The sequence below is a fragment of the Pistacia vera genome, unplaced genomic scaffold (genome assembly GCF_008641045.1).
Source record: "Pistacia vera cultivar Batoury unplaced genomic scaffold, PisVer_v2 Contig430, whole genome shotgun sequence".
NCBI classification, from domain to species: domain Eukaryota; kingdom Viridiplantae; phylum Streptophyta; class Magnoliopsida; order Sapindales; family Anacardiaceae; genus Pistacia; species Pistacia vera.
In genome coordinates this window covers 619,499-691,587 of record NW_022196258.1, presented here as the reverse complement: position 1 = coordinate 691,587, position 72,089 = coordinate 619,499, and the positions used below count along the sequence as shown (strand labels likewise).

Below are 72,089 nucleotides of genomic sequence, written 5' to 3'. Positions count from 1 at the left end.
TCGGTGAGTTGAATTACAATAGTAAAATAAATGTAGAGAGAGAGAGAAGTGGATGAGCCAATGCTGTAAAATAGAGGAGACCTCTATATATAGTTGGAGGACTCAAGCTGGTAATCATGATTCTGCATGCGGGCAGGTGTGGTACAATTCCTAGCCCGCTTCCCATTGGTTGTCTGCACGAGAGATATCCTTAAATTGCATAAGGCTTTAGCAGGTGGACAATTCCCAGCCACTCATAAGTATGACGTTCACCTGTCTCACTGATGATGGCCTTATCCCTCTCGTCCTTGCGGGACGTGGCTGTATCCAGACGACATAAAACCTTCTTGAATTCTGATTGGTTTTTATTGATTTATGCTTATGCCAGCCCTGGTTTTTGGGCATAACAGAAGCACGCACCCCCCCCCCCCCCCCCTCTAGTTTTTAAGGTTTAAGGGTTGAACCTTGAGAACTTCATTATTATGCAGCGACTCAACTTGTCCTGGATGACACTTGATCGAGCCGGTCGAGCTACATGGATCCCTGAGAGCTACACTAGCGACCTGATGTGGTTTTTTATGGCAGGTTCAACGACCTGATTCAGATCACAATCAGTGCCATATCAACATGCCCTAAGTCTCGACCTTAACTCGCGACCTGAAAAATTCTCATCATATCTCTTATCAAAGGCGAGGAGTCGCATAGTTTTGAAATCGATGCGCGACAAAAAGTGTTAATTTGAACGACCTCTTCAGATGTTATCCGTTGCGTGTAACGGTTCACCTAACCAATAAAATATCCTTTATTCTGACAGGCTTGTCCATTACGCAATAAGTGCCAGCCATGCGAATTTAATGCAAGCCATGCTGAATCGACATTCTCCTTCAGGGCATTAAATACGGATAGGGGCACATTTAATGTGGAGGAGGGTAACCGTGCCGTCGTTTGGTCATTCCAATAGAGGGAAACGTCGATTGGTGTTTATGAAACGTGGAGGTTACTCTTCTCATGGATTAACGACACGTGGTCATAATCAATGGCGAGAAACGTGTCCCGCCCAAACATAGCTTGCTCAAGAAACCAACCGTCGCTTTTCCCCTAACAAACCCAAGTTTGCTTCAGACTATTGCCACATAATTCACATTCTTAGAAAGAAAAACGAAACTCTCGCAAAGGTCAGCCTGCCTTCTGATGCTTGCTTTCGGTTTGTAATGTAGATCGAACTGACTGAGTTCCATTGCCCATTTAAGTAACTTACCCGAAGCTTTCGGCTTTTGAAGAACTTGCATGAGCTGGTAGTTGGTCAGAACATGGATTGTATGGGCATGGAAGTAGGGTCGCAACTTTCTAGAGGCGATCAGAAGGGCATAAGCTAATCGCTCCATTTCTGGGTACCGTATCTCGGCGTCCAACAGTCGCTTGCTTGCGTAATACACTGGCCACTGAACTCTGCCTTCTTCCGGGATGAGAGTAGCGTTGATCGCATGCTAGGAAACGGACAGGTGTAGAAGTAAAATTTCCTTGGGAAGAGGCTTGGACAGGAGAGATGGTCTTCTGAGGTGTTCTTTTATACTCTGAAAGGCCTGTTCGCACTCTAGAGTCCATTCGAACTTCTGTTGGCCCTAAGCACGTTAAAAAATGACAAGCAATGATCTGCTGCTCTCAATATGAAGCGACTTAGAGCCACTATCCTACCATTTAGGCTCTGAACCTGCTTTTTGCTAGTGAGGTTTTTCATATCGAGAAGAGCTTGGATCTTTTCGGGGTTGATTTCTATTCCCCACTAGTTAACCATGTACCCCAGAAACTTTTCTGAGGATACCCCAAATGAGCACTTGAGGTGGTTGAGTTTCATCCTGTACTTTTGGAGCACGTTGAACATTTTAGCGAGATGCGCTATGTGATCTGAAGCGACATGCGACTTAACTAGCATGTCATCAACATATACTTCCACAATTTTGCCAATCTATTCGGAAAACATACGGTTGACCAACCGCTAGTAAGTTGCCCCAACATTCTTCAAGCCGAAGGACATGACCTTGTAACAACACAGTCCTTGATCTGTAACGAATGAGATATGCTCTTCATCTGACGCGTATATCAGGATTTGATTATATCCTGAGTAGGCGTCGATAAAGCTCAGCAGCTCATGCCCATAGGTGGCATCAACGAGCTGGTCGATCCTTGGCAGAGGAAAGCTATCCTTCGGACATGCTTTATTGAGGTCGGTGAAGTCGACTCAGGTTCGCCATTTGCCATTGGGCTTTTTTACCAAAACTGAGTTGGCAACCTAGCTAGGGTAAAATGCCTCCCAAATAGACCTGTTCAAGAGGAGCTTATCCACTTCACTTTTCAGGGCGACATAGCGTTTAAGGTCCATTGCTCTTCTCTTCTAGTGAATTGGCTTGACCATACTGTCAATGTTTAGTGCATGACATATTACGTTCGAGCTGATCCCCGACCATATCGGCTTGAGTCTATGCAAAAACATCAATATTTTCTCTGAGGAAGCTCGTCAGGCTTTCGGCGAGCTGGGGTTGAGATTACTCCCAATTCTTAATACTCTGGTCAGCTCGCTTTCTTCTACCAATACCTCAAATAGGTCCTTAACTGACCCGCTGTGAGGACATTCTTGGATGCGAGGATCCGTGTTGTCCTCTGTTGGTCCAGGTCGTGGCTCAATTTTGCTGATTGCCATGGCGTGCTTGGGGGCACCCATTGGCTTTCCCTTTCCCTTGCACGCCATCTAGATTGCCTTTATGTAGTAGTTGCGAGATTCACGTTGGGATCCTTACACTACCCCGATCCCCGTCGAGGTGGGAAACTTTATCTTCAGATGGTAGATAGAGGTGATAGCCTTGAAATTCTGTAGCAGAGGTTGTCTCAGGATGCCATTGAGGGCGGACGGACAGTCTACCACCAAGCACTCTGTCACCTTGGTCACTTCGTTGGTTTCACCTAATGTGACGGGGAGTAAAATCGTTCCTTTAGGAATCAGGTGATCCCTGGTAAAACCTTAGAGGGGGAAGGAGGCAGGCTTCAAGTCTACCTTGTCCAATTGCATTCTTTCGAAGGCTTGCTGAAACAGGATATTCACTGCGCTTCCATTGTCCACCAACATTTTGTGGACTTCATACCAGCCTATTTTAGGCACGATGACGAGTGCATTGTCATGGGGGTGATGCCATCATACTGTGTCTTTTTCGGAGAAGGTCATTTCTTCTTCCCTGCGGATCTTAGCAGGTCACGGCGTTGTGCTCATTACACTCAAGGGGTCATGGTGAGCTTCCCGAGCATACCTTTCCTTGGCATCTCGAGAGTTCTCCACGAGGTATGGCCCCCCGAAAATGATCCCTAGACAATAGAGCCCCTTGCGACCATGACTCCTCTTCCCTTGTTCCTTTTGGTCCTTTTCCCGAATGGGAGTTGGACCGTCAACATACTCCTTGAAGTGCCCCTGTTTGATGAGGTCTTTAATTGCCTGCTTGAGAGTCTGACACTCAGTAGTGTGGTGTTCATTGTCCTGATGATAGCAACAGTACTTTTTGTTGTTCGTAGCTGATGGGAGATTCTTCACGGGCTTCAGCTCTCCGAGCAAGCTAGCCTCTTCTAACTTATCTAGAATTGTCGATACTGAGGCCTTCAAAAGAGTGTATTGATTTTTGTTGCAATCGCGATGAGGAACTGGGGCATAAGACTTTTTGGGCTCAAATCGCTGCTTCTTCCTTTTTCACTGATCATCATTAGCCCAACTGCGATTAGCCCTTCTACTGTTCTCCCCCTGGTTGGAACATTGGTTGAAAGACCGGGGTTGTGGTGATTGAGAGTAACCACATAATTTTCTATTCGGAGATACTTCTCGGTAAAGTCGTAGAAACGAGTGAGGAAAACATCGTCCTTTGATTGTAGCTTTTTCCACAAGTCAGTCTGTAGGTGAACCCCTGCGATAATGAGAGTCTGAACGGACTCTTCAGGAGTGTGAGCCATTTTATGGAGTTTGCGATGAAACTTGTCTATATAAGATTAGAGGGACTTATCCCTCTCCTATCGTATATTGCTCAAATAGCTCAACGGCATTGAGAACTTCCTATTTGCCTGGAAGTGCCTCAAGACTAACGAGCTCATTTGTTGCCATGAGCTTATTGATCCCGCGGGGAGTGACCTGAACCCACTTGGCACGGGCGATTAATGTCAGTGCTAAGCAACTACATTTGGCCAAGTCAGAGAATTGGTGGAGTTTCATATGGTCATTGAACTCGTAGAGGTGGTCCTGCGAATCAGAATTCTCATTGAATGCCCGCATGTCAGGTATCTTGAATCTAGATGGGAGAGGAGCAGCTAGTATTGCTAGAGAAAAAGGGGACGCTTTAGCGACCTTACCCTATTCGTTTTGCTGAGCCTTGAGCTGATCCAATTGTCGCTACAACTCCTCAATCTGAGATAGTGGAGCTATCGGGGGGTTACTTTCCGCAACGTGGGTTTGACCCTCACGATTGTGATTGAGGAAGGACCGGAGGTTAGGCCCTTTTGCTGCTCAGTCAGAAGCTCCGGCGTACCCTGACACATGCTAGCTAGAGCCGTGTGAGAGTAGCGAATGACTTAGGGAGTTTCTCGACCCCCGCGGTGGTCAAAACCGACCCACAGACGATGGGGGTTCTCTCGGCAGTGATAGTCGGGACCATTATTTTGATGAGGTTGGGAATCTCACTGCCTTGCACTTTTAGGAGTGTGTCCATATGATGTGGCGTGGGACGGCTCATGTTGCGTCATGTCGCCAAGTCGCAATGGCACGGGTATTCTACCCGCTAAGCGACCGGTGTTCGCTAGCCCCTCGGAGCCCTTTGGTTCATTGCTCGCCACTTGTTTCCCCTTATTGTTACGTGCTGTGGTGCATACAGTTCAGGCCTTTGCCCTTTTTCGCACTTTCGCCAGACCTGCAGGCGTCTTTGGCGGTGGCACGACCCAATCTAAATGGTCTAGCCTCTGGCTAACCATTTGGAGAGTATTGCTGAACCTCTCCAGATAATTCATCACGGCCAGGTCAAGTTGCGACCTTGAAGGAATATCCGCCATGATACTCTGTTGGACTGGCAGCCCTTCAGGAGAAGTGTGATTCTGTACTTGGGGGATTTCCTCATTGTTGAAATTGGTTTGCTCAATTTAGAAATCACGAGCCATTAGTTGGTGGATAGGATCGGTCAGAGGTTTTTGATGAAGAGCGGATACTAAATCACGCCCTCTTTCTAGCGCCAAACTGTTGATGCTTAATTTTAACACCAACTATTCATGCGTGTGAAATGCTAAGCGGACTCAAAAGTCACACGTGGTATGAAAGTATAAAAAGAGATGTCGAGCAGGTAGTAATTTTTAAAATTGTTCGGATGCTCTAAGGCGAATCCTACGTCCATTGTGATTATATTAATGGTTGATTACAATCAGATCTCACTCAGCGAGCTAAATTTCAATAGTAAAATAAATGTAGAGAGAGAGAGAGAGAGAGAGAGAGAGAGAGAGAGAGGGAGGGAGAAGTGGATGAGCCAATGCTGTAAAACAGAGGAGAGCCCTCTATTTATAGTTGGAGGACTCAAGCTGGTAATCATGATTCTGTGTGCGGGCAGGTGTGGTATAATTCCTAACCCGCTTCCCATTCGTTGTCTACACGAGAGATATCCTTAAATCGTATAAGCTTCAGCAGATAGACAATTCCTAACCACTTATAAGTCTGGCATTCACCTGCCTCACTAACGATGGCCTTATCCCTCTAGTCCTTGCGGGACGTGGCTGCAATATCATCGTAGTATTATAGACTTTCTCTTATATTAGTGAATCTTTTAAAAATTATTGAAAATAAAGAGAACAAATAAAATATTTAATAATTTTTCTATAAATGGTCACTTCCTATTTCAGTTCTTATATTTTAAGTAATATAATTTTCAATTGTTATGCTAGATTCATTCTGTTATACACTTAATTTTGTGAAGTTATGATATAATTAGTGTGTTTTTTTTTTTTAAACTTTTCTTTATTAAAAAATATTTTTTAGTTAATATAAATTACTTATAATCATATCTTATAAGTAATTTATAATGATTAAAAATATTTATAAGTAATTTATAATAACTAAAAATACATATAACAATAATTGGTAATATTTTTATCAAAAAAGTTTGGGTTATTTATGTCCTTTCATACACAATCCTTACTAGTCTGGATTAACATATTAATTACCGAAACATTAGGGTCAAAAGAGAATCCTTGAGGTTAGGGACGAAAAAGTTCAAAATAATTGATTTTTTATTTATTCTTTATTTTTATAAGTGATTTAATATCAAAACAAGATCTCATGGAACAGAAGAATGTAGTGATTATTATCCAAATTTATATAAATTCAAGGTTTAATAAAATATGTGATAAATAGTTAAAATATCACTAAGAGGGTAATTTTGGAAATATATGGAATTTATTTAGATATTTAGATTATTTTAAAAATTTTAATAGGATTTTTTTAAATGTGGGTTTTAATCAAATATATGTAACATCACTCTGGGTCTGGGATAATTTAATCAATTTTTTAAGGAGTAATTAAAAATATAAAAGAAAATTGTTTATTTAAAAAATCCATTACCAATTTTCTAAGCCATTGCCTACAAGTCATATGTGTAAATTAAAAAAATGATAAAATATAGGGTCTAACTGAATTTATCCTCATAAAAACTATGGGGATGTCGATGATAATTAACAACTTCTAAGGAGCTACTTAAGGCTCGCATCTCTTCATCCTCCTCTCTCTAGTCTCTCTCTCCGGTTTCTCTCCACTGCCTCCATGAAATCAGCTCTAATGGGCAGTATCAAACTCCCTTTCTCTCAACTGGGGTTCCAGAAAAAGCCATGTATTTCACTTCCTGTGAACAAAAAGATTGGGACTTTAACAATAACTTGTGGGTTAAGAGATGGAAGCAGAAAGCCCGTAAGGCAGTCTAGAATTTTGTCAACAGAAGCCATCCAGGCCGTCCATGCCATGAAACTTGCCAAGTCAAGTTCAAAACTTGAAGAGGTTTTTCATGGCAGAGTCTCCAGGCTTCTCAAAACTGACTTGTTGGACACTTTAACTGAGTTGCAGAGACAAAATGAATTAGAGTTAGCCCTCAAGGTATATGAATATTTATGTTAATATTATTTATTTAAATATTTCTTTTTTGAATTTCTTGTTTGGGGTTTGCGTTTGTTTGATAGTTTTAAATTGCTTCAAGTGAGCACGTGAGTATAATTTTGCATTTTGGAGACAGTGTCTCACTGTTTTTCTGATTCTTGGTGATGTTTCAGATTGTTAATTTTCCAAGTATGGTGAATTTCTGTAGTATAATATTGAAATTTTTGTTTTAATATGGAAAATGCTCTCCATATCTTCACATTATTGTAGAATGATTTAACCATTATACTTTTCAATGTTGAAATTGATTTTAGTGTAGCTTCCTTTTGTAGAGTTGAGTGAATGAACTTTTTGAGAGTAGTTTTGCTACTCAAATTTTATACGTTAGAAGGCTTTCCAGAAAAATTATGTTCCTATATGAATTACTTGAACTAATTTTTTATTGGACATTGGGCTTATTCATCAGCAAATGAAATTGATGTGGAGAGATTCAAGTTTATCTTTCAATCTTTTTCTTTTTACGAGATCACTTTGCTAATCAGTTTTCATGATATTTAATTTTGTTTATGTTTGCTAATCAGTTATTTTGTCAGTGTATTAAATAGAAAAATGAGTACCTCCTCAGTTTTTCTGGGGATGATGGTTTCAACTTGCATCTGTGTGATTTTAAGCTTAAAGATTTGCAGAAGTAATAACTCTTTGACACTAAACCAGACTAGTTCTTTGATCTGGAGAAGAGTTTGAATGCTCTTAAAGTATCACAACATGAGTTGATTAGTTCTCACTTTTTACTTTCAGAAATTGTGTCTAGGTAATCTTGTCTAGTGTAGTAGGATGTGGCAATAGTAGTGCTCATTTTCAAATGCAGCAGACTGATAAGAAAAATTGGGGTGGTTATCAAAAACGGGAAAAAAAAATTCATGTCCATTGATGAAAGCTAATATTAGTTGTGTTCTACTTTTCACACTCCTTTTCTTTAATTGCCAATTTATTTTTCAATTGAATGCATATTTTCTTTCTATTTTATACTATATCTGAAATGAGATCAGGTTTTAGGTCTTCCATTTTGTGCGGAAAGAAGAGTGGTATAAGCCAGATCTGTCTTTATACTGTGACATGATTCAAATGTTGGGAAAGAACGAACTAATAACAAGTGCTGAAGAGCTTTTTTGTGAACTCGAAAAAGAAGGTTTGGAACCTGACACAAGGGCTTATACCGAAATGATTGGAGCGTATCTGCAAGTGGGCATGATAGACAAGGCAATGGAGAAATATGGAGCAATGAAGGAATCAGGCTGTGCTCCAGATAAATTAACATTGACAATTTTGATCAGGAATCTTGACAATTCTGGAGAAGAAGAGCTGGCAGAAACTGTAAGGAAAGAATGTGCTCAATATGTTGATTATCCTGAGAAATTCCTTGAAACAGTTGCTCGGAAACATGTAAGATATCCATATTTACACATTTTTTGGCAGTGTCTTTTTATCTGTACTAAATTGTATGTTCTAATGTAAATTAAGGACGCACATCTCATATGCATGCCTGAAATATGGAGAGAGTCCTTGCCTGTATGGCTCTTTCGGTTAGGCTTTAACAGCAACTCCCTTTTCTTTCTTGTGAATGTCATGAAAAAAGAACTCTGGGATGTGTAGAATTTTTCTTCTTAGAGGAGTTAAAACAAAAACCGATTAAGTTTGCAGATTGTTTCTTCTGGGGTTAATGGAACTACGATATTGGAAATTTATCCGCATGGTTTTAGTTGAACAAAATTATCTCTTTGGGTTGATCTTCAGATGGATGCATATTATTGGTTTTTTGGGAAAATAAACGAAGAAAATTTTGAGATTCACTATTGCACACTACATTTGTGTTCTTACACTAATGAATGACAGTTGATATTGATCAGTGTTTGATTCGTGTTTAGATATGGAGCCATATTTCTTCTAGTCTAAGATATTTTTCGTTATTCATGGAATTTTAGCTTATAGAAATATCTGACTTTGGCTCTTGATGTGCCAGCGAAAGAGAGTAGTTGATATTGTTTGAAGAGCTCCTGTGCATGAAGCAAACATAGAGCTGGCTTTTGTACTTCATACAAGCTACAACACTCGTTAGACATTTGCACTTATCTTGAAGAAAAATTATGAAGAGGCCATTCAACGTGTTGAAAGCACCATTGTTTTATTTGTAATGATTCAGAGTTCAGCATAACTAAAGATCTTCTCTCCATCATTAACTTGTATATCCTATTAGATATAAGGCGAAACTAAATTCAGGTGACGTTTGTAGATCAGTAGTAGAACTCTATTTTCAATGGAATTTATTATTTCTAGAGTGATGGTACACGTTCTAGTGTAATATTCTCAAATTTTCTTCCGATGTATCTTACTAAATTGATATGGTAACGTATCTGATACCATTGAGCTATATATGTACCAATGTTGAAGCAATTCTCCACAAGCACCTAGCTTCAGGGTGTTCGGTTTCGAGTACTCTATATTTTTTGAAAGAACCAAAACCGAAACTGATGGGTGCCCAATCGGAACCTACAACAACAGTTCCGATTCCGGGTACCCAAGAAAATTATATACCCCCCAAAAGTTTATAAAGTGACAAAAAAAGCCTTTAAAAACTTACAAATACACCCCCATCGAGCACTTGTTAACAAAAAAATAAAATTACAAATACATTATAAAGCCTTCAGGCCTTCCACCTCCAATTTAACTTTATGGAAACTAAGAATTTCACATTACCAATTACAATAATAATTTGAAAAATCAGAAATTTCAAATTAGAAACTCCAAAATTAAAATTACACATTCCACTCCTTAATGTTATTTCATATTAGTCCTTGTTCCGGTTCCAATTCTTGATTATTCCAGTTCCTGACTGGAAAAAGGGAAACCGGAACCGTACTGTGTCAATTCCCAAAATTTGAAACCAAAACAGTAAAACCTACCTATTAATGGCCGGTTCCTACCCAAACCCCAAGTACCGAGCTAGGGGTACATATTTATTGTATGATGGCATCAGTTTTATAGCACAACAATCATAATAAAATTTCTAGATGATCATATAAAATTAGAGTGAATTGGTTTCAGTAATGTAATATCGAATAATTTGATAAGCGACGGGCGACTATTTCAAATTGTCACTTTATAAAGGATTGCATCTACGCATAATAAGATCAAATAGAACTTGCCCACATTATACAAAAAGGAGTTGGTATAAAGCTTACAATAATGTTGCCCTAAGTTTCAATTTATTGTACTTGGAACACAACGTATATGAAAAGAAATAAGTAATCCTCTTTTTTTGCTTTCATCAGGTAGATATACAAAGGAATGCCTGACAATACATATATTACAGGCCACTTTGACAACAGAAATGAGAATATTGTTTGGCCTCTTTCCACTAAAATTAGAGAAATCATACACTCGCAGGTAACAAACCACATCGAGGAACAAATAAATATTACAAAGAAAAGAAAGAAAAAAAAAAATTGTTGAAAGGGGAAGAAGGAAACCAAAATTCAGATTGCTGTTAATAGTTCCTCTTCAGCTAGCTAGGTGGCTAGGAGAGCTATTGAACATACTGTGCCACATGTATGCTCTGGATAGTACCATCTCAAGCTCTTGGTGTGTCCAATTGTTCGTTGGAAGGTGTTGCAGGAACATTACCATCTCCTGGAAGTCCAGCTTCTGAAGTTTATCTGACCACTGTAAAATAGATAATGAAAGAATATGCTTAGGTATTTGATGTTTCATATTTCTCTGACAGAAATGTATCTCATCCCAGAAGGGCGTATACAAACTTATGTGGGTTATAAAATATTCACTCACTTTGAAAAAGACATCATTACCAGTAATTAATTTGAAAGTAAAATTAGGCAAATTATACCAATGCAAAGCAAAGTCTCTCACCGTTAAAAGAAAACTGGCGAATATGTACACAAGGAAATCAGGCAATGCATCTCCTTCAGCAAGATATGTGTCCCACAATCGAGTAACAAGATGAAACGGGATCTAATAAAACAAACAAGTTATCAGCTTCCCAATTAAATGAAAAGGCAGGAACATAACTGAATCTCAGATTAACTCTTCCTTAGTTGCAACTTAACAGGTTGTAGTGAATAAAGGTTTGGGCTATTTTATTAATGACAAATAAGTATGAGAAATGAAGGAAATGGCATTAGTACAGAGCACAGGTTAAGCATGCTGAAAACATACCTCACGAATTAAAAGACAGTTAAACCAGCGGAAAGCAAATTGAAGAAATTCAAGCCCCTGCTCTTCAATGTGTCTTGAAACAGGTTCTGGTTCAACAATAGACTAGTTAATAGGACAGAGAACACTGTATTTGAAGAAAAAAATTAAAACTAAAAACCTTGTACACACACACACACAAAAGTATCCAAGAAAAATGAGAAATTTTTTAATGCAGCTTGGAGTAGAAAAGCCATTCTGCTGGCATGTAGTTTCTTCCAAAAAAATAAAAGAAAAAAACATGTGCTGAGCTCCATCTAACACAAAAAACTTAAGCTAATGACCAAGAAAGCTATTTTGGTAGCATTCAAATTATTTCTTTCTAATTGAAGCCCTTAAATTTATTACAAAAATTACCCTCTTATGTTTTTAAAATAATATTAAAAAAAAAAAAAAAAAAAAAGAAATTTGAACATTTATGCTATTATCAATCTAAACAATAGAACATCATTAATTTGTTACAGAACAAAGTGAGGGGGAGGGAGAGAGGGCGAGGCAGTAGCTTTTGGGTCAAAGAGCTCTAGGGACAGGTATTTTAGAAGCCACCATAGTGTCCATCATGAAGTTCCAAAGGACCACCAACCAGATTTCTGTAATACTAAAATTTGAGAACTATTTGGCAGATTTAATTTACTTGAAAAATAAAATGTGACTTGGCTCATTAGAAGTAGCATAATTTAAAAGAAGAAAATGCCAGAAAATGGTTTTACCATCAATCCTGCGAACCAATTCCTTCAGCTTAAACACAAGCCTCTGGATTCCTGGCTGAGCAAATGTGTAATGATCTTGCATACCATCAAGCAATTTTGATAGGCACCAATAGCAATCAGCCTCTATGTCAGAGAATTTTTCTGGTGGTATATCTGAGATCGACCAATTATCCACACTCCCTTCCAAATATTCCGAAAGGAAAACAACAAGAAAAGGAGTAACAAGATCATTTATCCCCTGAACATACCCACTTGCAGGATGCCGAATAGCCCTGGAAAGAAAATAGAATTTGTACACATGACAAAAAGTTCTGATCTGCCAATAAAATGGTGTAAGGAAACATCAAGTGAAAAAAATTTTCCCACTAAAATATTCAGAATTAGAATTACCAATAACAAAAATTAGGAAGGCTATTAAGTAACAGTAGCATAATCTATTGGCAAATATGAACTGGAATGCACATAATCTGGAAATTAAGCAAAATTATGGAAGGAGTTCTCAGATCACTGTAATATATATTTGCATAACTAACAACTGCAGAGAAAGGTGATCCATCCAGCAGTTGTTAGATGACAAATAAGAACCAGAACCATGTTTAAAAGTTAGTCTAATAGTTAACTCTACCAAACTTTTAAGTTTAATTTGCTCATCCTAAATTCATTGCCGAATTTGACTTCAGAAAAAGAGATCAGATTGAGCCACGTCATGTTGAACACCAATCAATTCTAACTCATGCACTTGTCGCAACTGCTAGCGTGATGACACTAGTCCACATACATGTCAAGGTACAGCAATAAGAAAAAACCAAGCATAGAGCAGGAACTTTTTCATAAAATTTAGGATTCAATTGATTGAATATTCAATCAAAAGTGAGAAGCTCTTCCTTCTGCATTCAGCTCAATCTCAAGCTACTTCAATCATTTAAACGGTCTCTCACTGGCACAGATTCCATCATGTAAAAGATATGGGTAACTGGGGCTACAAGGGTAAGAATATTGTCTAACCATGTATAAAGAATGCGCTCTAAGGATTTCTGAACTTGTGCTTGCTGAAAGAAAGTAACATCAGGCACGGTTCTTGGACAATCAACAGCAATCTAACAAGAAAGTAAAGACAACTGTCAAGGTCATGTGGAAAGTTAAACAAAAAGATCAAGACTGATATGCAGTTTCTGTCAAAATACCTGGCGAAGCATGTTGATTTCATCATCTGAACGTTCAGTATCTGGAATGTCATAAAACTGAGCAACACAGTCAAGATACTCACTACGCTTCCTTCTCAGGACTCCCTCCCTTCTATCTGAATTAGGTGGTGCATATCCCTGTTGTCAGTTCATATTTAAATTTCAACAGGAAAAAAACTATATTCAATAAAGATGATTCATGTTACTTAAGAGGCCAGATTATGTAAATCCCGGTACTCAGATGGAGACAATCACTTGAATGCATGCTCCTAAAATGATTCCTTTTAACTTTTGAACAATAGGAATAGACGACCACTAACTAAAAAAGACAAACAGAACCATAATGAATTGTAAGGAAACAACAGCAGACCTATAGCCAACACATCAAGCCTCAATATCAGTTGAGTAATAAACTAAAAGGCCAATTCCTACTCAAAATATGTACGGTACATAGAATGAGCACAAACCAGCTTCCACATCTTTCAATTGATCTCTCTCACCAGAGTTAGCATAAAGCAACCAATTTATGCATACAGATTAACAAGAAATCCACACCATAGTTCTTTACATGTACAACTGTTCGTTCATCAAAGAGTTTATTAGTCCAAAATTTTCTTAAAAACATCGCTTAAAAAAATTACCAGTGAGAGAATTTCCAAAGAAATGATCATAAACAAACTCTGTTGTCAATGTACTTCCTAAATTGATGGCAAGTAATAGAGCATAAGGCTTACCAAGAGAAGCCTCCATACAGTAGGGCGCATGTATGGTGGTACACCACTCCAAGCTAACTCTCGTAATCTTTCTGAATGATTAAGCAAAAAAGAATACAGTATAAATTAGAAGCTAGTAGAGAGATAGAAAAAAATAATAATAATAAAGGATCCTAATCTCAATTAAAAACCAAATCAGTTCCTTTGGAAATTTCTATACCAATAGATAAGCAAGAAGCTATATAGCAGGATACCTAATATGACCATTGAACCAGATAGCTCCTTCGTAAATTTCATAACCCTTGCAGAATCTGTAGCTCTAGCACCCATGCTGGACTTCTGAGATTCTTTGAACATAGTTTCAATATTTGAATTTGTTGACTTTAACTTATAAGAATTTCCATTATTTGGCTTGGTTGTATCCTGGTCTTCTACCTGCATGATAAGTAAATAGCAAATCAAATCCTTTAATATTTAAATTTCAAATGATACTTAAATTGTGAAATTAAAAAAAATAAATAAAAAAAATAAAGGAATATTTATCATTAATGATACCTCTACGGAATCATGCATGTGATCGCTTGTCCCAGCGTCATTCTGAGAGAGGCTCCGTCCAAAACTTGGGGAATGTAAGCTTGGGTCCTCTATAGGCTCTGCCCTTCTGGTCAGCAATATTTTACCAGGAATACTGCGACCTTTAAGCAACCTAAATCACAAGAAAGATACAGAAACCAAGTTACAAATTACAGCAATCTTATAGCTTGTACCAGAGGATGATGATGAACAGATATTTCCAGAAAAAAGATACAGAAAACAAAATGCTGGCACAACAGCTATAGAAGCATTTTATGTGAACTCTGTAAATATGAGATAACATCATTTCAAACAACCAATACCAGTATCATCCTGTCATTACCAATTGGTATAAGCAAAATGCTGGAATCTATCTATCATGCAATGGAGACAACAGCCAGCAATATTAAAGGAAGCCATTAACAATCTGACGAAGAATTTTACTGATCACAGCTTTGCACAAAAATCGAAGTGTTTCGATAATTAAATGAAAATTTCTACAATCTGTAGCTAATCGCAGCAACTTCCACAAAAAAAATGACACCTAAGACCATACTAACTTATTTGCAATTCTGCACTCAGTATCAGTCAGCAAATTTAGAATATGCAAGTAAAGTTTCATAAATAACAAATTCATAACTGTCATACATCAAACCATAATAAACCTAATGTAATTCCCCAAGTAAATCACACTCCACTAATTTACAATAACACTAGGCTTAAACAACCAAAAAAAAAAAAAAATCATGGTTTAAAATATTTTAGATCCAAATGAATCTTCAATCTTCCGTTTCCTCTCCTCACGTTCTCTTTTGAAGCAATGAATTCATCAAACTCTAACTAATCACACAACTCTTCTCTCACTAAATTTCACAAAAAACAAATTCTAGATCACCCATCTCAAAGGTCAAAACCTAAAGTTTCACATAACACTCAAATTCTAGATCACCAACCCCAACTAAAGAGATCTACCATACCCACCAAAACCAATCCCCAAATCCACACAAAACCCACAACAACCAATCAAAAAACCAATAAACAAAACACCCAGAAACCATTTCCAAGATCTGCAGCTAATCCCCAAATGGGCACTCAAATCTGATGCAAAAAAAATGAAATTTACGATAAAATTTGTAAAAAGGAAGCCTTTTTAACATACCCCTGAACATTCTTGAGGGTTTGGTTGAATCTGGAATCCAGGGTTGAGGCAGAAATGGTGTCTCTTTGGGGATGATTTTGATTTTGTTCTTCCTCTTCTTCTTCTTTGGTGGTGTTGCTGTTTTGGTGATTAATGTTCATGCTTACTGTTGTTGTAGCTGTTGTGTAAAGGCCATGCTTTTTTCTTTATTTTATTTTCTCTCTTTTAAAGTTTTTTCACGAATTTATTTCTAAATCATGTGATTAGGGTCTATGTTAAGAGTCAAAATTAAGGTAATATATATCGTTAATTAATATTAAACATGTGAGATAAGAAAAAAAATCATAATCTAAAAAAAATTATTTTATTAATTTTTTACATCTAACTGATTTTGACATACTTATATAAATTTAAAGTAATGCTATGTTACAGACAAGGGATACCGAATTCATGCATCGAAGAGACGTGGCATCGTCCACTTTTTTAAAACAAATTTCATAATTAATCAACAGTCACGATGGTGCTATATCTATCCGTGCATGAATTCGATATCCTTTTTTCGGGGATTGTATTATTTTCCATAAATTTATTGTATTCATTTCCCAATATGTATAACTTCTCCCTTATTTTGTAAAAATAAAACTGTATCCAGAATTTTAATCAAAACTCTTTTGTTTTATTTTAAACCTTTTTATTGATGCTCATTTTCAATAAATTTAAGATGTGAGAAAAATAAATAATTTTTCTTTAATATAGTTTTTCTTCCAATATTGTTAGGAATTACTCTATAAGGAGCGTTTGGATCATATAAAGTTTTATTATATGAAGATATTATATTAACGGAATAAAAGATCACCTTGAAGATTATTATGAATGTTTAGAAAATGTGTTTGGTTGGTTCAAATAAATTGGTGAATAATATGTTTGGTTGGGGGGATAAATGGATGGGTATGTTATATAGATTACTAAATTGCTCTCATTTTTAAATATTAATATAACAGTAATTTTTATTATTATTTTTTGAATAGTTTTTTTTAACCCCCTACTTTTAAGATTTAGCAAAAACACTCTAGCAACCAAAACTGTTTTAAACTTAACAAAAACACCCCAAGCCACTGCTGGTAGCCAGCCACCACTGCTCACCATCTACTGTTCATTATTACTATTCACCATCTACTATTCACCATTTACTATTCACCGACTACTGTTTACCGTCTACTGTTCATGTGATTCTTCGCCAAATAATCCAATGTAGGATTACACTCATGGAAGTCCACACGAAGATAATTTGAAGAACTGACAATTGTTTTGCTAGAACAATCGCCGACATCAAGAATTAAGAACAATCAAAATTGAAAAATTTTCTTCTTCACTTGCAGAAGACAACGTGAGAGAGAGAGAACCTTTTGGGTGGCTAGGGTTTTAATTGAATGAATCTTTTTCTTTGTTTTAATTTTAAGTTGCACTTATATAGTGCAACAATTAAAACCATATTCTACTCAGGAATGGTCATAAGCTCCAACCCTAGTTCACCCTTACAACCAAACACATTACATCCTTTATGGTATTTTAATGAATTAATTATTATTATAATTAAAATCAATTAATATATATAATAATATATTAATATTTAATTAATAATAATAATTCATTTAAATATATACACAAATATATTTAAATATAATCTCACTAATTTAATTTTAATATTAAAATTAAATACAGGTAACAACCTCAGCAAATTTAATTGCACTGTGAGATTATAATAACACCTTTTCGTCTTGGAAGACAAAAATACCCTTATCACAAATTGATCCTTAAATTATCTTCTAAGTGTATGACCCATAGGCTCCTCATCATATTGACAGTGCGTAGTATCGCAATTAACACCAATTAATCGTCTCACTACACATATACCAAGATTGACCCCTAGCAAGGCATCATGGCCACCTATAGATTCCAATTCAGCGAAACCATAGTCTATCAACGATATGGTTACCGTGCAATTAAATCCTTTCATCAACTGTTATCTCATCGAGATTGAGGTACATAAATAGTGTAAGCCTTACATATCCTCTATATGTTTGTATTTAGTTATTGGACCAAGGACAGGAATATTAAATTGGATTGAGCATCAACTCAATCCCACTGTGGCCACAAATTTAGTGTCATTGTCATTTACTGAATTACCCAGTAAGATAACTTCTCCCGTACTCAGGAGTGATGAATCCTTTGTCGATCCATCATAGTCTTGATACACTTCTCAATATAGCCAATCACTACCGCATTGATAGCTCTGAATAGAACTACATTGGGCCAGTGTCAAACTACACCAATTGGTGCACAAGGCGCTCTGGTGATCTCAAGTCTAAGGATCACATACACCACCATCCGTTAGAGGATTTATTCCATAGACACTAGGGTTACCATCCATATGGAATCCTCTGGTGGGTCTGTCCAGTCCAGTGAACTTGCCTACAGTAAGCACCCATGTGTCACACTAAGTTGTCAGCAAACAACCTTGACAAGTGAGATCAGTCACTGCCTTTCGACAAGGTCGTTCAACACTATAATAGTCTTACCGTATTATCCGTGTCCTTGGTTAGAATAATACTAGGACTACGAACATTTCTAGAATGGCCACTATATGTGATCATAGGGTTCTTACTATCAAGATTTGAAACACTTGATACCCTCGTCATGGTTCTACCATCCTAAGGACATATATCAATACATATAATATGATTTACGTGATATAGTGGATAATGCATTTTTGTTGATTAATAAACATTATTTCAAAGAGTCAATTCTACAATAATTGATTGGCTCTAGGGTAACTACTCCAACAAGTCTTTGGCCATGAAACGTTGGTCATTTCACGACCATAGAAATAGCAAGATCTAGCTTTTTTCAACAGATCCATGGTCGGAAAAAACCTCACCCGCGCATGGTCGATCGTACACCATTATGGAGATTTTTGGCAGCCTCCGGCTGTGGTCGATGGTGGCTAGTTCTGGGTATAATGGCATTTCTATAAATAATGATAATAACAAGAGCAATGTCGTCATAAAAATTTAAATAGCGAGGACAAAAGTGTCTACATGAGTGATTGGGTGTTTTGTAAATATTAACATATATAAGGTTAATTTGGACCAAATGCTTAACTGTTTAGGGATAATATGGGAAAAAAATTGTAATACCAAGGTAAGTTTTAATAACAGCCCCCACCCCAGTATTAAGATTACTGGAAATTTACCCCCCAAATACTACTGTTTGTCATAAAATATTTTGGGAATAATTTTTTACAAACCAACCAAATATCGTCATCTGCTCAATTTAAAAAATATTACCCTAGTTATTAATATTAACTCGATCCAAACAACCCCATAATATTATAAGGTTTATTACACTGCCACCCTAATTGGTTCAGCGTGAAAACACTTTCCTATTTATTTTCAAAAATAACACTCTGACCCTAAGTAATCTTTTTCACCTCTTATGTTGTCATGTTAATTTAACAAAACTTACATTTAGAGGGAACTACGTTAATGTCCTAAAATTAAGAGAAATAAAGTTTTTAATCCTTGCGGGTGCCAAATAATTAACCCTAATGTTATATACTGCATAATATTTCTAAAACACGTGGTAGTATAATTATTAAAATTTGAAAATATGTTTATATTATATACATTTTATTTTATAACTTAACTATATTGTAGTTGACAAAATATAATTTGCATATCGTTTTAAAATGAAAAATTATGATTATTAGTCACATAAATCATAATTTTTTCTAAAATCATATAGACTTGGAATCCCCTTGGGCTTTCGGGGCGAGCTCGGAGACAGGGGTCCTCGGCCCCAACCTGGCTCCGACCCAACTCGTGCCCATCCCTAGACTTGATAGTTTTCGTCTTCATAGTGCAACTATTACCATCTATTTTTAGTAATCAGTTGTATTTCTGCATAATGTGTGAGACTTCACTTTCAACTACCTTTTTGGCCTTAATTGGTTCCTCTACCCATCCATTTTTGATATTGTCATATTGTTTATTGTAATTGCAAGTGAGCATTTATGAATCTTGAAACCTTTGTTCGCTGTTGGGATATCTATTTTCTTTTTCTTTGACCTTTTCCTTTTCTAATTTATTTTTTCATATCATAATCAACGAATATCTTTTATTTGGATTTTTGGGCTACATTTAGGATCACAGCATGCCAACACCTTTGTCTTCCGAACCGATTCCAGAATTGATTCCAAGCATTACTTCTGATGAAGAACCTAAGATCCGTATTTTTACTCGATCAGGTTTTACTTCACCTCGGATTTGTACGGGGGATGCCGAGGGCCTAAAGTTCCATTATTCACAGTAGAAAATGCATAAATATTTTTAGGTAGCATGATTGCTGCCATTGCGATTACAATGTTGTTTGACAAAACTCTGTTTAATACGTTGTTGAAAGCTAGAATCCATGTGATTTTTCCAGGAGTATTGCATTTTTTTGGGCATTTTATGTTTTTTATATGGTCTTTGCCTCTCAATGGTGTGTAAATTCTGTAAATGCCCAAGAATTGGGCGACTGGTACTAAAAGTTAGGCATGGGAGCTACTACGTACCCCTTGTGGCCACTGTTGGCCACCTATTCCTTGAGCCGATAATGTATTGGTTCACTTTTGGGCTTGTTGTGGCTTGCTCACTACCAATTTTTTGTATTGTAGTGAGATATAAGTCACTTTTGTACTGTAGTGAGATATTAGTAACTAGTGTTGATATTAGTAACTTTTGTGGTGTACTGAGAGAAAAATATTAGTTACATAATTCAGAATTCATTGTATATGGTATTTTTCTATTCATTAATAGTTTATCCCTAACTAGTTTAGCGTGAAAACACTTTCCTATTGATTTTCAAAAACTAACACTCTAACCCCAAGTAACGTGTCCATTGGTCAAATATTTCATATTTAAAAAAGGTTCATAATTTATTTAAAATATCTTTTTTACCTCTTATATTGTTTATTTGACAAAACTTACATTTAGAGGGAACCACGTTAGTTTCCTAAAATTAAGAGAAATAAAGTTTTTAAACCTTGGAGGTGCCAAGTAATTAACCCCAATGTTATATATTGTATAATATTTCCAAAACACATGGCCGTATAATTATTAAAATTTGAAAATATGTTTATATTATATACATTTTATTTTATAACTTAACCACATTGCAGTTGGCAAAATATAATTTGCATACTTTTTTAAAATTAATAATTATGATTATTAGTCACATAAATCATAATTTTTCCTAAAATCATTTAGATTTTCTTACAATTTTAAACTAAAAATTATAATTAATCTTATCGTTTTATAATTTACTTTATCAACACAAAATAATTATTTTTATATTGTAATTAATTTAAACAATTATGAGTTTATTATAGAAATAATGCAAAAATAAAAATTTAATTTTAGAAAAGGAGTTTACTTAGGAATGCAAGAGACTTCACCCATCTTGCATGGAATTGATTTTTTCGTTATGTATATAATTATAATCTTAAGCAAAATATAATTGATCTTAAGATAAATATAATCTTAAGGAATTGTCTAATAGTCCTAAATCTTGAACCCCAGAACAGCATCTAAGTTTTTTTTTTTTTTTTTTTTCGGCAATCGACGATCTTGGCGAACGTTTTCTTCTTACCGGCGACTCCTGAATCCGGCTACCTCTTTGTTTCTTTGGTTCTACTTCTTCTGTTTTATTGGTGATTTCTGGGTCTGTTCTGTTCCGACAAACACTTTTGTTTATTCCAGCGATCACTCATGTAGTCTTCTTGGTTCATTGTGCAAAGGTATCACTATCAACCCTAAATTTCAATAATTTCAGTATTGTTAATATACATGTAGATGCTTGTTCAGTTTAATAACAATGATTTATTATTTTTCTTTTTCTTTTTTAAATATTATTTGTTTGAAGTGTTGAATAACCTCAAGACCAATTTTTTTTTCTGGTTTGATTACCTTCTTTTGTAATATGTAAGGAGGCGACTCTCCTACTCTGCTGTTTAATTCCAAGAATTCTCGTGTTCTTTCCTGGTTAAGAATATATGCTTCTCTCTAATCTTTGGATTTAATTTGTTTCAGCATACTCGTTTTTTTTTTTTTTTTTTTTGGGTCTTATATTTTTATTCAAATAACTTGTAAACGTTAATAACATAAATACATGATATATATGTATTAAGTCATTTATTTAATTAATAAATAATAAATTATGGTAATGACATTACGAATGAATTGTAATTAAGATTTAAAAAGAAATTATATCTTAATAGACAAATTTATCATTTATCAAATAGAATTAATGTATCATTTCATAAGAACATATTTTTTGATAATTTGATAAGAACTTAAAAAAAATGGATATAACCCTCAACAATTTTAATATAGTACAGTATAATACTATAATAGTATTATTATATGTACATTTGATTCATTATAAAGTTTTTTTTTTTTTTTTTTTTTTTTTTTTTTTTTTTTTTTTTTTTTTTTTAAGTTTAGGGATTCCCCGAATTCCTCGAAATCTCCGTAGGCTGGATTCGGGGAATCCCTTTGGGCTTTCAGGCCAAACCTAGAGACAAGGGTCCCTAGCCCCAACTCGGCCCTGACTCGACCCTGACCCAGCTCGTGCCCATCCCTAGACTTAATAGGTTTCGTATTCTTAGTGCAGCTATTATTATCTATTTTTAGTAATCAGTTGTATTTATGCATAATGTGTGAGACTTCACTTTCAACTACCTTAATGGCCTTAATTGGTTTCTCACCCATCCTTTTTTGATATGTTGTTCTTCATATTGTGTATTGTAATTGCAAGTGAGCATTTATGAATCTTGCAGTTGGGATATCTATCTTCTTTTTCTTTGACATTTTTCCTTTTTTAATCTACTTTTTGATAAAATTAATATCTTTTATTTGGATTTTTGGGCTGCATTTAGGATCACAGCATGACTACACCTCCGTCTTTCGAACTGATTTCATAACTGATTCCAAGTGTTACTTCTAATGAAGAACCTGAGATTGGTATTGTTACTCAACCAAGTGTTACTCCACCTGGGATTAGTGCGGGGGATGCTGAGGGCCTAAAGTTCCATTATTCACAGTAGAAAACGCATACATATTTTTAGGTAGCATGATTGTTGCCATTGCGATTACAATGTCGTTTGACAAAACTCTGTTTAATACGTTGCTGAAAGCTAGAATCAATGTGATTTTTGCAGTACCCATTTTTTTTTTTGGGCAGTTTATGTTTTTTATATGGTCTCTGCCTCTCAATGGTGTGTAAATCGTGTATATTGAGTAAATGCCCAAGAATTGGGTAGCTGGTACTGAAAGTTGGCATGGGGGTTATTGCATGCGCCCTTGTGGCTACTGTTGGCCACCTATTCCTCGAGCCGATAATGTATTGGTTCATTTTTGGGCTTGTTGTGGCCTGCTCACCGCCAATTTTTTGTGTTGTAGTGAGATATTAGTAACCTTTGTGTTGTAGTGAGATATTAGTAACTTTTGTGGTGTAGTGAGAGAAAAATATTGGTTACATAATTCAAAATTCATAGTATATGGTATTTCACTATTCATTAATATTTTTTTTCTTTATTGTGGAAACCTTTATGTTAATTCCAAATTTTTTTACGTGGGAAATTCATGTTGTAATTTACTAAAGTTATGAAATGTTGAGGAATGGAATTCTAAATTTATAAAATGCAGAAATTTGCATTTAAAATTTGTATAAATATCACAAATTAGAGAAAATCAAGCATGTAACAATTTCGTCGAATACAAAAGATTTTATATAAAAAAATTGACGGTAAATTCTAACTCTCACCTGTGCGTTTAATGTGTTTTCCATATAATTGGTCTTTGACAAATTGATGGATTTCAAGATCTATAATTAAATTATTTCTAAATCTTCATTATTAATTTACATTTTTTAGACTCTCCTCATTTTAAAAAAAAAAAAAAAAAAAAAAACCTTGAAATTTGCTTTTTATTTTTTTCTCTTGGTCTATAATATACTTTTTGAATTGAAATAGGAAAAATTAATTTTACATTTATAGTTTTGTACCTTCAAAGTATTGCTTGTATTTTTTTTATTAATTTATTAGAATTTTAAATGTTTAATCTTAATTAATGGGGTAGGTCGGGGCGGAGCTATGACCACCTCCGTCCTTGACTTGTCTCTGAGGCCGAGAAATTTCATAGGGCTTGGGCCCATCCTGACCCTCGACTGTTTTAGGAAATCTTTGGCTCGTTCGAGCAAGGGTAGGTCCTAGACGATCCAGGCCAAATGCCCATCCCTAGTCTAGTTATATACTACTTAATATAATAACCAAAATTAAGGATAATACTACTTAATATAATAACCAAAATTAAGGATAAGTCATTTGCCTTTAGTTCGACTCCGATTGAGTTTAGTGACATCTCATCAATAAATGAGTAAATTTATTTAATTTCTTGAATTAAGGCAACAAAATTAATAATTCCTAGGTCACTTTTAACTGTTTTTATTGGAAAAAGGAGGTGATTGGTGGTAGCTTGCCGAATGCTCCAAATTAACAACCTTCCTAACCTAACAACTGAATTGTATATAGGTTAAGCAAGGGTTGATCCCACAGAGAATGGTTCGATTAATTCTTATGTTCTAAAACAATGAAAACAATAGAAAAATAAAATAAAACCCTAAACAGTAAACATGACAACGGTAATGAAAGGGGGGTGTACTCAATGCAATCTAAAGTAAAACAAAGCAATTGCTAATGGTAGAAAATATCAGATTAAACACAATCAGTTCTCGGTCCAAGATCCACCTAAACATGCATTGGACATAAAGTAACCGTAACACTGATCTATCTCGTTATTATGGAACTATTGACCCTAGGAAACAACAAGCTCTGTTACCCGAATTCTCCCTTAGTTTGTCACTACTGAAATAAGCTCTTCGAGTAGATACTAACCCTTGAACAACCTCGAACAAGCTCTCTAAATTTAATTCAATGGCAGCCTTAAGAATTAGGAGAATAGATCAATCTAAGCAACAATCACGCAAGCTTGGATTATTTAACTTAGGTTATGTTATTCAAGACAATAGACTAAAAACTTGACCATAATCAGCTATCATCATGTGTCACTCGTTGAATAGAAAAAGGACAATTACGGATCACAATTCCTAATTCTAACAGATAAAATTCCTATAAAATAATTCAGCAGGCCATTACTAAATCACCCAAACAGAAAATTATAAACAATTAAAATAGAATAACATAAAAAATTCCAATGAAAACAAGATTAAGAACAATGTTACTGAAGTTAGGCTACACCAATGACATGAATTTAGGCTTCAAAATCCCCTTGAACTGAAGAAGAAAGATCAGCCTCACATCTTGACGTAGAAAGTAAAAGAAAACCGAAAAAAACTAAAAACTACTGTTGTCTCTCTTTTCTTGGTTAACCTAACACTCCTGAATAAATAACATGTTTTTCTCCTAATTCTACCCCAGGAATCACGAAAAATCTTTCCTAGACGTTTCCTAAAAGATAGACTTCCAGATTTGACAAAATCTTATCAAATATGGATTCCAGAATTCGTCTTCAGCTTGCACCAGGATTCTCGCAATGTAAAAGATCTTTTCTGGGCTCGGTCACTTCATAAAAATTGTAGTCCTAGATGTATAGATGAATCTGGGATTTTGAATCACCCGCTTTCGATATTTGACGCTCCAGTTAGGCCCATTCGAAAATTCAATACTTAGCCAGGAAATCCTTTCACGACTAGGATTCCAGGTCCGGTTTTACAACAACTAATGAAGACCCAAACGAACTCTGATTCTCGCCCATAATACCTTTCTGGAAATCTTGATTCGTCAACTTTATTTTTTATGAAGAACACTTTTGCAATCAAGAACTCTGACTCCATGAAAAACCTAAAAAATGTAGCACTGGTTAGAATAACAAAAATCTGGAATTTCCTAATCTTTTATCACTTATTTCCAAAATCTATCCAACTATGGCAAACTCACAAAATAAACTCTAATAAACTCAAATAGGCATAAAACATGACAAAAAACATAATATAGAAGGAATAAAAATATATAAATTACACTCTTATCAATTGGTTGCGCCGATTGGGAAGCGGGGGTGTGTATTAGATTAAATGTCTACTTTTATGTTAGTCTAGTAGTGACTAAGTACTTATAATTTATAAAGCCAAATAAGAATTCTATAAATTATAAAAATCCTATAAAAACATAACAAGGTAGAAAAAGTAACTCATAGCTGAAGAACCATAATGATGTTTATAACAAAGAATTAAGTCGACCATTTGGTGACAACTCCAACCAATTTAACTTCAGCTTCAATTATGACACTGTCATCAACCAAGAAACATTGTTTTGGATTCTTCAGTTGTTCTAATGCCATGAATCTATGGAAACCAATCTTGTCTGAGGGTTTATACACGGATTGACCTAGAGGGAAGATGAAAAGAAAGTAGTTAAGAACAAAATTTATATAAAAATTTCAAGCACTTACAAGACTTATCGTATAGAGACTTGATATCCACTTTTTTTCAAAAATGCAAACATCAATTATTAATAATTTTATGTAAGTAATAAAAAGTTGTGAAGTGCTAATGAATAGAATTCTGAATTTATAAAATGCAGAGATTTGCATTTAAAATCTGTATAAGTATCACAAATTAGAGAAAATCAATCGTAGAATACAAAAGATTTTATTTCAAAAAATTGACTGTAAATTCTAGCTCTCACCTGTCCGTTTAATGTGTTTTCCATACAATTGGTCTTTGATACACATAGTAAACATAGCCAAGAATTGGTATCCATTAACAGGATCTGAAAATGTACTCAAGTCAATGAAGTTTTTAATACCCCATTTGGTCTTCATCTCCTGGAATTGCTTTACACTCCCATCTGCATCAATCATAATTATCTATTAATAAATGTATAAAAAATGAATAAATATGGTATTTTCTCACAATTAATTTCTAATAAAAAAGTTGTAACTATACTACCTTGAAGATTAAAATATTTCTCTTTTAGCTGATTAAATAAGAAAAAATTGAAAACCATGTTGACTTCCCATCCAGTTTGAAGAGAACTTGTGCGTAGCAATTCCAATTGCAGATATAATCTATTTTAGCTTTGATCCAATCCCCACTTAGATAGATGATGAACAATTTTATAACCTCGCAAGTACACAAATCGCTCCCGTAGTCTAGTATACAAAAGCAAGGGTTAGTCCCACAGAGATTTATAACCAATTTACTAATCCTAATAACTATGCTTCAATTAAAACTAAAAACAAGACTTAATAATGAAAAATTGAGGAAGATCACTTTAAAAGCAACAATAGAATAAAACTAAAATTAAACAACTATTAAAATTATCTAAAACCCAATTGACCAAAAGCTAGGGCTCCAATTTCACCATAATTATCCAGCTCTATGTCAAACATCTCACTATTGTTTATCAATTCAGTCTCTAGGGTTTGCATTCCCTAAATCAAGGTATTATCATAAGGAGTTTGGGATTAACCTAGTATTTTTAACACAAGATTAGCTAGGGCGTATAGTCTAACCTATGAATTAAAAACTCATTAAACACAGGAATACTCAAAATCAAGAACAAAAGCGCATCTGTCAGGGCGTATGTACAAACACTAATTATTCAAGAAATCATGAACCAATAATATTTTGTCAGGGTGTATGCACAAAATACTAGTAATTTATTCAATAATCTGAACACAAAAAACCTACTAATTCACACTAAGTGTCGTCACACAATAATGAAAACTAAAGGCAGAATAAATACATGAATGAATCTAGATTTTCATTGAATTGATAACAATAAATATATGTTTAAACATAGGGCCTTCTAATTAGGCGACATTAGATCCCTAAATAAGAGTTTAGTTACACATTGATATTAAAGAGAGCAAACCTGAAATTCCCCTAAAAGCATGAATAATCCAAACCTTAGAAAGAATCTCCTTCTTTTTCTTGATAAAAAAGTAACTCTCAATTTAGGTCAAAGAGCATCCCTAAACTAAATTACAAAGTCCTATTTATGCTTTTCCTTTGCTAGGGGTGTTTTTCAGAAATACAAGTTAAGTCGGAGTTGGAAAATATGAGGTTTTTATTTTTCTCGCGATCCATGCCGCGACATGATTTTCTGGCGCCGCGGCGCCAAATTCTTCCGCAAACATAAAACTTTGTCATGCCACGGCACAAACTTCTTCACACCACGACATGAACTATATGTCCAAATTCAGCTTCTCCCGCCGCGGCATAGAAAACTTATGCTCGGCGCAAAAAAACCATGCCATGACGCCATCCAGCAATTTCACATTCTTTTTTTTGATTGATGATCCGACTTCTCTCTTTAGCACGTACAATGCCTCCAACCACCGTATGACATAAATTCATCACTTTTTCAGCCTAAAAACCTGAAACTCATACACTACCAGTGATTTTGGAAAATAGAAATATACAAAGAAACTTGTATAAAAATAATTCATGAAAGTCATGAGTTCCCTACAATCTACTAATAAAATCATGGAATATATATATCATTTCATCACTCATCAATAGATAATCAATTTCTTGTGATAGGAGTTAAATTTTCGTTTAGTGAAGAACATTATTCAAATTTATCATCATCTTACTTGTGCTTAAGTATAATTTATAAAGGACAAAGTTGAGTAAAGTGCACACCATCTGTAGCCCCCTGCAACAAAAGTGTCCGAGATAAAGTCATCTGCTAAAGCTTTAGATAGGAAAGAGAAGGAATCCATTTTGAATAAGTAGTGACTTGGTGAAGCATGCCTTCCTGAAAGAAAATAAACTAAGAGATATAAGCTTACTCAATGGCTCAAAATTATTTTAATAACAAAACCATTTGGTTTGATTAGTTGTAAAAAAGGGTTAAAATTTTATATTGAAACAACAAATTCCATACATGAAAATTTTTACCTCCATGCATAATCATAACTCTTGATGGAAACTAATATTCGAAAATTGAATTTCAGATATACCTATTAAGCCTTTGGAATCTCGGTTGCCCATGTTGAAGCAGCTTTTGGAACCATTGTTGCCCATGCTGAAGTAAGAAGATTTGAGGTTTAAATAACAGAGACGAAAAGAACCGAAATCTGAAGACTTGTATGTGTCACAGGTCGAAATATAAGTCACTTTGTATCTAAACTTTAGGAGAACTTAATATATATATACACACAACTAATCAATTATAAACCGAATGCCAGTTGTATGATCTTGTCTTGTGTATATCTTTTATAGGGGATTTTGTTTTTCGAATTTAATTAGAGGATATTCTTTCCAAGAATACTAGTTGGGTGGGATTCAAATTCTTTGTGAAGCTTGAACTTATATAAAGGATTTAAAAACAAATATAACTTCCATTTAAACATAAGAACTCCGGTTGTATGAGGCCTCCAATTGAGGTCTAGTTAATGACATCTACCTAATGAGTAACTTTATTCAATTTTTTGAATTAAGATAAAAAATAAATTCAAAATTCCCTTAAAATAAGGTCCATTTTAATAATTTTCATGAAACATGTTTGTGGAAAAGGTAGCGGTTAAAGGTTTTTATTTTAATTTTTTTTTTATTATTATTTTGAGGATTTAAGGATGGGAAGGTTAAGAATTTTAATAAAAGAATACTGAGTAAAAGAATGATGATTATCTTAAATTTAGAAGGATATATTTATGCCTTTTGATATATTCTTAATTTTCAAGAAAAATCTGGAAGGATTTCATTTCTTTCTGAGTTTTAACTTCCCATTTTAAATAGAATAACTCCAGTAAGATTTATTCCAGGACTTGAACTCTCTGTGAGTTATACAAAAGAGTATAGAATTATAACTTCCAGTTAAAATAAAGACTTCTAGCTATATAATTCTTAATAAGCAAAAAAATGTATGTAATTAAGAATTATATAGCTTATAAGAATTCCTACAAACATAACAAGGTAGAGAAATGTACGCCAGAAGAGCAACTATCATCAATAAGGTGTCCATTAATGGGATCTGAAAATGTATTCAAGTCAATGGAGTTTTTGACACCTCATTCGGTCTTCATCTCATGGAATTTCTTTACACTACCATCTGCATCAATGAAAATTGAAGATTGCTAACATTTCTCTCTCAAGGCTTTAATAATAAATAGTTATAACTATATTACCTTGAAGACTGAGGGTGCGTTTGGTTTAGTATTTTGGATAAGATTTTGGGGATAGTATTGAGTTGTTGGATATGGGAGTATTACGAGGTAAATTTTAAAAATTTATGAAAAAGTCCTTAGGTTTACTAATTTAATTAAAGACCCTAATATATAAAATGACAAAAACACCCTTATCACCTGCAGTGCCAGATTCCGGCCACTACCATCGGAATCTGGCCAGAAAATTTCGTTACGGCACAGACTGGCCGGATCTGTGCCCTAACGCATCATTATGGCCTTTTCCGGCCAGCTACACCACGGATCTGGCCAGAAAAGGCCAGATCTATGGCCTACTATGGCCGTCGACGGCCGAAAAAGGCCAAAACGATAGCCATCTTTGGATGTGACTGTCGTTTTCGGTCAACGACGGTCATTTCTTTGGCCGTCACTGACAGCCAGATCTAGCCTTTTCCTACTAGATCGGTGAACTTTCGGCTATTTATGGTTGGAAGTTAGGCCGTTGTACAGATTCCGGCAATCATCGATGGTGGTTGCCGGAATCTGACAAGTTGGGTTGATGGGGGTGTTTTTGTTAATTTTTAAACTTTTTTTCATGGGGTATTTAGTGAAATTAATAACCTTATGGGGTCTAAAAGTAATTAAAAAAATAGGGTAATATTTCTGGAATAATGTGCCAAATATTATTTGGAGAATATGATTGAAAATATGGATAAAAATAGGGAGCCAAACGCACCCTAAAATATTTCTCTTTTAGTTTATTGAATAAGAAAAAATTGAAAATCACATCGACTTCTAATCTAATTGGAAGAAAATTTGTCTCTATTAGTTCCAAATTCACGGAGATATAACCTATCATATTTTTTCTCAGCTCCCCATTTATGAAGATATATAATCTACTGTGATAACCTATCATATTTTTGGTGATTGTATTAAACTATTATGTTATAACAAATTTAATAACGTAATAGTTTAATTAAACCTAAGTTATATATATATATAACAAATTAATCATACATTTGTATTGATCATATATCACAATAGACTCTCATATCACTATGAATTTATGGGTGTTGATACAAAAAATATATATATATTAATCACACATTTGTATTGATCATATATTATAATAGACGCTCATATTACTATGAATATATGGGTGTTGATACAAAATATATATACAGACATTTAAAATATTTATGATAATTTATGTAAAGATAATATATATATAATAATCTATAATTTTGATAATTTAATGACACATTAAACAAATTTAATCAATGATTAATATATGTATGATAATAATTTTGCATATACACAATTACATATTATATATATATATAAAACAAATTAATCACACATTTGTATTGATCATATATTACAACAGACTCCTATACTATTATGAATTTATAAGTGTTGATACCAAATATATAACAAATTAATCACATATTTGTATTGATCTTATATTACAATAGACTCTCATACCATTATGAATTTATAGGTGCTGATACAAAATATATATGTAGATATTTAAATCATTTATGATAATTTATGTAATGAAAATATATATATGATAACTTATAACCAACAAACTAACCCGACCCAGCCCAAATTTGGTATATATTTTTTATTCGAACAGGTATTTACAAGTTATTCGAACAATTAATCAAAAGATTAGTCGAACGATCACAAACAACTTGTTTTGTTAATCGAATGAACTCGAACAGTCATTCTGTGTTCGTTCGAGTTTGAACATGATTTCGAACAACCCTTTGTGCTTATTGAACGACTTTTGAATGGAGGTGTTCGTTTATGTTCGATTCGCTTGCAACCCTACTCCCTATATGTTTAAATTCTCTCAATCCCCCATACCTTTAAATACTTTTGTGAACCCCCTATACCTTTAGATCCTTGCAGTTAAGCCTTCGATATAATTTAACCCTATAAAGCTTCAAAGCTCAAGTCATTTATTCATCCATTAATGCATCTAAAGCCCAATTACTAAAATATGGACTTTATTTTAATAGGCCCGACTCAGTTATAATTAAACCCAATAAAGCTTCAAAGACTAAGTTCTATATTCATTGAATTATGCAACTAAAGCCCAATTAACAAAATCTGGGCCTTATTGTTAATAGGCCAACCCACTAATTCACATAAAACTCAAACCATCAGCACCGGTCAGATTTGGCCACGACCAAAGATATGGTCAAGATACTCACTACGCTTCCTTCTCAGGACTCCCTCCCTTCTATCTGAATTAGGTGGCGCATATCCCTTTGGCTTACTATTTTTATCCAGATTCTGGATCCTATTCTCCAAATAACGTTTGGCTTACTATTCCAAGAATATTACCCTATTTTTTTAATTACTTTTAGACCCCATAAGGTTATTAATTTCATCAAATACACCCTAAAAAAAGTTTAAAAATTATCAAAAACACCCCCGCAACCCATACTCGCCAGATTCCGGCAACCACTGTCGGTGGTAGCCGAAATCTATACAACGGCCACCCTGCCGACCATAAATGGCCGGAAGTTCACTGATCTAGCCTTTTCCGGCCAAATCCACCACGGATTTGGCCGGGAAAGGCCAGATCTGGCCGTGAACGACGGCCAAAGATGGCCGTCGTTTTGGCCTTTTTGGCCGTCGATGGCCACGGCAGGCCGTAGATCTGGCCTTTTCCGGCCAGATCTGTGGTGGATCTAGCCGGAAAAGGCCATAACGACTCGTTACAACACAGATCCGACCGGTCTGTGTCGTAACGCGATTTTCCGGCCAGATTCCGACGGTGGTGGCCAGAATCTGGCACTGCAGGTTGTGGGGGTATTTTTGTCAATTTACATGTTAGGGGTATTATGAAATTAGCAAACTTAGGGGGTTTTTCTATAAATTTTTAAATTTTACCTCGTAATACTCCCATATTCAATTATCCAATACTATCCCCAAAATCCTACCCAAAATAATAAACCAAACGCATACCCTGTTGTCAGTTCATATTTAAATTTCAACAGGAAAAAAACTATATTCAATAAAGATGACTCATGTTACTTAAGAAGCCAGATTATGTAAATCCCGGTACACAGATGGAGACAATCATTTGAATGCATGCTCCTAAAATGATTCCTTTTAACTTTTGAACAATAGGAATAGACGACTACTAACTAAAAAAGACAAACAGAACTATAATGAATTGTAAGGAAACACATCAAGCCTCAATATCAGTTGAGTAATAAACTAAAAGGCCAATACCTACTCAAAATATGTACGGTACATAGAATGAGCACAAACCAGCTTCCATATCTTTCAATTGATCTCTCTCACCAGAGTTAGCATAAAGCAACCAATTTATGCATAAAGATTAACAAGAAATCCACACCATAGTTCTTTACAAGTGCAAGTGTTCATTCATCAAAGAGTTTATTAGTCCAAAATTTTCTTAAAAATATCGCTTAAAAGAATTACCAGTGAGAGAAATTCCAAAGAAATGATCAAAAACAAACTCTCTGGTCAATGTACTTCCTAAACTGATGGCAAGTAATAGAGCATAAAGCTTACCAAGAGAAGCCTCCATACAGTAGGGTGCATGTATGGTGGTACACCACTCCAAGCTAACTCTCGTAATCTTTCTGAATGATTAAGCAAAAAAGAATACAGTATAAATTAGAAGCTAGTAGAGAGATAGAAAAAAAATAATAATAATAAAGGATCCTAATCTCAATTAAAAACCAAATCAGTTCCTTTAGAAATTTCAATACCAATAGATAAGCAAGAAGCTATATAGCAGGATACCTAATATGACCATTGAACCAGATAGCTCCTTTGTAAATTTCATAACCCTTGAAGAATCTGTAGCTCTAGCACCCATGCTGGACTTCTAAGATTCGTTGAACATAGTTTCAATATTTGAATTTGTTGACTTTAACATATAAGAACTTCCATTATTTGGCTTGGTTGTATCATGGTCTTCTACCTGCATGATAAGTAAATAGCAAATCAAATACTTTAATTTTTAAACTTCAGATGATACTTAAATTGTGAAATTAAATAAAAAATAAAAAAAAGGAATATTTATCATAAATAATACCTCTATGGAATCATGCATGTGATCGCTTGTCCCAGCGTCATTCTGAGAGAGGCTCTGACCAAAACTTGGGGAATGTAAGCTTGGGTCCTCTATAGGCTCTGCCTTTCTGGTCAGCAATATTTTACCAGGAATACTGCGACCTTTAAGCAACCTAAATTGCAAGAAAGATACAGAAACCAAGTTACAAATTACAGCAATCTTATAGCTTGTACCAGAGGATGATGATGAACAGATATTTCCAGAAAAAAGATACAGAAAACAAAATGCTGGCACAACAGCTATAGAAGCATTTTATGTGAACTCTTTAAATATGAGATAACATCATTTGAAACAACCAATACCAGTATCATCCTGTCATTACCAATTGGTATAAGCAAAATGCTGGAATCTATCTATCATGCAATGGAGACAACGGCCAGCAATATTAAAGGAAGCCATTAACAATCTGACGAAGAATTTTACTGATCACAGCTTTGCACAAAAATCGAAGTGTTTCGATAATTAAATGAAAATTTCTACAATCTGTAGCTAATAGCAGCAACTTCCACAAAAAAAATGACACCTAAGACCATACTAACTTATTTGCAATTCTGCACTCAGTATCAGTCAGCAAATTTAGAATATGCAAGTAAACATTCATAAATAACAAATTCATAACTGTCATACATCAAACCATAATAAACCTAATGTAATTCCCCAAGTAAATCACACTCCACTAATTTACAATAACACTAAGCTTAAACAGTAAAACAAAAATCATGCTTTAAAATATTTTAGATCCAAATGAATCTTCAATCTTCCGTTTCCTCTCTTCACATTCTCTTTTGAAGCAATGAATTCATCAAACTCTAACGAATCACACAACTCTTCTCTCACTAAATTTCACAAAAAACAAATTCAAGATCACCCATCTCAAAGGTCAAAACCTAAAGTTTCACATAACACTCAAATTCTAGATCACCAACCCCAACTAAAGAGATCTACCATACCCACCAAAACCAATCCCCAAATCCAAACAAAACCCGCAACAACCAATCAAAAAACCAATAAACAAAACACCCAGAAACCATTTCCAAGATCTGCCGCTAATCCCCAAATGGGCACTCAAATCTGATGCAAAAAAATGAAATTTACGATAAAATTTGTAAAAAAGGAAGCTTTTTTAACATACCCCTGAACATTCTTGAGGGTTTGGTTGAATCTGGAATCCAGGGTTGAGGCAGAAATGGTGTCTCTTTCGGGATGATTTTGATTCTGATTCTGATTCTGATTTTGATTTTGTTCTTCTTTCTCTTCTTCTTTGGTGGTGTCGCTGTTTTGGTGATTAATGTGCATGCTTACTGTTGTCGTAGCTGTTGCGTAAAGGCCATGCTTTTTTCTTTATTTTATTTTCTAGTTTTTTCACGAATTTATTTCTAAATCATGTGATTAGGGTCTATGTTAAGAGTCAAAATTAAGGTAATATATATCGTTAATTAATATTAAACATGTGAGATAAGAAAAAAAATCATAATCTAAAAAAATTATTTTATTAATTTTTTACATCTAACCGATTTTGATATACTTATATAAATTTACCATATTCATTTCCGATTATGTATAACTTCTCCCTTATTTTGTAAAAATAAAAGTGTATCCAAAATTTTAATCAAAACTCTTTTGTTTTGTTTTAAACCTTTTTATTGATGCTCATTTTCAATAAATTTAAGATGTGAGAAAATTAAATAATTTTTCTTTAATATAGTTTTTCTTCCAATATTGTTAGGAATTACTCTATAGGGGACATTTGGATCATATAAAGTTTTATTATATAAAGATATTATATTAACAGAATAAAAGATCACTTTGAAGATTATTGGGAATGTTTAGAAAATGTGTTTAGTTGGTTCAAATAAATTGGTAAATAATATGTTTGGTTGGAGGGATAAATTGGTGGGTATGTTATATAGATTACTAAATTGTCTTCATTTTTAAATATTAATATAACAATAATTTTTATTATTACTTTTTGAATAACTTCATTTAACCCCTTACTTTTAAGATTTAGCAAAAACACTCTAGCAACCAAAAATGTTTTAAACAACAAAAACACTCTAAGCCACTGCCGACAGCCAGCCACCACTGTTGGCGGCCGCTAGTAGTGCCACAAATTTGGTTGTGACGCAGGCAATGCCATAGATCTAGTCGTTTTACGGCTAGAGATGTGGCTGTGAAACGGCCATAGATCTAGCCGTGAAATGGACAAGTCTTTGGTTGTGAAATGTCAGTCGTTTCATGGCCAAAGACTTGGCTATTTCACAGCCAGATCAATGGTTGTTTCACGGCCTCACAACCAGATCTAGCTTTTTCTGACAGATCCATGGTCAGAAAAAGTCTCACCCGCGTACGGCTGATCGTACACCATTATGGTGACTTTTGGCAGCCTCCGGTGACGGTCAACGGTGGCTGCCGGTGGTGGCTAGTTTTAGGTATAATGACATTTCTGTAAATAATGATAATAACAAGGGCAATGTCGTTTGAAAAATTTAAAAAGCGAGGACAAAAGTGTTTGCATGAGTGATTGAGTGTTTTGTAAATATTAACATATATAAAGTTATTTTGGACCAAATGCTCAATTGTTTAAGGCCAATATGAGAAAAAAATTGTAATACCAAGGTAAGTTTTAATAACAACCCCCCTAGGTATTAAGATTACTAGAAATTTACCCCCCAAATTCTACTATTTGTCATAAAATATTCCGGGAATAATTTTTTACAAACCAACCAAACATCGTCATCTTCTCAATTTAAAAAATATTACCCCAGTTATCTAATATTAACTCGATCCAAATAGCCCCATAATATTATAAGGTTTATTACACTGCCACCTCTAATTGGTTCAGCGTGAAAACACTTTCCTATTGATTTTCAAAAATAACACTCTGACCCTAAGTAATCTTTTCACCTCTTATGTTGTTATGTTAATTTGACAAAACTTACATTTAGAGGGAACTAAGTTAGTTTCCTAAAATTAAGAGAAATAAAGTTTTTAAACCTTGGGGGTGCCTAATAATTAACCCTAATTTTATATACTGCATAATATTTCTAAAACACATGGTAGTGTAATTGTTAAAATTTGAAAATGTGTTTATATTATATACATTTTATCATATAACTTAACTATATTGTAGTTGACAAAACATAATTTACATATTGTTTTAAAATTAAAAATTATGATTATTAGTCACATAAATCATAATTTTTTCTAAAATCATATAAACTTGGAATCCCCTTGGGCTTTCGGGTCGAGCCCAGAGACAGGGGTCCCCAACCCCGACCTGGCCCCGACTCGGCCCATGCCCATCCCTAGACTTGATAGTTTTCGTCTTTGTAGTGCAATTATTACCATCTATTTTTAGTAATCAGTTGTATTTCTGCATTATGTGTGAGACTTCACTTTCAACTACCTTTTTGGCCTTAATTGGTTCCTCTACCCATCCTTTTTTTATATTCTATTTGTCATATTGTATATTGTAATTGCAAGGGAGCATTTATGAATCTTGAAACCTTTGTTTGTTGTTGGGATATCTATCTTCTTTTTCTTTGAGCTTTTCCTTTTTTAATTTACTTTTTCATCTCATAATCAACTAATATCTTTTATTTGCATTTTTAGGTTGCATTTAGGATCGCAGCATGACAACACTTCCATCTTCCGAACCGATTACAGAATTAATTCCAGGCGTTACTTCTGATGAAGAACTTGAGATCCATATTTTTACTCGACTAGATTTTACAACACTTGGGATCTGTACGAGGCATGCCGAGGGGCCTAAAGTTCCATTATTCACCGTAGAAAATGCATACATATTTTTAGGTAGCATGATTGCTACCATTGCGACTACAATGTTGTTTGACAAAACTCTGTTTAATACGTTGTTGAAAGCTAGAATCCATGTGATTTTTCTAGCAGTATGCATTTTTTTGGGCATTTTATGTTTTTTATATGGTCTTTGCCTCTTAATGGTGTGTAAATGCCCAAGAATTGGGCAACCGGTACTAAAAGTTGGCATGGGGGCTACTACGTACCCCTTGCAGCCACCTATTCCTTGAGCTGATAATGTATTGGTTCACTTTTGGGCTTGTTGTAGCTTGCTCACTACCAATTTTGGGTATTGTAGTGAGATATTGCTGACTTTTGTGTTGTAGTGAGATATTAGTAACTTTTGTGGTGTAGTGAGAGAAAAATATTAGTTACATAATTCATAATTCATGGTATATGGTATTTTACTATTCATTAATAGTTTATCCCTAACTGGTTTAGCGTGAAAACACTTTCCTATTGATTTTCAAAAACTAACACTCTGACCCCAAGTAACATGTCCATTGGTTAAACATTTCATATTTAAAAAAGGTTCATAATTTATTTAAAATATCTTTTTTACCTATGTTTATTTGACAAAACTTACATTTAGAGGGAACCACGTTAGTTTCCTAAAATTAAGAGAAATAAAGTTTTTAAACCTTGGAGGTGCCAAGTAATTAACCCCAATGTTATATACTATATAATATTTCTAAAACACATGGCTATATAATTATTAAAATTTGAAAATATGTTTATATTTTATACATTTTATTTTATAACTTAACCATATTGCAGTTGGCAAAATATAATTTGCATACTTTTTTAAAATTAATAAGTATGATTATTAGTCACATAAATCATAATTTTTTCTAAAATCATTTAGATTTTCTTACAATTTTAAACTAAAAATTATAATTAATCTTATCATTTTTATAGTTGACTTTATCAACACAAAATAATTATTTTTGTATTGTAATTAATTTAAACAATTATGAGTTTATTATAGAAATAATGCAAAATAAAAATTTAATTTTAGAAAAGGAGTATACTTAGAAATGCAAGAGACTTCACCCATCTTGCATTGAATTGATTCTTTCGTTATGTATATAATTATAATCTTAAGCAAAATATAATTGATCTTAAGATAAATATAATCTTAAGGAATTGTCTAACGGTCCTAAATCTTGAACCCTAGAACCGCATCTGAGTTTTTTTTTTTTTTTTTTGGGCAATCGACGATCTTGGTGAACATTTTCTTCTTACTAGCGACTCCTAAATCCGGCTACCTCTTCGTTTCTCTAGTTCTACTTCTTCTGTTTTATCGATGATTTCTATGTCTGTTCTGTTCCAGCAAACTCTTTTGTTTATTCCAGCGATCTCTCCTCAAGTCTTCTTGGTTCATTGTGCAAAGGTATCACTATCAGCCTTAAATTTCAATAATTTTAGTATTGGTAATATACATGTAGATGGTTGTTCGGTTTAGTAACATTGATTGATTATTTTCTTTTTCCTTTTTAAATATTATTTGTTTGAAATGTTGAATAACCTCAAGACCATTTTTTTTTTTTTCTGGTTTGGTTACCTTCTTTTGTAATATGTAAGGAGGTGACTCTCCTACTTTGCTGTTTAATTCCAAGAATTCCCACGTTACTTTGTGGTTAAAATATATGCTTCTGTCTAATCTTTGGATTTAAATTGTTTCAGCATACTGTTTTTTTTTTTTTTTTTTGTGCTTATATTTTTTATTCAAATAACTTGTAAATGTTAATAACATAAATACTATATATACGTATTAAGTCATTTAATTAATAATATAATAAATTATGGTAATACATTACGAATAGAATTGTAATTAAGAGATTTAAAAAAAAATTATCTTAAATCGACATAATCTATCATTTATCAATAGACATAATGTATCATTTCATAAGAAACATATTTTTTTGATAATTTGATAAGAAACTTAAAAAAAATTGGATATAAAGCCTCTCAACAATTTTAATATAGTACAAGTTATAATACTATAATAGTATTATTATATGTATCATTTGATCATTATAAAGGTTTTTTTTTTTTTTTTTTAATTTAGGGATTCCCTGAATTCCTTGAAATCTGTGCAGGCTGGATTTTGGGATTCCCCGATTTGAGAAGGGCTGGATTTGGGGAATCCCCTTAGGCTTTCAGCCAGACTTGGAGACAAGGGTCCCTTGCACCAACCTCGCCCCAACTCGGCCCTGACCTGGCGCTAACTAGTGTAACAAATCCCACATTGGAAGCGTATTGGGGAGGTCTTGGGCTTATAAATGGGGGGGAGTCCCTCCACCTAATAGGTTAACCTTTTGGGTGTGAAACTCCCAGCCCGTGACAAGTGTGCAGAGCAGACCCAATCCGTCTTTCGATGTCCTGCCAACGCCCACGCAAGAGCGTCCACGTGTGATTGTGTGCCACCCGAGAGTGAGGTGGACGGGTAGGCAGGAGGCCCCACCTGTGACGAGGGCGTCACAGGATTGGGTGGGGGAGAATGTAACAAATCCCACATTGGAAGCGTATTGGGGAGGTCTTGGGCTTATAAATGGGGGGAGTCCCTCCACCTAATAGGTTAACCTTTTGGGTGTGAAACTCCCAGCCCATGACACTAGGCCTGTGCCCATCCCTAGACTTAATAGGTTTCGTCTTCTTGGTGCTGCTATTATTATCTCTTTTTAGTAATCAGTTGTATTTATGCATAATGTGTGAGACTTTCCTTTCAACTACCTTATTGGCCTTAATTGGTTCCTCCACCCATTCTTTTTTGATATGTTGTTTGTCATATTGTGTATTGTAACTGCAAGTGAGCATTTATGAATCTTGCTATTGGGATATCTATTTTCTTTTTCTTTGACCTTTTCCTCTTTTAATTTACTTTTTTCATAAAACTAATATCTGTTATTTGGATTTTTAGGCTGCATTTAGGATCACAACATGACTACACCTCCATCTTCCAAACTGGTTCCATAACTGATTCCAGGTGTTACTTCAAATGAAGAACCTGAGATCGGTATTGTTACTCGACCAAGTGTTACTCCACCTGGGATTAGTATGGGGGATGCTGAAGGGCCTAAATTTCCATTATTTACAGTAGAAAATGCGTACATATTTTTAGGTAGTATGATTGCTGCCATTGCTACTACAATATCGTTTGACAAAACTCTATTTAATACATTGTTGAAAGCTAGAATCCATGTTATTTTTGCAATACGCATTTTTTTCGGCAGTTTATGTTTTTTATATGGTTTCTGCCTCTCAATGGTGTGCAAATCATGTATACTGTGTAAATGCCCAATAATTGAGCAACTGGTACTAAAAGTTGGCATGGGGGCTATTGTATACGCCCTTGTGGCCACTGCTGGCCACCTACTCCTCGAGCCGATAATGTATTGGTTCACTTTTAGGCTTGTTGTGGCTTGCTCACCGTCAATTTTTTGTGTTGTAGTGAGATATTAGTAACCATTTTGTTGTAGTAAGGTATTAGTAACTAGTATTGATATTAGTAACTTTTGTGGTGTAGTGAGAGAAAAATATTGGTTACATAATTCAAAATTCATGGTATATGGTATTTTGCTATTCATTAATATATTTTTTTTCTTTATTGTGGAAACCTTTATGTTAATTCCTAATTTTTTATGTGGGAAATTCATGTTGTAATTTACTAAAGTTATGAAATGTTGAGGAATGGAATTCTAAATTTATAAAAAACAGAAATTTGCATTTAAAATTTGTATAAATATCACAAATTAGAGAAAATCAAGCATGTAATTATTTCGCAGAATACAAGGGATTTTATATAAAAAAATTGACGATAAATTCTAACTCTCACCTGTGCATTTAATGTGTTTTCCATACAATTGGTCTTTGACACATTGATGGGTTCCAAGATCTATAATTAACTTATTTCTAAATCTTCATTATTAATTTACTTTTTTCAGACTCTCCCCATTTAAAAAAAAAAAAAAAAAAAAACCTTGAAATTCACTTTTTAATTTTTTTCTCTCAGTCTATAATATACTTTTTGAATTGAAATAGGAAAAATTAATTTTACATTTATAGTTTTGTACCCCCAAATTATTGCTTGTTTTTTTAATTAATTTATTAGAATTTTAAATGTTTAATTTTAATTAATGGGGTAGGCTGAGGCGGAGCTATGACCACCTCTGTCCTTGACTTGTCTCTGAGGCCGGGGAATTTCATTGGGCTTGGGCCCATCCAAACCCTTGACTGTTTTAGGAAACTCTGCCTCGTTCAGACCAGGGTAGGTCCTAGACGATGCAGGCCAAATGCCCATCCCTAGTCTAGTTATATACTACCTAATATAATAACCAAAATTAACGATAATACTACTTAATGTAATAACCAAAATTAAGGATAAGTCATTTGCCTTCAAATCAGCTCCGGTTGAGTTTAGTGACATCTCATCAATAAATGAGTAAATTTATTTAATTTCTTGAATTAAGGCAACAAAATTAATAATTCTCAGGTCACTTTTAATTGTTTTTATGAAATATATTTTTGGAAAAAGGAGGTGATTGGTTGCTCCGATTGGGAAGCAGGGGTCTGTATTAGATTAAACGTCTACTTTTATATTAGTCTAGTAGTGACTAAGTACTTATAATTTATAAAGCCAAATAACAATTATATAAATTATAAAAATCCCGTAAAAATGTAACAAGGTAGAAAAAGTAACTCATAGCTGAAGAAGCATAATGATGTTTATAACAAAGAATTAAGTCGACCATTTGGTGACAACTCCAACCAATTTAACTTTAGCTTCAATAATGACATTGTCAGCAACCAAGAAACCTTGTTTTGAATTCTTCGATTGTTCTAATGCCATGAATCTATGGATACCGATCTTGTTTGAGGGTTTATACACGAATTGACCTGGAGGGCAGATGAAAAGAAAGTAGTTAAGAACAAAATTTATATAAAAGTTGCAAGCACTTACAAGACTTATTTGTGTAGAGTCTTGATATCCACTTTTTTCAAAAATGCAAAAATCAATTATTAATAATTTCATGTAAGCAATAAAAAGCTGTGAAGTGCTAATTTATGGAATTCTAAATTTATAAAATGCAGAGATTTGCATTTAAAATTTGTATAAGTTTCACAAATTAGAGAAAATCAATTGTAGAATACAAAAGATTTTATTTCAAAAAGTTGACTGTAAATTCTAACTCTCACCTGCCCGTTTAATGTGTTTTCTATACAATTGGTCTTTGATACACATAGTAACGTAACCAACAATTTTGTATCTTGGGGAACACTTGATCTCGGCAAACCTAGAATTACTGAAATAGTGTTGCCCTTACCTGCTCCACATCCATTTGGGTATGATAGACATAGGATTGTGAAAAATAATTAAATAAACGGACCCATAGTCTAGGCCTTTTTAATTCCATTTGGCCCACCAATTTAAATAAACCCAATAGCCCAACAATTAATTGGGCCTTAAAGTAATAATAAGCTGGCCCACCACAACCATAAATTTAGGCCAGCCCACCAAACTAATTAAGCCCACCAATACAATTAGTCCACAAATTAAATTAAACCCATCATCTCCCTTTAGCCCACAATTTCAATTAAGCCCATCAAAACAAATTAAATCTTATTCTAATATAATATCCAGCCCAAATGCATGCAATTAATACCTCCAGCAAGCATTATATTTAAAACCCAACTCAACATTTCTAATATACAAATAGTCTAGCCAAGACAATGCCACCTAAGAGCATCCAACAACAATTCAATTACCATGATAGCCGAAAGCATGCAATGTGCCATCCAACAACATCCTTAATGATCCTTTTTCTTTTCTTTTTATTTACACAGTACTCTTTCCAACATCAACAAATCAACGAGCATATACATTATTTCCAAACATACCACCAAATAAAAATAGACCTGCAGCTTATCAATTTAACTACATGTCCATGTAATAAAAGTCATACATATTGTAATAACTTGTATTTTTTGGGATTTTAATAATTTCCATTTTCTGATTTTTGGGCGGTAAAATGTGAGTTTTTGAAACCTTTTGGGGGAGTTTGAAGAAAAGCCGAGGTGGCAGGGTCAAGGAGAGTAAATGAATCTTTGGGACAGATTTATAATTTGAGAAATTTTTTTTATATAAAAAATAGGTTGTTCACCAAAAATGAAGAAGAATTGAGAAGAGAGGAGAGAAAGAGAGAAGAAAAAAAAGAAAATTTCCGGAGAGTTGAGAGGAGAGTGAGCCGAATGAAGAGGAAGAGGAAGAAGAAGAAGAAGGTTTTGCACAAATAGGTAAGTGGAATATTTTTGTATTAAGAGAATTCATGGTGTTATTGTATTTGTTTTAGTTTTAAATAGAGGTGTGCAAAAGAATCGGCCGAAACTGGAAATGATGGGTACCTGGGGTTCGGCTCCGATTCCTAATCGGAATCGACTTTTACTAGGTAGGTTTCGGTTCTAAAAATCAGGAACTGACTAGTATCGGTTCTGGTTTTGGTTCCGGTTTATGACTGCAGGAACTCAGAACCGAGAAGTAGAATCGGAACTAGGACTAGAATGAAATATAATTAAATAAAGAGGGGTCAACAAAAACAATGAGGGGACTGAAGAAACTTGCAGAAGAAAGAGAGAATTTTTTTGAAAAGAACGAGAATGAAAGAGAAGAGAGAGGAGAGAGAAAAATTAATTAAATATAAATTTATATAACGAAAGAGAAGAGAGAGGAGAGAGAAAATTAATTAAATATAAAAGAGAGAGAGAGAGAAATTAACAAAATATTTGCTTTTTATTTTGTGAATAATGTCTAGTATTTTGAACAGAAACTAAAACCTAGGTTCCAATTTTGGTTCCAAATTCTAGGAACTGACCGGTTTCGGTTCCGATTCCATGGGATTTGGGCTGCAGGATTTTATAGGTGTTTCATCCAGAATTTTAGAAAGATCTCTAAGCCTTTGTGTGATTTGCTTGCTAAAGATGTGCCATTTGTTTTTTATGACTCTTGTATGATTGCCTTTACTATTTTAAAGGAAGCGTTGACCACAGCACCCATCATGCAACCTCCTGATTGGAACCTACCTTTTGAAGTTATGTGTGACGCATCGGACTATGCCATTGGTGCAATCCTTGGCCTATGGGTGAATACAAAGCCCGTTGTGATCTACTACGCAAGCAAGACCCTCTCCAATGCTCAATGCAATTACACCACTACCGGAAAGGAGTTGCTTGCAGTAGTGTTCTCCCTTGATAAGTCCCAGTCTTATCTTCAGTTGTCTTTATAGACCACATTGTAGTTAGGTATTTATTAGACAAGAAAGACACTAAGCCTAGATTAATTCGATGGATTTTGTTGTTGCAAGAGTTTGATCTAGAAATCAAAGATAAAAAGGGTAGTTATAATGTGGTCACCGACCACTTGTCTAGACTCTTTACAGAGTATGTCTTGATCAATGTTTGAATGACTCTTTCCCGGATGAGCAACTATTTGCAATATCCCAATCCAAAGCACCTTGGTATGCCCATATAGTCAATTACCTGGCCGTAGGACAATTACCATTAGGGTAGATCAAAACTCATAAAGATCATTTCTTTGCAACCATTAAACATTATTTTTGGGAAGACCCGGACCTTTTTAGGGTGTGTGCAGACCAAATTGTTAGGAGATGTGTTCCCGACCATGAGTTTAGTAGTGTACTTGCCTTTTGTCATTCTTATGCTTGTGGTGGTCATTATAGTGGCAAGAGGACTGCTTTAAAGGTCCTCTAGTGTGGTTTTTTTTTTGCCCACTCTTTTTCTGATGCATTTTATTGTCATGCTTGTACTTCATGTCAAAAAGTAGGGAATATTGGTAGACGAGATATGATACCCCTGAATCTTATTTTGATTGTGGAAGTGTTTGATGTGTGGGGTATTGATTTCATGGGTCCATTTCCCTTATCTTTTGGCTTTGAATATATCTTGCTTGTAGTGGATTATGTGTCTAAATGGGTAGAAGCCATTGCCATTAGGACCAATGATCATAGGGTGGTCGTCAACTTTGTTCAATCGCACATCTTTAGCCGTTTCGGTCATCCGCGCGTTATCATCAGTGATGGTGGCTCACATTTCACCAATAGGCACTTTGGCTTACTATTGAAAAAGTACTCAATCACCCATTGAGTTGCCACACCTTATCACCTTCAAACTAGTGGACAAGTGGAACGTGCTAATAAGGAAATTAAGACTATCTTAGAGAAAATGGTATGGCCTGATCATAAGGATTGGTTGGTGCATCTGAATGATGCACTTTGGGCCTATCGAACCACATATCGTACCCCTATTGGCATGTCCCCTTATCGGTAGTTTTGGGAAAGCATGTCATTTACCTGTAGAACTTGAACGTAGAGCATATTGGGCTATAAGGAAATTCAATTTTGATATGACCATGGCCGGTGACCAGAGGAAACTCCAACTTTTGGAGTTAGATGAGTTAAGACACAAAGCTTATGAGAACTCTCGCATATCTAAAAAGAAGACTAAGGCTTTTCATGATAAACACATTGTTAGGAAGTCATTCTCGCCTAATAAAAAAGTGTGGCTATTTAACTCTAAGCTTCGTCTATTTCCGAGGAACCTTCGGTCACGATGGGATGACCCTTTTATTATTCTTAATGTTTTCCCTCACGGAGCTATTGAAATCCAAAACCCAAAAACAGGACAAGTTTTTAAGGTGAATGACCAAAGACTTAAACCTTATGTCGATGGCATTAATGATGGAGAGGTGACTAAGGAGTGTTCTTTATTAGAACCACATTAGCCCTTTCAGTGCACTGAGTCTGATTGAAGACTTTAAACTTAGTGCTTGTGGGAGGCAACCCACCTTTATAAATATGTTTTTATTGCTTTTATATTTTTGTTGTTTTTGTCTTTGTAGGAATTGCCATGTTTGGAAACTCATTAACTAGTATCCAAGGCTACGGTTACACATGCTCCACAAACTCCGTTGGTGACAACCCCACCATTGTTCCTCAGGTTGTATCTCTCCACCTTATATGCTGTTATTGTTAGATTGTTTTTTCTCAAATATGTTGGCGATTTTAATATTATTGATCATATTGCCATTTAAGATCATTTAATGCTAAGTTGGGGAGGATGTTTATAGTAGTGGGTCATTGAGGATAATGGCATTTTAAGTTGGGGAGTGTTGATTGATTTTTATTTTTGTGGAGTATGTTGTTGATCATATTTTTGTGAAGTGTTGTTGATGATGCTTTTGTGGAGATTGTGTGTTAAATGGATTATGCGTAAATTATTGTGGCATGATTATGTTTTTTGTTGAAAATATGTTGAATCTTACTCTTGTAAGTCCAAAAGTGGTAAAAGTGAACTAAAGTGAGTTATTTTTAAAAATTTTCCCGAGTTCATGCATAATCACCATTCTAGAAGCAATTGAGGTGCTAGTTGAAAGGTTTTGTAAGGTTTTTGAAAATGGTTTGTTGCAACATGGTTTTAAACATTGAACTATTGTTTCTATTATGTGCTAGGTCTGTCCATAATTGTGGTTAGATACCGTTCTGTGTAAATGTCATGTGTTTTAGTGTTTATGCAAGTCTCCTACATACTTAACATGCCCATGGAGTAAATTTTCATTTATTATCTTGTATTTGTTAAAAGTGCTTAAATGTTGCTTGATGATTTGGTTTTGATTTGTAGCCTAGTTGACTCGAGTGAGTACGCCCGAGGGGTGTTCTACACCTAATCCCCTAAAACTATCTAGTTTGGGAGCGGTTGGCCTAAAGCTCATTACACAGGTCCTCTAGAAAGCTTAAGAAGTCATTGCATAGATCATGAGCTTTATAAAAAAAAAAGAAAGAAAGAAATAGTATAAGTCTTGACTTGTAGCCTAGTTGGTTCGGGTGAGTAAGTTCAAGGAGTGTTCTACACTTAGTGCCCTATAGCCTTCCGGTTTGGGAGTCATTGACCTAAAGCCTGATACACATACCTTCTAGAAAGCTTAAGAAGTTAAGGCAAGAAAAAAAAAATTCAAGTGATGAATGAAAAAGAAATTATATGTTAAAATCTTGTGTAGAAAATGAGCATTATGTTGCATGTACATAAGTTGGGGAGTTTTGCATCACATTTTGACATTGTGATATGAACATGAAATGTGTGTCTGAGAAGCTTGAATGGAGATAGGCAAATCTTGACAGAAACTTTAGTTCTTTATTTAGGATTGTGTTATTTAATTGTTATATTAAAATTCTTCACTTTACCTTTTGATGAATGTCTTGGTTGTTGATGAATATGGTTGTGTATGGTTTTGGGAGAATGTTGAAAGAGTTCTTTTAACTTTACTCAAGGACGAGCAAAGAGTAAGTTGGGGAGTGTGTTAAGAGTCATGAAAGTGACTCTATTTTGGTGATAAAAAGACCCTATGTGTGATTAAAATGAAATCATATTGAGATAATTAAAGAATTTATGAATTTATTCACGAAAATCGCATTCTAATATTTTTCTTATGAATTTAACATGTTTGGAATGATTTTGGAAAGGGTATAAGTTGATATTAGGTTGTGGTTTATGGATTAGGGGTGATTTTGTCTCGTTTATGCTGTTTAGGGGGTAAACTGTTATATTTATAGGGGTTAATTTTGTCACTTTTCAATCATGTAGGGACCAAAGAGATATTTTTAGAAAGCGAAGGGTCGCAAATCTGGAGCGCCGTTCACCATCTATAGTACCCATTTTCCATCCCATTTCCAGTAATTTTCGGCGACGCTTCAGCTTCCCCTTTCACCGATCATCATCATCCAGTACTCACCACCGTGATTCACGCCATTTTCCGGCGTTATTTTGCATTCCAACTGTTGTTAGGCCATTTTTTGGTGACCTCTGGTGACATTTCACTTCCCTGTGGCTGATCTACCTTCCTCACACTTAGATCTATCCATTCCGAGCTTCAGCAACTGTAAAAAAGGCCACAATCTACCATCGCCGCCACCAGGCCTTTTCACCTTCCAACTGCGATTTCGCTTACTTTCCGATGAACTTTCGTCTCCCCAGGACCTGATTTGAACTCCCCATCACCTGAGCCTTCCATTGATACCTTCGGATCCCATTTTCGCTACCATTTGTCGGAAGACCTGCCAAAAAACTAACGTATTTTGGCGAGTGTGACTGTTCATATTTTGGGCTGGACGTTGGTCATTTTCGCTCCTTCTTTGCATCATCTCGTTATTGGTTACTTCCTCTCTACCATGACCAGCTTTGTTTCCACCACTCCAGCCTCCGTCGACACCACCATGAACAGCTAAGTTCCCGGTTGTCTATTACGGTATAGGCGAGATTGAGATTGACTCCACTGCTTTCCTCACTAGCTCTCGACTAGTTGGATGAGCCCGACTATAGGATATTTGGTAGTATTGTGTTTCAAATTATATTTGTTTTCGTTTCATGTTTGATTTCGATACTTTAATATGGTTTGACCATAATTTGTGACGAATATAGTTGTCCATTGTGATTAACAGATTTCATAGAACTTACTGAATGATAGACGTGGGTTTGAGATAATTAAATGATGAATATTGCTTTTCATTACTTTGTATCAATTGTAATTGAATTATGTTGGGATTTAATGTCATTTCTACTGTTGCGTTTATTGTGAAGTTGGTTGATTGGAAGATACGTGTTGACAAATTATATTTGTTAATCGCGTACCAACTAATGGTATTGTCTTGTAGTATTTATCGGCATTCAATAATAGCCTTTAACCAATCAAACTTGAGAGATCGAGTGAGACAGGATAGATTATACCTAGAGTGCCGGAAAGTCATTTCATTGATTTACCTTACCTTGTAGGTTTAGGGGATTGTAGAGGGTGGAGGAGAATTGTGTGAGTTGGTCTCGTGTCGAATCAAAACCATAGCGGCAACGTTTTCATTATAAAGTCTTCATTAGTTTTAATTTCACGCCTTTATTATTTGCATTTAGTTTGTTTAGTTTAATTAATCAAATTGCCAATTTCATTTTCGCTACTCAAATATACATTAGGTTGTTAGTCTTGCTCTCTGTGGATTTGACCTTGCTTAGCGCTAACTATGATATTTAGGTTTAATTTTGTGGCTGTGACGACTAGTTCGACACTCAACTCTCAGATCGCAATCAGTTCTCAGTTCTCAGTTCTCAAATTGCGACCAGTTGCTAGCGTCAGAAAAAACGTATAGAAAACTCAAAACAACTTTGAAACATGCCAAAATGGTGGATATTGGCCTTGAAAATGGCCCCAACGGGGTTCCTCGATTGCTACAATGTAGAGTTGGAACGAGCTTTCTGTGGATATCTTACGAGTTCCAAAACTCCTCTTGGATCAAAAGTTATGACCATTTTAAGTTGGCTTGTTCGTTTAGGACCTCTAAGCCACGTGTTTGGGCTTCTGATGTCAGCCTTCTTTAGGAATTCATCTACTGGACATTTTATGTCAATTATCAGATCACAATTAGCTTCGAATCGCTCCAAGCACTCAGATCACAGTCCTAGCTCTTAGCATCTCATCATGCCAGGCAAAGTTCTAGCTCTTCAATTCGAGACTGCAGCCTATAGTGCGACATCCATTTAGATCTAAGACATAAGTTTTTGAAGTGCAGTTACGCACTCCAAAAACTAGGGGGATTCTGTTGTGCCAAAAATACACACTAATGTCAGCACCACCAATCAATGTTCAACTGACCTAGTTAGTAAAAACGTGTATTATACGCGAATTATATAGACAGCCGTATAATTCGCGTATAAAACAGGCGTATTCAAATTTTGTAAAATCTACCGTATAATTCACGTATAATAAGGTATACCGTATAATTCGTGAATTATTCGCAAATTTTTGAAAAAAAAAATATAATCTCACACCCCCAAAACGACGTTGTTTTGGTGGGTTTATACAAAAAATTAAAACAGATCTGGTTCATTGGTTCAGTCGTTTTTCTTCAATTCTTCGACAGTTCAGTAGCAGTTCTTCTTCCTCAGTTCAGTTCTTCTTCTTCCTGAGTTCTTCTTCAGCTTTTCTTCCTCTGTTCTTCACGTTTTCAGCTTTCTTCATCTCTTGTTCTCTTCTTCCAGGCTTCAACTTCAAGTTCGGGACTTCAAGGTACACACTTTACACTTGTTCTCTTCTCTTTGAATGTTATTGGTGGATTGCTTTTGTTTGTGTTGGTGTGACTTGTGAGTAGTAGTAGACTAGTAGTAGGAGGGGCTGGTGGATCACTGGATTGATGGATTTGTTTGAAACATATTTGATGAAATGCTTGTGAGAGACCGAGAGTTATATTTGTATTTGTATTTGTATTTGCTTTTTTGGCTTCTGCCGGATCTTAGTTGGGAAGGGAATGAACTTTATTTGGATTTATTATTGCTGTTGAATTCGCTGGACGATGCCCATAAAATTCAGCAGCTTTTGCTAATTGAGTGACTGCAGTTTTAACTTTTAACAACTGAGCAATTGAGCAAAGTAACTTCTTTTGTTTCAGTCTTTGATTTAACGGTTGTTTGGACAATTTGTTAGAATATCTTAGTTGACAAAGTTTTTATTAGTTTATGAATGAAAAACATTTTTTGAATTCTTTGTCTTGTACAATTCTACTGTCATTTTAATGTAAGATATATGGGAATATTATCTTATACTGACTTTTGTATTGTTCTCACCGAAAAAAAGAAGAAGAATATATTTATGATTAAAAAAGACTTTTGATTTAGATGTCAAAGATGAAAATTCCTTTATATTATACCTACAGAGAACATTCTTTTGATGCTTCCTACTTTTGTTTGATCCATGAACAAAATTTTCCCTTCATTTCTGGGTAGATATATTGCAAAGGTTACTTGGCTAAGTAAACCATTAAAGACATCATTTCTGGGTAGATATATTGTAAAGGTTATTTGGCTAAGTAAACCATTAAAGACAAATAATTACAGTGTTTTTGTAATTGATACAATTAGCGGATAAATTTTAGTGAAGTGTTTGCTGAAAGCTGGACAAACTGGTCATCAATATGGGCTAATGTTTTTCAAGGGGTATAGAAACAGAAAAGTGAAATGCATGCATGAAAAAAAAAAAATTAGATTAATTAGTGCCTTAATGTTGGACCAATGTTCAAATATTTAATATAATAGAAAAAAAATCTATCTGGGTAAGAAAGAAACTGCCCTTATATGTAGCTACAAATATTAATAAAATAGAATAATATAATGAAGTAATTATTATAATTGGCATATTATATTCCAACTGGGATTGGCCATCTTGAAAGAAAGGAATCTAGAGTTCTAATAAACCAAGGGATGAGTAGAGGAGGACTATATGCTTAACTTTTTCCATAATTTTGTTATTTTCCACAATAAGATTATATGCTATCATGCTTAGGAAAGAAAAAAGATTATATGTTAACTTTTTTTCTTTTGTATTTGATGATGTTCTCTTTTATGTTCTTGTAAATACAGACTCAAATCAATATGGTACGAAAAAAAGATAAAATTTGGGAGCATGTTGAGGAGCTCCAAGGGAATAAATGGAAATGTAAATTTTGTTAAAAAGTATTTAGTGGTGGGGCTTACAGAATTAAAGCACACTTGTCTGGAATTACTGGCCATGATGTTGAGATTTGTAGTAAAGTCAATCATGAGACACAAGCATGTGCATTCTTGGCTATGTCTGGAAGTGGAAGTAACAAAAAATTAAAAAGTTCAGCCGGTTCTTCTACTGCTTTAAACTCTAATGATCATGAGGAAACAGATTCACCATTTTCACCACTTTCTATAGGTAGCCAAAGACGTCAAAGTCAAGCATCTTTACTAGAAATGAATAAGAAAAAAGACAAGGAGTTTGTTGATAAAATGCTTGCTAAGTGTTTTGTGGTGAACAATATTGCTTTTAATGTTGTTCAAACTGGTGCTTTTCGAGCATTTGTTAAGGCAGTGGCTGAATATGGTGCAGCATACAAGCTTCCATCTTATTCAAATCTTCGAACTAAGTTAATTCCAGAATCTAGAAAAGGTATTGATGAGTATGTTGCTATGGTGAAGCATTCTTGGGATACATCTGGATCTGGTTGTACTATAATGTCTGATATATGGACTGATATAAGGCACCGATCTTTCATTAATCTTGTGGCATATTCACCTGGCGGTGCAGTGTTTATAAAATCATTAGATATTTCTCGAGAAAGAAAAACTGGGATTTATTTGAAAGAAATTGTTGTTTCTGTGATTGAATCAATTGGACAAGAACATGTTGTGCAATTCATAACTGATAATGGTAGCAATTTCACATCTGCTGGTGACATGCTCATTGGATTGTATCATCGAATGTATAAGACGAGGTGTGCTGCTCATGGAATTCAGCTTCTTTTGAAAGACACATATGAAGAAGTTAATTGGGTAAAAGTTGTCACAGATGAAGCAAGAATAATAGTTATGTTCATGACACGGTACACAGTTCTTCATGTAGCAATGAAAGAGTTCACCAAAGATAGACAATTGAGACAACCTTGTGCCACAAGATTTGCTTCAAATTTTTTAATGCTTCAATCTGTGTTGGATTTGGAGAATGAACTTCGACTCTTTGTTGCTTCATCTGAATGGAGGGGTTTTGATTATTGTAAGACCGAATCAGGTAAAAGGGTCACTGAAATTGTTCAGAGTGATTTTTGGGCTAGAGGAAGGGAGGTTATAAAAACCATTGAGCCATTGGTTCGAGTTCTTCGGTTGATGGTGATGGATCTACTGCTGGTTACTTATATGAAGCAATGACGAGGGCAAAAGTTGCAATCAAAGAAAGATGTAATAGTGAGGCAAGCAAGTATGAGAGAATTTGGGAATTGTTTGAGAATCGTCGGGTCAATAACATCATTCATCCTATACATGCTGCAGCTGCCTTTCTCAATCCAGCTTACTTTTGCTCACAAAATTTTAGAGAGGATAGGGAGATGAAAGATGGCATCAATTTCATTCATGAAAACCTGCTTCTAATAGAAGAAAAGCATCCATTTATGAGAGAGGTTTAGTTTTATCGTAGTAGGCCAGCTACCTTATTTACTGCAATGGCAAAAACGATGTTACAAACAAGTCATCCTCGTAAGTGTTTTAAAAAATTTCAATATCTTTTCTTTACATTGCTTCTCTCTTTATATTCAAGAAAGTTTTTTATGTCATTTGCAGGAATATGGTGGGATTACAATGGGGATGATCTTCCTGTGCTCAAGAAGTATGCCATTCAAATTCTGAGTCAACGTTGTAGCGCTTCATCATGTGAGAGAAATTGGAGTGCCTTTGAAGCTGCTCAAACAAAAAAAAGGAATAGGTTGTCACATGAAATGCTAGACACACTTGTGTATGTAAGGATGAACACGATGATGATGGATAAATTCTCTTCCACGATGAGTCGTGACTTGGAACGTATAAATCTTGAGAAATTGGGAGAGCTTCCAGACTATGAATATGAAGAAATTCACATGGACGAAGATGCTAATTCCACACCAACAGTTGAGGGTTACGTGGATGACTTAATGGATAATGATGACACTGCTTGGTTGGACGATACTCTTTTTTGAGTTGTTATTGACTTATTGTTATTTATGTACTTTGTAAGTTTTTGTTACAAACTGTAATTTGAATCTTTGTTGTATTATTTGTGTATTACTATATTTTATTTGTTTGGAGCTCTTATTCGACTTTGAATTTTGATTTTGTTATGACTTATGTGTTTAATGCGACACTATGGTTGAATCTTAGCTAAATATTGTGTTTGAGTCTGGAGACTATAATTTGAATATCATTTATATATTGTGTATTTGTGTTATTGGTTAATTGAATACTTTTCATTTGACCAGGTATTTGATGATGTTCTCTTTTATGTTCTTGTAAATACAGTCAAATTGAATACTTTTGTATTTGAAATGTTATGTTGATTTTAACCAGGTAATCCATAAAAGTGTTAAAACTAAGATTGATATTGCCGTATTTTTCAAAACGTATTATTGACAATGCACCGTATTAAACCCGTATATACCCGTACCGTATTTTTCCCGTATCCAAATTTTATGGCCGAATTTTTATAAACGTATTTTTCACTGTTTACCATATTATACCCGTATAATTCTCGTACCGTTTTTTTGCCGTACTCGTATTTACTAACTAGGGTTCAACAAGCACTTAAAGATAATGTGGTATTAGCTGTCATCAGCCCAAACCGCCTTCAAGAGATATTTTATATAAATCATATCCCATTTTAAGATAAAGATTAAGGAGTGGTCCCCACGTGTCAAAACAACTTGCAAAAACTTTCATTACATTGACCTCAAAGGTATAAATAAGGCACCTCTCTTCATGAAAATGAGAGGCTAGGCATATGAGAGCAAGGCATAGATTTGAGCTTCATTATTTTTCTCTGTAAACAAAGTATTTCTCCATTCTTTGTACGCCTTATAAGCAATATCATAAAAATAGTCAGAGAATAATAAAATAACAGTGGATGTAGGATTCGCTTTAAACATTCGAGCCACTATAAAAATCTCCCTTGTCAATCTTTTATTTATGTTTCTGCAAACATATATAATCTCAACATCATAAACACTTCTCATGAATCATTCACGTGTTATTTCTAAGAACAGCTTAGCACTTTGCACGTGCGAGTCGTTGGTGTTAAAATCACGCATCAACAACACTTAAGGATGGAATTGCAATGATGAAGACAATGGTGGTGGCCACAAGAATTACTAAAACTAACTCCAGCACTTGGTTTAAGGTAGTGAAATGGTGGCCAAATTTAAAAATTGTAGTACGACAATTGTTATGGAAATTCACTATCAATTCTATGCCTAATCACATGCGCAAATAACATAGATAACACACGCAATACCAAATCAAAACCACAACCAACTCAAGAACACCAAATATACCGTGGTTCACCTTTCCACAAAAGAAAGATTACATCCACATTGAGCTCCAGGAATTTTGGGGCTCACTACACTAGGAATAAAACGTTATTACAGATTACAGATAACTCTCACTGATTTTACCCAAATATCAATCAAGAAACCCACTCACACAAACCTGAAAAAATCCCTAGAGATGACCTGATCCAGTCTCTCTAAACCTAAAGGAACAACCTGCCCTCACCCAGGATTACATAGATTTTTAACTCACACAAGATTGAAAACAAACTCTCAACACAAAGGGCAAAACAGATCTGTCGCGCAAAAGAGAAGAAGCAAAAAATCACTGTTCTATGTAAAGACTCTTCCTTTATATAGTTTGACCTCATGAGCTAATCCTGGCCGCTGGATTTGCTTTATTTCAGTGGTTGAGATTTGATCTTATTTGCAGTGAAACAACAATGTATTGATTAGTGATATTGTGTAGAAACGTTACCGTTTTGTGCTCCATATGTCAACAATTCTCCACCTTGAAGCTCAAAACTTTCACAACCCAGAATTCCTAAGTGTAGCTCACTATCCTAAAATCCCTTCATAGCTCGGTTGCTACCTGATACTTGATAGATAGTAGGTTCAAGCAGTGCTTGAACTTGGTAGTAGTGACGATCTTGGTACCCATATCAGGAAGATTATCTTCAGTTGGGACTTTCTTCAAGATGATCAATCCTTGGGCAACTAGATATCTGACGAAGTGAAATCTCACATCCACATGTTTGGTCCAGTCATGATAGAAAAGATTTTTTTGCTCAGTTGAATGGCGCTTTGGTTGTCTGAATAAATTGTGGCTACTCCATCAATCAAATTCACTTCAGTTAGTATTCCTTGAAGCCACAGTGCTTCCTTGAAGACATCAGCAACAACGACATACTTTGCCTCAATTGAGGAGAGTGCCACAATAGGCTGGAGCTGGGATTTCTAGCTCACACAGTTTCCTCCCAACGTGAACACATAAGTAGTGGTTGATTTTCTTGTGTCTTTATCCCCTGCAAAATTAGAATCTACAAATCCCACAAGATCAAGTGAATTATATCTTTTACAATATTCCAAACCGATATGAGAAGTGCCATTAATATACCTCAGAACCCATTTAAGAGCTGACTAGTGTTCTGCCCCAGGATTCGACATAAAACGACTCAGCAATGACATAGCAAAGGAAAGGTCAAGTCTAGTGCTAATCATGACATACATAATTGACCATATTACATCTGCATAAGGGACTTGTTCCATCTTTATTAACTCAGAATCTGTTTTGGGACATTGGTGTTTACTAAGTGTGAAATGACTTGCTAAAGGCATAGATACAACCCTTGATTCAACCATATTAAACTTAGAAACTAGTTTTTGCAAGTAGGAGCTGAGTTAATCTTAATTCATGACAGTTTCTGTCCCTATGTATTACCATTCCTAATATCCTTTTAGCACATCTTAAGTCTTTCATGTCAAACTCAACCTTGAATTTACCTTTTAGTCCATTTATTCTAGGTTTAGATTTGCTAATCAAGAGCATGTCATCCACATATAACAGTAAATACAAAGGCAGATCATTATCCAAAGCAAAATAAAAGCAACTATCATATTTGCTCCTATTAAACCCAATGCTTAAAATAAATGTGTCAAACCTCTTGTGCCACCGCCTAGGGGACTGTTTCAGTCCATACTGACTTATGAAGCAAACACACATAATTTGGAAGTCTTTTAACAACAAATCCAACAGGTTGTCTCATATATATTTTCTCTTCTAGGTTTCCATGTAGAAAAGCAGTCTTAACGTCTAGTTGCTCTAATTCTAGGTCATAATGTGCAACTACAGCCAACATAATCCTAATTGTTTTATACTTAACTACTAGTGAGAAAATTTCATTAAAATCAATGTCTTCCCTTTGTGTGTAACCTTTAGCTATAAGTCTAGCCTTATACCTAGGAGGATCAGAAGAGTTTATACCTTCTTTTACCTTGAATAGCCATCAACATTCAACTGGTTTCTGATCATTTGGAGTTGGGACTAAGGACTAGGTTCTGTTGACTTTCAGGGACTGCATTTCTTCCTCTATTGTAGCCTGCCATTTGTCCTTGTCCTTTGATCTGATTGCTTCCTCATAGCTATCAAGTTCTGATCTTAGTACTTCAGCTTCAGCCACCAGTGTAGTGAAGATCAAATCAGCATAGGAATATCTTGCTAGAGGTCTGATCTCTCTACAGGTCCTGTCTCTGTTAGCTGATATTGTGCCAGGGATTCTTCTTGGGTTGATTCTAAGTTCTCAGCGGGTTCACCCTTCTAGTCATGATCCAGGGTTGCCATTTCAGTTTCTTCATCTGGATTTTCTTCATCAGGTTGAATACTTGAGGGCTCTACCTCAATTTGTGTCCCTGCATTTGGTTCTTGACTCATAGGATCAATGCTAGAGGTACCTGCATCAGGGTTAGTAGTTTTGCAAGGAAAAATATTTTCATTAAAAATAACATCCCTACTAATTATTACTTTAACCCTTGGTGATGTTCTTTCCCATAATCTGAACCCATTAGTCCCTTCTTGATAACCGAGGAAAACACACTTTAGTGACCTAGGTTCAAGCTTCCCTTCATTTGTGTGTGCATAGACTGCACACCCAAAGACCCTAAGGTGGTTTAGGTTTGGCTTTCTTTTGGACCATCTCTCCTCGGGACAGGTGAAACCTATTGCACTAGAGGGGCTTCTGTTGACTAAATATGCTGCAGTGTTGAGGGCTTCTCCCTTAAAGGTCTTAGGTAATCTTGATGTGAACAGTAAGCATCTCACCTTTTCTAACAACGTCCTATTCATTCTCTCAGCTACTCCATTTTGTTGAGGAGTTCCTCTAACTGTTCTGTGTCTCAAAATACCCTGATCACTACAATATATATCAAACTCTAAATTGCAGAACTCTAGCCCATTATCTATCCTAAGGGCTTTAACCTTTATGTCCATTTGATTTTCTACAAGTGTTTGCCAATTCTTAAACCTATCTAAATCCTCATTTTTTTTTTTTTATCTAAGTAGGAAAACCCAAGCTTTCCTACTGTAATCATCCACTATCGATAAGGAATAGTTGCTGCTCCCATGAGATTTTATCTTTCCTGGCCCCCAAAGATCAGCATGTAAGTGTTCTAAACAGTTAGTGGCCTATTGTGTCCCCTAATGAAAACTTAGCCTATGTTGCTTCCCCATTGTACAAGTTTCACAAAACTTTAGATCACTAATGACATCTCTACCAAACAACCCCTGTTTACCTAGAGTATCTAGGCCTTTTTGGCTCATATGCCCTAACCTTAAATGCCAATTTTCAGTGTCTGTCAGATTTGTAGTAAGCAAACAATCAAAACAGTGATCCCCACTCAAGATGTATAGCCCATTCCTTTTTACCCCACTAAGTACTATGTTGTTATCCTTATAGACATTTAAGCAACCATTTTCTACCTTATAACAATAGCCAGATTCATCCAAGTCCATAATGAAATCAAGTTTCTCTTAAGATCTAGAATATATCTAACCTTAGTAAGTTTGACTAGTTTTCCATTATTCATCCTCAAGGATATGCTACCAACTACTTGAACCTTGCATGCATTATTGTTTCCCATAAACACAGTCTCACTGTCATTTGGTTCAAAATCTTGGAACCAATTTTTGTTTGGACTCATGTGGAATGAGCAACCAGAATCTAACACCCATTCCTCTATGGTATCAGCCTTAGACACTGTTAGGACCTCTGATTCTTCAATGCTATGTTTGGTGGTGGCTAAATTGCTCTCAGTGTTGGACTGTTCTATTTCCTAATCCACTCAAAACAGTTTTTATTTAGATGACCAGTCTTATTGCAATAGAAACATTTTCGGGTTTCCCCTTTGGATTTATTAGTGTTTTTACCCTTCTTTTTGTTCCTAGAGCCACTGCCATGATGAGGATTACTACCCACCTAACTACTTTCGCCCTTACCCTTAACAAATAGGCTATTACCACTCCTTTTCTGAACCCTAAGTTTAACTCCCTAGCTTTTAACCTAGCAACAATTAAATCTACACTAGGTAAAGTGCCAATGTACTACAAAGCATTCTTTACTACTTGATATTCATCATTCAAGGAATTTAAAAGAATCATGGCAAGGCTGGAATCATTGAGTTCTTGATCAGTACCCTTGAGAACCAAGGTCATTTTCAAGAACTCATCCAGGTTCTCCTCAACAGTCCTATTACTATCTATTTTATATGAAAATAGGGCACCTTTTAAGTATGCTAGATTAGGAGCTGATTGTAAAGAACAGAGAGATTCAAGCTTACCCCAGAGGCCGATTGGGGTTTCAAACCCATGACCTTTTGCAACACACTGTTGGCAAGGTTCATGATGATTAAGTTGTAGGCCTCTTCATCCACTTCGGCCTTTTTCTTCAGCTTCTCCTCCGGCCACTTGGTGGAATCCTTCTCCAGCGTGATAGACACTTTGTTGTGGGACAATGAAGCTTTCATCTTCTTACTCCAACTTCCAAAATCGATTTTTCCATCGTAATGGGTGATCTCAACCCTAGTTGTACTCATGAATGAATGTGTTTGTTTTTGTGTTTGGTGATTACTAAACAGAACCCAAGAAAGAAACCAAGATTTGCCTCTCCTTCTCGAATTGATATCCCGAATTTATAGAATTTCTAATCCTAGACTCTCCCAAGCCTTTAATCAAGAAGTCCCCAATTTATGACCAAACCCTAGATTTCGAAAAATCAAGAAACCCTAGGATTGACAACACTAACCTCGCTCTGATACCACTGTTATGGAAATTCACTATCAATTTTATGCCTAATCACATGCACAAATAACACAAATAACACACGCAATACCAAATCAAAACCACAACCAACTCAAGAACACCAAATATACTGTGGTTCACCTTTCCATAAAGGAAAGATTATATCCACGTTGAGCTCCAGAAATTTTGGGTCTCACTGCCCTAGGAATAAAATGTTATAATAGACTACAGATAACTCTCACTAATTTTACCCAAATATCAATCAAGAAACCCACTCACACAAACCTGAAAAAATCCCTAGAGATAACCTGACCCAATCTCTCTAAACCTGAAGGAATAACCTGCCGTCACCCAGGATTACATAGATTTGTAAGTCACACAAGATTGAAAACAAACTCTCAACACAAAGGGCAAAACAGATCTGTCGCGCAAAAGAGAAGAAGCAAAAAATCACTGTTATGTGTAAAGACTCTCCCTTTATATAGTTTGACCTCATGAGCTAATCCTGGCCGCTGGATCTGCTTTATTTCAGTGGCTGAGATTTGATCTTATTTGCAGTGAAACGACAATGTATTGATTAGTGATATTGTGCAGAAACGTTACCATTTTGTGCTTCATAGATCAACAACAATATATATTGCATCGCTTCTTAGAATCTGATTTAAATTGAAACCTAAATTTTTATTCCTGATCTTGCAAACACTCACCATTCACAATAGCTCTCTCTCCAAAAAATTGTGATACACTTTAATTTGTTAGTCGCCATCGCCAGCACTAGTTCCAGGATTTACTCAAATCGTATTACGCTTGTATAGAACCCGTAACTGAAGCTATTACCTAAAATTTTCCATTCAAAGTTGATGCTGGTTTTTAAGGTGTATTAATGAGATTGGTAAAGCTAGATTGTGGTATATCTCAATAAATAGACCTCCGTATTTCAGTTTTGGAATCACTTATATATATATATATGAAGCTTGTGACAGAAAGAAAAAGAAGGATGAGAAAGATAACGAAAGAGAGAATATGAAATGAAACAGTGAGCTGGGATTGGATTTGTGCAAACAGAGAGCTATTTCAAGTGCTGATGTAAAGCAAAATACCATGACGATATTTTTCCATTGGCGGAGAAACTGGTTGTAATTCTGATCGGTAACAACAACTGCTTGTATCTCTGAGTCAATAGACGAGGAAGACGGTCGCTGTGACGATGGAGGTGAGAGCATTCTCTGATGGAATTTGGACATTTGGGAGATGACAAAGCTGACAATTGAAGAAATAAAATTATTTTACTACAAATACAAAAACAAAAACAGAGGAAATATACAGATACAAAAACAGAGGAATTATTACTTCATCTGTTTACAAATACAAAAATAGAGGAAATATTGCATATCTTAGTAGACAGGTACAGGACCTTAGAACAAGAAGAAGCCGGTTTAATTTTATTAACGAGTTGAAAAAAACAGAAACTTGAACGTTAAACATGATTTAAACAGCAAGTAAATTAAATATTACTTCATCTTATTGCAAATACAAATACAGGGGAAATATTAAACTATCTTATTAGACAGGTACAGGACAATTACAATAACAAGAAAGAGGTTTCATTTTATTAACTAACAAGAACTTACATGAAGACTTTTACATGAAAAATACGTAACAATTTAAATTTGAAAAGAAAGATAGCAAACAAGAGAATATTAAATGAAACAGGTAGCTACCTTAATTGGATTCAGTTTGTGCCAACAGGAGGCTGAATAAGTAAAGCCAGTGACATGAAGGCCATGGACATTATGGAATAAATTTTACGAAATGTTGCCAACTGGGTTTTGTCTGCGATCAGCAACGCACAAAATGCACCGGTGAAGGCAAAGATTACGCAGATAAGAAAAGCTGTTCCCTTAAAAAGACATCCAGGGCCGTACATTCCATAGGTTGAATTAAGAAGAATAAAAAGTGAGAAGAGCACGATTTGAACAAGAATATTATCCTCTTTCCGGCGACGTTCTTCTTCTATGGTTTCAGTTGATGAAGAAGGACACATCATCTGAAGCTCGACAGGAATTTCTATTCGACAACTAAAATCAGTGGTCGTCAGTTGCTTCGAAGATATTTCCATTTGGTTTAAAATGAAAACTATTCCAGCAGAATTTAAAATCTGTTCGTGAATTAGATGGAAGGTTATTTGGTAACATATATATGCTGCTTCCCTGAAAGTGCAAGAGGAAAAGTTCCATGAATTTCATTTTTTTTACACCCCTCAGGTTTTAGAAAGTAAGACTTACAACCTTGTAGTTGATGGATGTTTATAAATCATTTCATTTGATTGTAGTTTCTAAAGCAGAGGGTATTGGTTGAATGACTCAACTAAGTGATCGCAAGGTCATGTCAGTTGCACACTCGCACTCTAGCTAAGTTTAATCAAGTATAGACTTGTGATTGCTTTCTAGTTAAATCATTGGCCTGACCATGTTAAACCCTACGCTAACCACCATAGGTGGCCATTTCAATCTTATTTAATAAGATATCTATGCTTTTCAAATTTGGAAATTTTGGTGAATTATAGAGGTGTAACGTAATATCTATAAACTAGTGGGGCTCATGAGAAAAAAGCTAAAGAAAATTTGAATTTGACCGGCTTAAAATCATTTTCCCCCTTTAAGTTTGGCTAAAATTGTTTACCCATAGGTTCTAAGAAGTGACAATTCTCAATTCTACAAAATTTATAATTCTTAAGCTAATACATGTTCACCAAAAGTACAAAAATGTACCAAAAAAATTATTATTTTGTTATAAGTTTATTTTCTTACAAATTAAAATTTTATTTTCTTTGATGTTTTTATATAAAGGAAAAAGGATAATTTAGTTTTTTTACCTAATATATTGTGTCAAAATATATATTTTGTTACCAGAAAAGGGCCAATAAAATGTCACTTATTATAAAAGTTGAGGTAAAAATTTACATTTTTAGAGCTTGTGGGTTAAAAATTTCGCCAAACTTGAAGAGGGGAAATGGTTTTAAGCTGATTGGTGCTCTTTAAACTATGACATACTTGAGACAATACTCATATTTTTACTGTTAAATTTAAATTAATTCGAATGTGAAGTTGTGAACTTCCCAAAGCTGCTTGCTACGCAGGATGGAGACTATCAAAAGTCAACGTAAATCCTAAGGGATTAAGTAAATATATTATTAAAATAGGTTATTGTAGTACAAAATATTGGCACAGATCAAATCGTCAGCTTTTACTTTTTTTCTCTCATGTTCATGGAATTTATATCAAAACTTTGTATTATAATAACCTAACCTTCGGAAAACTAGATGTCAGAGTCAAGTTGATTTTTGGATACAAATAGCGTCACCGTCCGAAAAATCTACTAAACTTGGGTGAAATTTCAAATTTGTTTCTTCTTCCTCGTGACCTCCACCAAGAATGGGAATCTAGAAATTACTTTATAATTTGACTATAAATAACTCCTATTCAACTATGAAATTTAAAGGAAGTTCCTCCTCCGGAAATGAGCTCCACTAGGGATGAGAATCCACACCATCACTTTGTGCTTTTGATTGGAAATAATTTCTATTGAGCTTCGAAGAAATTTTCAAGAAAATTCTCCTTCATCGTGACTTGACTTAAGATTACCCACTTTTATTAGATGAAATGTTGATATACAATAATAGATTTGGGACATTATTGAACTGAGTATTTAGACAAGTACAAGAATTTTGTATTCTTGAAGAGTATAGAGCTAATAGTATTTTAGGAGTTTATTTTATTATCTATATTTTATTTAATACATAATGTTATCGTAAATTTCAGGCTGACTGAAGCTTACCCACTTTTATTATATGAAATGTTGACATACATCAATAGATTTGAGACATTATTGAACTAAGTATTTAGACAAGCATAGGAATTTTGTATTCTTGCATAGTATAGAGCTAATAGTATTTTAGAAATTCATTTTATTATTTATATATTTTTTATTTAATATATAATATTATTGGTAATTTTCGAGTCGGATCGAGGAACTATTATATTTGACCCTAGAGAATATCCTTGGGACTCCAAGTAATTATCCTTGATACCCACCCTCGACAATTATTAAAAACAATAATGCTACGGACACCGATGTTTTGCACTGAAATTTTAAACCGAACAGCATGTCCCCTAAGTCAGACGAGCCACGTAGCACGTTAACAAATATTTCGCGAATGAACGACTGTCCATCAAATTATATGGACGACCATTCATTTGAAATAGACTCCCGTCCATGCGAAAATGACAATGGACTCCCATCCATATTATATGGACAGGAGTCCATTTATTATGGACGGAAGTCCACCTATAAGGAACTCCCATCCGTAGTTTAAATTAAAAAAAATTGATAACAAAAATCATGGACGCTTGTCCATATATTATGGATGGGCATCCCTATTGAATGGACGAGTGTCCCTATTAGAAGGACGCCCGTCCATTATTTAAATTAAAAACACAATGGACGCTTGTTCATATATTATAGATCGACGTCCACTAGAAAAAAAAAATTATATCTTATCTTCAAACTCTTCTTCCTCTTCCAGCTCTTCAATGCCATCCATGCTTTCAGTTTGGTTTTTAGTAATCCTAATAGCAAAAAAAAAAAAAAAAAAAAAAAAAAAAAAAAAAAAAAAGAAAGAAAGAAAAGGGATGAGCTACACGAATGAAGCCTCTGAAGTGGGTTAGGTTGGTCCAACCAAGAAAGTCAGGGGAGAAAGATGAAGAAGCACAAATGCGAAAGGAAGAAGGCTATTCAATTGAGTTTGGAGTTGTTGCTATCTGGTTAATAAACTTTTTGTAATATAATAATGGACGGACGAGCAAAAATGGACAATCGTCCATATAATATGGACGACTGTCCATACGCAAATTTTTTTTTTTAATTTACATATTTTTTTTTTCTACTTGTAAAAGCGATTAGCTTGTCTAATACCCTTCTCCAAAATAAGCGCCAAATTTTTTACATGAAATTAAAAAAAAAAAATGATAACTTCATTGTTAAACCTATTACCTTTCGCTTCATCGTTCCCATCTTTTCTTCGCGTCTGCGTGTTATTCTCGTCTGTGTGTTCTATTTAGCCTTCTACTAGTTTCTTCCTCAACAGCCAACAAGCAGCTACCGTGACAAGAAAGAAAACCACTAATTTTTCATGAAATAATCATTTAGGGTGAAAAGGGAGTTAGGGAGATCAAAATATTTTGAGATTAGAAAGTTCTGTTGAGGTACTTAAAGAGTTTTTTATTTAATTTATGCATTTATTTAGTTTCGTATTCTATTTTGGATTGAATAAATGTTACAATAGAAAATAATTGATAGACAATATTTGTTGGCGACTGTTCTGGACTAGATTCATGAACGCGAAAAATCAGTATTGGTTTTGCATGAAATTACGGAATATGGAAGAGTTCAGTTTGCCTCATTTCAATGATGTTAAGGTAAATTGTGTTCGAAACCTTAACTTTTTCATTAACATGAATTTAAATTTGTTTATCTTATTGTTTCTTATGATGTGTTCTATTAGTACATTCTAATTTTGTCCGTTATAAAACTATTAAATGATCAGGAAAATGAACATGATGAATTAGAAGATATGGGATGTGCGAAAAAAGAAGTGGAGCCTCATATTGGAATGGTGTTTGATTCAGTTGATAGTTTGGTGAAGTATTACAAATGGTATGGTAAGAAAATGAGTTTTGAAGCAATGATATGTACATTAAAGAAAGGCGATGATGAGGAGATGAGATACATGCATGACAGTGGCATGTTCTTGTTCTGCGAAAGAGAGATGTGAATCCAGAAATACCTTAAAAAAGCAACTTGTTGCTAAAACATATTGTAAGAGTAGGATTAGTGCAGCTTTGAATAGTAAATGCAAATAGGAAATTAAATCAGTTGTACTAGAACATAACCATGATCTTACAAGTCTGACGAAAAGAAGATATTTCAAGGTTAACTGAAAGATACAACCTTATGTGAAAATGAGGCTTGAAGTTAATGATGTGGCCAGGATTAGACCATGTAAAAAATTTCAGTCATGTTCAGTTTAGGCAGGAGGTGTATAGAATTTGACATTTCTATAAAAAGATTGTAGGAACTACATTGAAAAAATAAGAAGGCTGCGACTTGGAGTTAGAGATACTTCAGCAGTACTCGGGTATTTAATAAAAATGCAAAAAGAGAATTCAAATTTCTGGTACATGATTGATGTAGATGAAGAGAGTCGATTACAGAATTTGTTATGGGTTGATGCTAGATGTGAGGCCGCATATAAAGAATTTGATGATGTTGTGACCTTCGACACAACGTATTTGACTAAAAAGTATGATATGCTATTTGCTGCTTTTATGTAGGTTGATCATCATGGACATTCGACATTGTTAGGTTGTGGGTTAATTTCATATGAGGACATTGAGACATTTGTATGGGTATTTTGTTCTTGGCTTGAATGCATGGATTTTGCTCCTAATGGAATTATAAGTGCTCAAGATAAGGTCATGCAAAATGCAATTGAGATTGTTTTCTTCGGTACAAGACATAGGTGGTGTTTGTGGCATATAATGAAGAAGTTGCCTGAAAAGTTGAGAGGGTATAAGGAATATGAAAATAAAAGTTTAAGTTACAAAATATTGTGTATGATTCCTTTACTCGTGAAGAGTTTGAAGAATGGTGGAACCAATTCGTTGATGTGCACAACCTTCACGAGAATGAATGGTGATGTGGATTGCACAAAAAAAGAGTACGGTGGGTGCTTGCATTTCTTAAAGATACTTTCTGGGTAGGTATGTCAACTATCCAATGTAGTGAAAGTATGCATTTTTTGATGGATATGTAAATTCCAAAACTACGTTGAAACAATTTATGGAACTATATGATAATGCATTGCGAGATAAAGTGGAAAAAAAAAGGGAGGCTGATTTTAGATCTTTCAAATCTTGGATACTATGCATAACTAATTACCCCATTGAGAAAAAATTTCAAAGTGCATACACAACTACAAAGTTTTAAGAGTTTGAAGAAGAGATCGCGGGGAAGATTTATTGTGAATTATCTTTTTTGAAAAAGTGTGATTCATACAAGGAGTATCAAGTTTTAGAAGATGTTTGGTTTGGAGATGGTAATCGGCATGTTCCCTTTGCAGTATACTTTGAAAAAGTTTGTGTGATATTCATTATACTTGTCATTTGTTTGAGTTCATAGGAATTTTATGCAGACATGATATTATTGTGTTGATTCGTAAAAGAGTTTTACACGTTCTAGAAAAGTACATTTTACGGCATTAGAGGAAAATTATAAACAGATGCCATACAAAAATTAAGGCACGTTATAATAGGTGAAGCACCAACATTGAAGGACAACATTTTGATAAGTTATCTAGTATAATGCTGACAGTAGCCGATATGACATCAAACAATGAGGAAGATTGTAATATGTTGATGGAATTTATAATTGACATGAGAAAAAAGTTGGAGCAGAAGGAAAGTGAGGCATAGCTTGGTAGAAAGATATACATCTCTTCCACAACCGACTTGAGTAGTAAAGATGGGGATAGTCCTCTGAAAGAGGGGAATAGTCTAATTATTAGTCCATAGGTAGTACGTGGCAAAAGGTTATCCTCCATGCAGAAGCAAGCAATAGAAGGTTGAAAAAATTGTATGTAGGGTTAAAAATAAAAAATTACAAAAACAAAAAATTGGTATGAGTTATACACCTATTCTTACATGATATTTGTTTTTGAAATATTATCTACTTATTTGAAGTTTATAATAATATCGACTTGATTATAAATGTGTTATGCTACTTTTTAGGAAAATGATCATCAGTAGAGCGAGAAAATGAATAGTTTATTTCATCTACTTCCGTGCCTGATGCCCTCCCATATGATTACGTCAACATTGTTGGGACTATACAAGAAACTCAAGTGTTATCAAATGATGTTGTTGCTACCTAGGTATGTGTTATGTATGTTGTATAATTGTGACTGGTTTAAGTTTTCTATAATGTGTGTTAAATTGTGGTTGTTAAACATTGACAGTTGTCCACTAGTCCGATTTAGAATCTCGCAGGAAAAAGTAATTTCTATACTGAGCAAGAACCTGTAAATGATGAACTGTTTTTATTAGGAGAGATTTTACGTTGTTGACAGGTTGAAGCATATAGAAGTATTTGGTAGAGATTATTCATGTCTAGTTAATTTATAACGAATGTCATTGAGTTGTATGCTGATTTAGTTGTTTTGTTTTTATTATTTTAGTCATTAGTTGTGTATGAGTAGGCTATCTGTTGTAGGGTTGTGAATTCATGATAATGACCTTAATGTAACTTATGAATGTTTTCAGTATATATTATTATCACATTGCAGACTGTTTGTTAATTGATTGTAGATGGAATTTTGGATATGCATTTTATTTGAGATTTGAATTTTGATGTCTTTTGGTATGTCTAGTATTACATGTACATATGCATTCAAAAGAATAGTTGAGATATGTATAAACAAAAGGCAAATATATTTATAAACAAAATGCAATCTTTATCAAGAACATCTTGTGAAATCAATCTTTAACAATTAACATATTTATAAACAAAAGGCAAATATAATCTCTGTACATAAAGCTTAGTATTTGAACCACACATAATAACAATTAACTTTCATAGTGCGCTCCTCAAGAATGTTGAGAAGGAGGAGGCTATTGAAAAATTCTTCTTCATGGTGCAGGAGGTGGAGGTTGACTGGAGGAGGAGGTGGCTGTTGTGAAGTTCTTCATCATGCTAAAAATCTATGTCATGCATTCCCCAACGATGTCAACCGTTTCTTCTATTCTTGATGCGAATGAGTTGAAATCACTTTCCAACTAATCATGTTGTTCCTGCATTTTCCTCTCAATACATGAAAAACTTTCCTCTTTAAACTTTTCAATCCGCTCAAATCTGCTTACTGTTTCATCTAAAGTATGAAAAGACATATCTTGTACATTCTGAGATGATCCAGGTTCAATACTCATTCTTCTTCTTTTGTGCACATAGAGTTGTCCTTCATTTACCCATTCTGGAACACTGACACCTTCTTGAAATATTGCATCTCCCTCCATTTCATCCCTAATCACAAACCATTCTCCTGCCATATTCTTTTTAATCAACCCATTTTACACAATGTAACATCCCCCAACAAATTATTTGTAGAAAAGTTAATCTTATTTACTTCATCATTAAGGGTGATCTGTGTTAGTGTATGCCCTAGGAACCAATCGTGTCGTTGGTTCCAAGGCATTATGTTTTGTATATATATGTTAATGTATATATTTTGTATATACATTTTATCTTATCAATAGAAGAAAGTGTTCTTATTTCACATATGGTTTATTGCTTCATTTATATATATGTATTACATATGAAATGTCCGGATGATACAAATCTTTAGAATATCAAAATCATCAAAGTATTCCCTACATAGGTAATATTAATTGGGCAATAATATTACATAGTAGGCATGTTGAATGCCTCCGTAGAACATCATATGATGGTATTAGTGTGGCTGATTATAAAAGTTATATCACTAGGGCATTAGCATGGATACGCGGTTAGTGAACTGTTTGTCGAATATGGCCATTTATGATGAATCACATGGACATTAAAATGTAGTCAATGATTTATCATAAGATCGTACTAGTATATTATTAATCCTTAGACTTGAGATATCACGGTTGGATTCTGCATAAATGCATATAGTTCATATGGTGTATCAACATGAGGCTAATCATGCCATGTGTTAATAAGCCGATTTGGCAATGTGTTATTTATGTGTGAGGACTAGTGATAGTCAAGATGGGATCCGTTGACTTGGTATAGATTGATATCAAGTTCCTAGACAAATGTCAAGATGCATTGGAAAATGGAAATCTCCAGTCGGGATATATGAAATGTTACATGAAAGGTTGTTTCATAGTGACACGTTCCATATGTATTGAATTAAAATTAAGATAAGGATTTTGACATACCATGAATCCATTCTTAAAATCCTTATCTTAATTGGGATTAGATAACGGAAGGATTTGATTATACAACATGTATGATTATAAAAGGTTCGTTGGAGTATATCTTCATTGTGACTTAGAGGTTATGGAGCATTGCTAGATGCCTACCATAATCAGTGGGAGTTTTATTCATAAAGAGTTATGACAAAACATATCGAAATAGTCTGTGATATTGGGCCCACGGCTAGACCACAGTGAACCTAAGAGGTCACACATAAAAACTAAGGAGAATGGAGAAATAGCCAAAGAGAGTTGATTATCCAAGGTTGGCTAGCACCTACCAAGGGTAATAAAGTTATTTATATTAATCATTTTCTTTATATTAAATTAGATTTTATAACGGGTTGTAATTGTAAACATATAAACAATTTAAGGGTTAAATTGTTATGTAAACAATTTAAGAGTTAAGTTGTTAATTGTGAGTAAATGTTAATCCAATTTTATAATTTAAAAAAGTTTAACAACTTCATAACAATTATGGAATTGTTTAAGGAAGTCCAAAACAATTATTGAATTGTTTACAAGGATTCCTATATAAAGAAAATGATATATCAATTTTTGTGCAGAGATCAAAAAATCTCTAAGAACCCTAAATCTCTCTCTTAGCCAAATTTCTTCTTCTCTTAGTGTGGATACTCTTTTGCTTAATTTCTCTTGAAATTAAGTGTCTCTAAGGTTGCTAAGGGCTTAAGGTAACATGTTCTACCTTACTTATTTCAATTTGATTGAATTTTTTTTTTTTAAAACTATGACTATACTTGTTATAGTATGATATGCTTGATTCTCCATGCATCCATCTTTTAATCTGAATACCCAACTTCTCACATATTAACATAACAAGCATCCCCCAATATATTTCTTCTTTTTCTGCTTGAACATCTCCCAACTTTTTAATCAATAACTTTGTTGAATTTACTTGCCTCCCTACTATTGCTACTTCCATGAACATTAAATCCTTAACTGTCACATTTCCATTTGTCTATTTCCTACCATTAAATGTGTAAGTAAGATATATGTGAAATACTCTCATAGCAGGATTCTTTAACTTTGTAGATTTATACCTATGTGGATGGTAAATCCCTATCCTAAAAACATCCATCCAAGCTTGTTTGGAATCTCATGTTCTAGATACGTTATCCAAACCTTCAAAATCAAATCCTATCCAGGTTGCTAAATCTTGTGGTCTCACTACAAAGTTCTGATTCTTTAATCTAAAAAACATTGTACACTCCAAAAACTCATCAGTATCTATCTCCACAACTTCCAAACTACCAAAAAAACTCATAGATCAGATGCTTATATCCATCATATCCAATACTCACCAACTAGTCTCATTTCAAATTATGGATCCAACCATTAATTTCCTCAAATAAACCCAAACTTGTTGTAAGTCCTAAATCCA

General features: G+C 34.6%; 4 protein-coding genes across 6 annotated transcripts; 2 read left to right on the top strand and 2 right to left on the bottom strand.

Annotated features, from left to right (window-relative positions):
* The first annotated feature begins 6,779 nt into the window (after positions 1-6,779).
* On the top strand, positions 6,780-9,540 carry LOC116143600 (pentatricopeptide repeat-containing protein At1g62350-like). The gene is made up of 3 exons (XM_031429060.1): positions 6,780-7,129; positions 8,186-8,572; positions 9,150-9,540. Exons 1-3 carry the CDS (start codon positions 6,803-6,805, stop codon positions 9,174-9,176), a joined length of 741 nt encoding a protein of 246 aa, XP_031284920.1. The 5' UTR covers positions 6,780-6,802; the 3' UTR covers positions 9,177-9,540.
* Positions 9,541-10,418: 878 nt separating this feature from the next.
* On the bottom strand, positions 10,419-15,926 carry LOC116143614 (GTPase-activating protein gyp1-like). The gene is made up of 10 exons (XM_031429075.1): positions 15,735-15,926; positions 14,558-14,708; positions 14,257-14,437; positions 14,024-14,094; positions 13,290-13,427; positions 13,111-13,202; positions 12,106-12,377; positions 11,360-11,445; positions 11,054-11,155; positions 10,419-10,849 (listed from the first exon to the last, which is right to left on the bottom strand). The coding sequence occupies exons 1-10, from the start codon at positions 15,872-15,874 to the stop codon at positions 10,688-10,690; spliced, it is 1,395 nt and encodes a 464-aa protein (XP_031284935.1). The 5' UTR covers positions 15,875-15,926; the 3' UTR covers positions 10,419-10,687.
* Positions 15,927-27,641: 11,715 nt separating this feature from the next.
* LOC116143616 lies at positions 27,642-35,411 on the bottom strand. 3 transcript variants are annotated; one of them, XR_004130145.1, is made up of 7 exons: positions 35,224-35,411; positions 34,053-34,203; positions 33,758-33,938; positions 33,524-33,594; positions 28,802-28,866; positions 28,482-28,596; positions 27,642-28,213 (listed from the first exon to the last, which is right to left on the bottom strand). XR_004130145.1 is itself a non-coding variant. In XM_031429076.1 (4 exons), exons 1-3 carry the CDS (start codon positions 35,385-35,387, stop codon positions 33,843-33,845), a joined length of 411 nt encoding a protein of 136 aa, XP_031284936.1. In that variant the 5' UTR covers positions 35,388-35,411; the 3' UTR covers positions 33,129-33,594; positions 33,758-33,842. The 3 variants fall into 3 exon arrangements, 1 of the variants encoding a protein (XP_031284936.1); XR_004130146.1 differs by lacking the exons at positions 27,642-28,213; positions 28,482-28,596; positions 28,802-28,866 and adding an exon at positions 29,653-29,892 and having other exon boundaries at positions 35,224-35,408; XM_031429076.1 differs by lacking the exons at positions 27,642-28,213; positions 28,482-28,596; positions 28,802-28,866 and having other exon boundaries at positions 33,129-33,594.
* Positions 35,412-52,583: 17,172 nt separating this feature from the next.
* On the top strand, positions 52,584-53,684 carry LOC116143449. Its single transcript, XM_031428913.1, has one exon. The coding sequence runs from the start codon at positions 52,584-52,586 to the stop codon at positions 53,682-53,684; it is 1,101 nt and encodes a 366-aa protein (XP_031284773.1).
* Positions 53,685-72,089: the final 18,405 nt, after the last annotated feature.

Coding starts and splice junctions, on each gene's coding strand:
- LOC116143600 (XM_031429060.1), top strand. CDS start 6,803: ATGAAATCAGCTCTAATGGGCAGTATCAAACTCCCTTTCTCTCAACTG. Junction 7,130..8,185: donor AATTAGAGTTAGCCCTCAAG/GTATATGAATAT, acceptor ATCAGGTTTTAG/GTCTTCCATTTTGTGCGGAA. Junction 8,573..9,149: donor AAACAGTTGCTCGGAAACAT/GTAAGATATCCA, acceptor TTGATGTGCCAG/CGAAAGAGAGTAGTTGATAT.
- LOC116143614 (XM_031429075.1), bottom strand. CDS start 15,874: ATGAACATTAATCACCAAAACAGCAACACCACCAAAGAAGAAGAAGAG. Junction 13,203..13,289: donor AAATCAACATGCTTCGCCAG/GTATTTTGACAG, acceptor CTTTCTTGTTAG/ATTGCTGTTGATTGTCCAAG. Junction 12,378..13,110: donor GAGCGCATTCTTTATACATG/GTTAGACAATAT, acceptor TTTTCTTTCCAG/GGCTATTCGGCATCCTGCAA.
- LOC116143616 (XM_031429076.1), bottom strand. CDS start 35,387: ATGCACATTAATCACCAAAACAGCGACACCACCAAAGAAGAAGAGAAA. Junction 34,204..35,223: donor ACCCTCAAGAATGTTCAGGG/GTATGTTAAAAA, acceptor CTTGCAATTTAG/GTTGCTTAAAGGTCGCAGTA. Junction 33,939..34,052: donor ACATGCATGATTCCATAGAG/GTATTATTTATG, acceptor CTTATCATGCAG/GTAGAAGACCATGATACAAC.
- LOC116143449 (XM_031428913.1), top strand. CDS start 52,584: ATGTCTGGAAGTGGAAGTAACAAAAAATTAAAAAGTTCAGCCGGTTCT.